Raw genomic sequence first — 72,089 nt, forward strand, 5'->3', positions numbered from 1 at the left:
GATACTCCTGCAACTATAAAAGGAAAAGGTATTGCTCCTTTAAAAGAAAAGGTCAAGGCTGGAAATGTTTTGTATGTTGATGGATTGAAGCATAATCTACTAAGTGTCAGCCAGATGTGTGATCAAAGAACCGAGGTTATTTTCAGATCGAATGGATGTCTTGTTCGTGATCTTGATACAGGTAAAACAGTTCTCAAAGGCAAAAGAACTCCAAATAATCTGTACATATTTGAAGAAGGACAACAACAATGCTATCTAAGCAAGGATGAAGAGCACTGGTTATGGCATCGAAGGTTGGGACATCTAAGCTTCTCACAAATAAGGAAAGCATGCAAATATCAGGCAGTTCGCGATCTTCCAGATATCAAAATTCCTGACAACACCATATGCAGATCATGTCAGTTTGGAAAACAAACCAGAACTAACTTTCCAGAGAAAGAAGGATCAGCTAGCATGCCTCTTGAGCTAGTACATACAAATACATGTGGTCCATTCAGGAAAAGAACACCCAGAGGAGAGGAATACTTGATATTATTTATTGACGATTTCTCCAGGTTTGTCTGGTTAGGACTTATGAAGCACAAAGATGAAGCATTCGAAAAATTCAAATCCTTCAAAGCCTTGGTTGAAAATGAATCAGGTCACAAAATTAAGTGCCTCAGATCCGACAGAGGTGGGGAATTTACTTCAAATGAATTTTTCGATTTCTGTGATGAACATGGGATAAGGAGAGAATTCTCTACAGCTAGAACTCCTCAGCAAAATGGAGTTGTTGAAAGAATGAACAGAACAATCCAACAAATGGCTCGTGCTATGCTTGATGAATCAGGAACTCCCGCAACTTTCTGGGGTGAAGCTGCACATGCTGCGGTTATTATTCTCAACAAGACAAATGTCCGGGTGAACAACACTCAAACTCCTCATGAGCTCTGGAGTGGTAAAACTCCTTCGGTAAAGCACTTCAAAATCTTTGGAAGCAAATGCTATATCAAGAATACTGATGAGCAGCTTGGCAAACTTGAACCTAGAGCAGATGAAGGCATTCTTCTTGGCTATTCTCCACATAGCAAAGCATACAAATGCTACAATAAAAGACTTGGTAGAATTGTTGACAGCATTGATGTAGTGGTTGATGAGAAGGGATATATTCCTAGGCAAGTACATCATGAAGATATAGAAGAAGATGAAGGCTACCCTCAAAGACAGAATAATGAAGAAGAAGAACCCCAAGGAGAACTTCAAGAAGAACCAGAGGAGCAGACAAGAATAGAAGAGAAAACTCCATCCAGATATGTTCAGAAGAATCATCCAGAATCTCAGATTGTGGGGCAGAAAGAAGCAGGTGTACAAACAAGAAGAACAGTTGCAGAAGCCTCAAGCTATTTGGCATTACTCTCCTCTACTGAACCACAAAATGTGAAAGAAGCATGCAAAGATGAATGTTGGGTGAAAGCAATGGATGAAGAACTTGAGCAAATCGAAAAGAACAACACTTGGGAGCTGGTTCCTAGACCAAAGGATAAGAATGTTATCGGAACAAAATGGGTCTTCAAAAATAAATTGAATGAAAATGGAGAAGTAATTAGAAACAAAGCCAGACTTGTTTGTAAAGGGTATGCGCAGCAAGAAGGAATAGACTTTGAAGAAACTTTTGCTCCTGTTGCAAGACTTGAGGCCATCCGAATGTTCCTTGCTCTCTCAAGTTTTCAAAACTTCAAAGTATTTCAAATGGATGTGAAATCAGCCTTTCTGAATGGAGACTTGGAAGAAGAAGTGTACATTGAATAGCCAGATGGGTTCATTCTTGGAAATAATCCAAATCTTGTATGCCGATTGAAAAAGGCTCTCTATGGTCTCAAACAAGCTCCAAGGGCTTGGTACTACCGGTTGGACAAATATCTCCATCAACAAGGTTTCTCAAAAGGTTCAGCAGATAGCAATCTGTATATAAAAGTTGAAAATGACAAATTGCTAATACTTGTTGTGTATGTAGATGACATTATTTTTGGCAGCAATGAAGAAGCTATGAGTCAAAGCTTTGCCTCGGTCATGCAGAAAGAATTTGAAATGTCCTTGCTAGGAGAACTGACATATTTCCTTGGTTTGCAAATCCAACAAAAGGAAGGAGGAATCTTTTTATCTCAAACCAAGTATCTCAAGCAGATTTTGAAGAAATATGGCATGGAAGACGCAAAACCAGTATGTACACCCATGGTCACAGGATGCAGTCTCAGTACAAATGACGAATCTGCAGCAGTACATCAACCAACCTACAGATCTATGATTGGAAGTTTACTATATTTGACAGGTACCCGACCGGACATCATGCATGCAGTTGGAATAGTTGGAAGATTTCAGGCAAATCCGAAGGAGACTCATCTTCAGGCAGTAAAAAGAATTTTCAAATATCTTCAAGGGACTCAAAATTATGGCTTATGGTATCCTAGAGATACAGATCTTACTCTTCATGCTTATACAGATGCAGATTGGGCCGGAAGCGTGGATGACAGGAAAAGCACAAGTGGTGGTGCATTCTTTATGGGTTCCAGACTGGTATCTTGGTTCAGCAAGAAACAGAGTTCGATTGCCTTGTCTACAGCCGAAGCGGAATATGTTGCTGCTGCATCTTGTTGCACTCAACTCCTTTGGATGATGTAGACTTTGCAGGATTTTCAAATCACTTGTACACCACCTATCCCCATCTTATGTGATAACACAAGTGCAATCGGCATCTCAAAGAATCCGGTTATGCATTCAAAAACCAAGCACATACCTATCAAGTACCATTTTCTCTGGGAACAAGTGCTTGAACAGAAAGTCAAGTTGGAGTATGTTCCTTCCAAGGAACAAGTTGCTGATATTCTCACCAAACCATTGCCCAGGGACACATTTGAATACCTCAAGCAAAAGCTGGGGGTTGTTGATGCATCATCTTATTGTTGAACATCTTCTTATTGGCGGTACAAGGCTCAGGGGGAGCACATAATGCATTGTTGGCATTATGGAGAAGGAGATCTTGGAAATAGCTGCAATATGTCTCTATCTCTTTCATGGTGGTGTGTTGCTGCAGATCTGGTTCATATTCAGGAGGAGCATGAGCTTAGGGGGAGCATACCCTTTGCCCTTGATGTCAAAGGGGGAGAATGAAGCTGAAGTTTGTGAGGTTGCCATCAAGTCCAAAGGGGGAGATTGTTGGCATTATGTTTTCTGGTATGACTGTATGTTACAGATGTTGTACTTGATGGCAACTCTAGTGGTAAGGCTCTCAGTTTGTTGAAAATTAAGAAGGACGCAGGCAATCGGTTCAGAAAGTGCGTCCCCGCAGGTATACCATGCAGAACCCGCGTCCAGGGACACCGGCCAGCCATTCAGGGGGTGCGTCTACCCAGTGCACACATTTCAAGGCAGAGAAAAGCACGTGGGGGTTTCTTGTGTGGTATCTAGCCGACGGTTTTGTGTTCCTATGGTGTCGGCTCGTGGTATTGTTCCATGTTTTGGGGAGGAGCTTGCCTATATAAAGCAAAGGAGTTCATTTGGATTGAGCAATTGTCTTGGGTTGAATATCTTATTTGGTGAGATCTAGTCCAGATCTAAGAGGGCGAATCTTCTAATGGACTGTGATCTCTGTGGCGCATGATCAGATCTATAGATCTGACTGATTGGGTTTGTCTTGAAGCCTTCATATCATTTATATCTGAAGGGTCGTAGGTTCAGTGAAGGGAAAGTGCGCCGGGACGCAGGTACTGTAAAGGGCAAGTGCGCCGAGACACATTACAGTAGAAAGAGACCTGCGTGGGGACGCAGGGCAATCAAGGTTCAGGTGCGTCTCTGAAGCAGAAGGATGCGGTGCGATAGTGTTTTCAGGTGCGTCTCTGTAGCGAAAGACACGGCGTGATAGTATATTTGGGTGCGTCCCTGAAGCAACAGAACGCAGAGCAGTCAAAGGAACAGTGCGTGGGCACGCAGTGGAGCAGAAGGATATCTGCGTGTGGACGCAGAGTAGCAGAAGGTTAACGGCGTCTGGTCGCAGGCCATAGAAAGAAAAACTGCGTCTCTGTTTTAAGATGTTCTGTTGATTGAATTTCTCTGTTGATAAGGTGTTCTGGGTTAATTCTGTTATTGCTGATCTGATATCTGTAGTGATCTATATCTGTTATGTACTTGTTGATCATCTGATGCTTTATGAAAAGAAGTAGGGGGCTGTAGCTCCCTTCCAGGAGTAGACTGGAAAAGAGAGAGAGAGAGAGAGTTGTAGCTCTCTGCAGGTTGCAGCCTGCGTACTGGTAAAGGACTGCACCAGTACAAAATCATTGTAAAAGAAGTTTCTAAATTGAAAGAAGATAGAGACATATTGCAGCAGGTGGTTTTCACCCACATTGGGTTTCCACCTTACATCTTGTGTTCTTTGGTGTGACTATCTGTTTTTCATGCTCATTATTTTATGGTACTGACATGCTAAAATAATTCAAAGATCAAATAAGGAAGATTTATTAAATTGCTAGATAATACTGATTCACCCCCCCTCTCAGTATTATTTCCAACAGTCAGGGGATCTCCCCGGTAAGAAGTTCCAATTAGACCTCAAACCGTTTGGTGTAGTGTCCCAGCAATGGGTCGTATGGTAATGCCTTGACCACAATTTCGCATAGAGGCAAGTAAAATAACTCTGTTGGTAGTAAGGGTGTGATAGCTAAAGCAAGCCATGGAAGGTGCATGAGAGATTCTAACACACAGGGGGTTGAGATGAGTGCGGCCCTTGGAAACCTGTGATAGCACGCAGTTAAGAAGGGAACACACGAGCAAAGATACATCACAACATGGAAGGAAAGTTAGCAAGCAATCCAAAGTGATGGTTAAACCAACAAAACATTTATGAAAGATTCATACATATATATACATATAACTATACATGCATGAGTAAGGAAACCAATACATATATCATTTGGAGTAAACGAGATAGCATAGAATACAATACAACATATGCACGAAACATGATGGCTCTTGTTATATTAAGAAGTGTAAGTTCCAGTCATACAATACATCCATGGCCAACCACTAGTTCTGATAACAGAACGTTACACCCACAACTGCCTGCTCCTCCAAAGAGATGTACTACCTATGCGCAATGGAGAAGCCAAGGCTCGTCAAAATACTATCCAAGCTCTCTCCAAGATAGTCTTATCGGAAGCTTGGCTGACCAAAAGCCTCTAAAATGAGTTATGAGGGACTATTTATAGCAAAGGGTGGGCTGGCCCTTGAAATTCCCCTTTGTGACAGTTCAACTACCCTCATGACTCTTCATCTACTCCATCTCTGTTACATCCAACTATCACAACTTGACTTACACTTGACATGACGTTACATTACAATGCACATGTACCCATGTGAGAAAAGTGGCTTGAGAAAGCCATGCTAGACATCACTATGACTAAGACAACCATGGAAGTCCAACTCATCAACATCCTCGTAATGATCAATAGTAACATACTGATGCTAAGATCGGTAGTCCTTGATGGTGTCCGTGTGCTCCAAGGTGACATCTTTATGGAACCTGACTCTTGCCTCCATAGCATCCGGGTACACTGCTCGGGCTCCTCTATCCATCTCATCTATAAGAATGCACATCATTGTCTTCAATGCAGCTGGACGAACAACATACTTGTGCATGATGTCTGCACTAATGGGCAAGTCTAGGGTGGTAGCAATGCACATCAACTCGTCGAAGTATGAGTCAAGCTCTAGTCAAACCTATGCCTTTGTCTTCACCTGGGTGAGAGTCCCAATAGATGGGATCACATGTGCGCGCACCACAACATCCATACTCTTGAACACACGTGCATGGGAAGCCTGTATACTAGTGATGAGCTGTGGGAACTCTTCATAGTTCTAGATCTGACTCCGGATATGTGCCTTCAGCTCAACCGCACTGGCCTTCATCATCTTATGCAAGTGAAGAAGGGATCCCTTGTATCTCATCATCCACACTTTCATGTAATAAAAAACAACATGCAATTTCATCAAGATACGTGCTCTTTTAGCACATCGATGCTGCCATCTGTTGAGATGGATGACTACCTTATGCATGGTGCCAAACTTGGAGTACAAAACTCACATAACTGTGTCAAGGGACAATACTTCATCTAGTATTGCCTTCTTCAGTTTAGCTCGGGCGGACGCTATCACCAACTCTCCTCTTTGCTTGGCCGTCTGTAGTTCCTTAGCCATTCAATCATTCTTAGCTATCGGAGCTAGTGGCTTCGGTATACACTCTAGTTGCATCAACCAAGGATTTTGGATGTTTGCGCATGTCTGACACGATCACTCATTCCTCAACTTGCGCAAGAGATGTATGATCATTCAGAGTTGACACTCTACGAGACTACACAACTCTCTGTTGAGACTCGTCGAATGAGATGTTGTGTATATCTCCTTCCAACTGATCTTCGAGGATCTCAGTGCCTCCTCGGTCTCTTGAGACTTGCTCATCATTTGGATGCGGTGAAGCAGGTAAGTTGACCTCTTGGTGATGAGGCATAATGTCGATGTCCTGTTCTGATTCCCGTTGCTCCATATCTGTATCCAACTATTGAAGTGCTTTCTCTATCTCACGAGCAAAGTCCTGCTACTATGATGGTTCACCCTGTCTTCTTGATGCTAGCTGTTCTAATGAATCTAGTACCTGTACGACGCTGTTTCATCTATTTGCACATGTTATGCCCCATTCTATACCTATTGTTGCTACGCTTCCCTCTCCTATTTCTACAACTCTTGTTCCTTTCGTAGTTGCTCCTTTAGCTCGTGAAACTCCTTCTCTGCTTCCTTCATTCTTCTCTTATTCCTTTGCCTTCGAGTGATTCCCTTGTCGTGCTATTTCCTCTTCACCTTTATAGCCATAACTGCTTTCTCCATAAGTGGATCTGCTCAAAACTTGGAGATTTTATCTTCCTCCATGCAATCGACAATCTTCCTCTTTCCCTTGTCGCGCACTGGTATGCTTGCCTCTACTGCTACTACTACTGATGCTGGTGCTCTCTGGGATGCTACTTCACATTGCTTCGCTAACTGCTCCACAACGAAGCCGACCTGTTCATTAGGTTTAGAGGAATTGTAGCAATATCTCCATTGGTCCTCCTAGGCCCAATGAAATGCTTCATGTATCTAGTTGAATTGTACTCTTGTGAAATGATCCTTCACAATACAATGTGGGTCATACGGATTGTAACTTCGGAGGTCGAATGGATACTTCTTCATCAGTTCTGCTTCGAAATTTGCTTGCTTGATACTTTGGATCTCATATAACCCAATCCACAATGGAAGAGTGGGCCAAGCTGCCTTCTTCTTCTGGTGCAGTCTAGCTGTCAATCCTGCCGAGATGTGATATGCTACTTCCTGCATGATGAGTATGTCTAGGGAAAACTTTGATAAGACATGCAAAGGTTTCTCCGCGCTGAACATTCGTATGAAGGTTCTAGACGGCGAGGCATACCAATCAACAATGTCTATTAGTGCCTCCATTTCCTCCTTCGACATGTAGGGTGTATCCTGTTCGAATATCATCTTGTAGACTGGGCTGACAAAATGATCAGACAACCGTGTGATTACTCCTCTGAAGTTGCATTCAGACAACAACTTACAATATGTGTTCACAACAGTCTCCGTCGGTGACCATGCCCACTCCAAGCCCAAGAACTCTTGTAGGGCACAAATTGAATCTAAGATGTAGGCCGACATGTAGATCTCTGCTTGCATACCTCCGAGTGTCTGTCAAGCCTTCGTTACCTATTCCTTTAGCTGATAAGCCAACATGCCAGAACAGTTACATGGTTTACCCTCTCTAGCCAGTTGGTCTAGCATGATCACCCAACTCTGTGGGAAGTTTTCCATGCTTTCTTGGCCACATAGTTTACATGAAAATATGACCAAGTATTGATATACCTCTTGCAGTATCTTCGTCTTGTAGATTTGGTTGGGTGTCATCCTGAATCTAGCCGGCTCCTTTACCCAGTTCTTCAGAATGTGTTTGGAGTTGGCACTGCTGTTGGGTAAGATGAAAGGTGTTTCCATGATAGCCATAGGCTTTGAAATCTAATACATCTCATCATAATCCTGTTCCCAAAAGGTGGCAAGCTTCATCACACTGACACTGCTCAGAGTCATCGTCTCGGGATCAATGTGCGAGACGATCCAGTGTATCATGTCCGCGCATGGGAACGCAGGGTATCTGCATGCAATCCGGTACAAGACGAACTTGTGAATGTTCACAAACACCTGACGGTCTTTGAGGTCTTCTGCAAAAGTGCCTGCAAATGATTCATTGACCTCTTTCCATTTCAGCTTGATGTCCTTGTCTAGAAATAACTTGGTATCTTCATAGATTGGTAGACATGCAGACACCTGCTCAACTACTGCTCCAGTTGCACTTTTGTCAGTGTCCTTTGATCCTACTCTCTTGGAGGCCATTGATCATGTACTGCTAAGAGACAGATGAACACATGAAAGATCTGGAGACAAAGCAACATGCATGGAAAGGAATTTGTTAGCGAAAACCAAAGAAAATTCGGGGAATGACATAACAAATACCTGGGGAATGATAGGCAAAGATTGTGCAATTTCTTCTGGGAGTCTAGGTGATTGGCTGCCAGAACTATGCAAAAGGAAGTCTGTGCTATTTGGGAGGCAAGACTGGTTACTTGATTTGTGCAATGCATGATCCAGGCTGATTGCTGACTGTTGGGATTGCACAATGCGCAATACCAGCAGGCAATTACTGCATGATCATGGACTGCATTGCACAATTTTTTGGGTCAACACTCACTGTCCCTCAGAAATGTGAAAAACAGTCCTAGAGGAAAGTTTCTGGGAAGAAATGCACATTTCTGGAGAGGAAGATAGAGCCTTCCTTCTCGAGATTGCTTGATGTTGTCTGGGTGAGGCAGAGTCTGGGCCAAGGCTGCCCAGACCCACCGACGGGAAACTGAAAGAAAATATGAAAGTGAATGCATGGCGAGACTAAGTGAAAGTAGAAGTGATTGATTATGCATGCAAACATCAAATGAAATATTCAGTGAACAAATCAACATGCATGTGGGTGAAGCGAGTTGTCGAATCGGTGACCGTTCATGCAAAACAGTTTCATGCATGCGACATCAGTGAGATAGAAATGAAAAATGAAACGGTGCTAGTGCAAGATAGTATGAATGTAAATGACACAAAGTGTTCAAAGAAATCAATAAAACAACACTCACACAAGTGAAAACACAAAAAACGACAAAAATGCTTAAAAAGACAAGTTGATACCACTTATTGTTGAATAACTGAGCCGGATGTGTCGAAGAGTCCTGGATGTGATGTGGGATGTCAGAGATCCAAGATTGATGTGAAAGAATGAGCTCTACTTCGTTGAATAAATAAGTTTGCGGTCATGAAGCGCATGCCACAAATCAAGGAAAAAGCGACACTTGGAGGAAAGTTTCTAAAAATAACTTTGCATGTAACCTCCAATTGTTAAAAATGGCTCCCTGAATCGTGGGATTCTTTTTGCATGTTGCCTTTTGCGATTCTGGGAAAAATCAAGCCATGCATGCAAGTAAAGTCTCCTTGGTCCTGGGTGGAACTGGTCAACCAAACTGCTCATGCATGAGGCTGCTCAACTGCTGGGAGGAAATGCGCATTTCTGGATGGGAGTTGGGCTAGTTGCCCAGGAGATTTGTGCAATTTCTGGGTAAAGCAGCTAACTGCTGTCCATAATTGCGCAATTCTTGGGCTGAGCAGGCCTTCTGGGAAGGATTGCGTAGTTTTCTGGGTGAAACTTGACTGACAGGATTGCGAAATTGTGGAGCCCAGTAGGCTGCTAGAAAGAATTATGCAATTTCTAGAGGGAAGGCTGGTTGCCCTCTAGAATTGCATAATTTCTTGGGGGAGTTGCTCAACTTGCAACTGGACTAAGTTTAGGTGATCAACCTGTGAGCGGAATGCATCAAGATTTATCGACAGGCTGAATTTGTGCAATAAAAATAGTGAAGCTTTCTTATTTGACGAAGCAAGACAAGGTGCCATGAAAGGTTGGTAGGGAGGCTCCGAAATGAAGCTAAGGAAAAATATTGGAGGGTGGTTGTAGCCGCTACAACACTTAGTTAATTCAAGTTTAGGGCCTAACTTGAGTTGTGTACAATGATTCCTAAATTTTAGGAGTCTAGCTTGAGTTAATTTCAGTTGTAAAAATTTAATTGAGATAAATTGAGTTAAGGTCAGTTAAACTAGTTTTAACTCTTGGAGGAACTAGTAGGAGGTCTAGTAGTGGGGTGTGGCTTCAGTTTTCAGCTAGTTAAATCATTAATCAACCTTAATTAACTCATGCATGCTGAGAATTCAAGTTACCTGGTTGAGATTAGTGTTCAAGGGAAGTGTACTATTAGTTGTAGACAATTCCAAATTGTACATGTGGTGCATGCAGTCAGAGAAGGGGCCTATAGGGATTGCACAATTCTAATTGGGAATTTTCCTAATTAATAGGGGGATAATTCCTTGTAGAACAATGCAAGGAAATACATACTTGGGAAGGCTTGGATTTGGTTAAGTATTGACCAAAGCTTGTCTAGGAAGTAGTGAGATAGATTATACTAGTGTAGAGGTTGCTCGGGCTTGAGCAAGCATTATATTTCTTCTCTATTTTTTTAATAATGCAATACATATAGGAAGGGAGTTTTAGTAGTTTCTTTCTCCGTAGATAAATCTATGAGCATATGTGATTGAATCTTGTCTCATGTTTATGTTGTGATTTCTCGATCATTTAATTGTTTCCGATAATGAATAAAATAGACTCAAGTCTTTTGTTTTAGAAAATTACATAAGCAGTTTGAATCTACAAGGAATTTCTACACATGATGCCCACACTCCAGTGGGTGAACATATGTTTTGAGAAGTGTAGCAAGAAAGGCGCAATTTGATTTTTCCTTGGTCAAATTGAGAAAATTTGAAATTTCCACATCGGAAGACAACATGGAGGTAGTTAATTGAGGTGACATGGATTTTGTCACTTAGTTAGCTTAGTAAATTCAAGTTAATGGGCTTGGAGTTCGGTTTGCATGTGTTGATTGCTAATTTATAACAATCTAGTTCAATTATTTCTAGTGGTACTGAGTTAAACTAGTTCTAAGAGTTAATTGAACTAGTTGGAGGTCAGTTGTGCAGTGGGACAACAGTCTAACTCAGAGATCATCCAATTATCTAATCAATCAACCAAAAATAGCTAACGCATGAAAGGAATTCAAATTTGTAAGTTGTGGTGGAGATTCCAAGGTAGTGTAACATCAATTTTAGACTAGTTTTGAGTGTACAAGTGTTGGATGCACTCAGTGATCAATCCTTGGGAATTATGCAATCATTTTGGAGGAAATTCCTAAAGAATAGGGGTCAATTTCCTCAATATTTGTGTAAGGAAATAGGAGAACAGGCGGGGGAAGAAATTAACTAAGTCCGGGTTAGAGATTCTCATTGAGAAGAGAGAATAGTTATTCTTTTGCAGGTTGAGGCCAGACCTGGATCTAGTAATTATAATAGATTATATATTCATCTAATTAATGCGAGCATGCTTAATTGGTTTTTACCAGTTGGTTTCCTCTAGATACATTTGTGTGCTTTTCTATGTGATTGATGGATGTTTGCAAGTGTTGTTCTAAATTTTGAATTAATTTCTATAAAGTAGTAGAGTAGAATTTTGTCTCTTGATTTAGATTAAATTTCTTGAGAAGTTGCAATTCTATCACCATATTTATACATGGTATTAGATCAAGGTTCACATTAGGACAAGAATTTTGAATTTGTTCCTTAGGTGGTTTGAATTTGCAGCTTTAGTATTGCAGGATTTCCTTAGAGTTGGGAGAATGGCCTTCAATGGACTGAGTTGGGAGAATGGCCTTAAATGGACTGAGTTTGGAGTATGCCTAGGAGGGAAACTCAAATTTCATTGCCTAAAATCATCGCATGGAGGTAGTGCTTGATGACAATGGATTGTTAGACTATGTCAAGATATACATTCAAAAACTAGGATTAGTTGATGCCCAGAACCTAGCCCAATGGAATAAGTATGCAGCAAAGGCAAGGAGAATAATCCTAAAGGGAGTGTGAGACCACATTGTCTCAAACCCCCATGGGAAAGAAACTCCTTTCGCAATGTGGAAGGCAAAAACCGAGCTATTCATGAATAAAAGTGACCATAGAAAATTGTCCCTCAAAGACAAACTTCAAAACATTAAGATGCAGAAGAATGATACAATTCTGCAGTATCTCACCATAATTACACAAGTTTGTGATGAGCTTGGCAGGGTTGGTATGAATGTTGCAGAATAGGACCTAGTAAGATTAGCTCTTTTAGGCCTTCCAAAATCCTCGCATATCTACCAGGACTCAGTGAATGGGAGGGATAAATTACTTAATTGAGAACACTTATAGTTTGATTTAGTACAAAAAGAAAGCAGGCGAAATACTAGAGATGGAAGTTGATCCAAGGGAGAGGATGAAGAAAATTTGCAATGGTTGGAAAGGGAAAGAAGAGAAAAGGGAAGAAATCTCACACCAAACCAGATTCCAGCCAAGGGGATAGGAAGAAATACTTGTCCAAAATAAAATGCTTCAATATTCATGAATTTAGGCACTATGCTACCAAGTGTCCACACAAAAATTCTAGCAAGAAGAACTCAAGAGGAGCAACAGGTGAAGCATTAGCTTCACAGTTCAATTTAGACCTCACCCTGATTGTATGCATGAAAAACACTATGATATGGAGTGTGTGGTACTTGGACTCAAGTGCCTCATTCCACATGACATGGTGTAGAGAGTTTTTTAGTGATATGGAGGAGAAAGAACTCCATATGCATATTGAGCTTGGGGATAATGTAATGTACATAGCTACTGGGGTTGGTAGAATAACCTTTAAGAGGGAGTTAGAATCCCCTCTTTTCCTCAAAGATGTTATGTTTTTAGGAGGCTTGATGAATAACCTCATCTTTGTAGAAGTTTTGGAATACCGTGGTTATGATGTGATCTTTAGTAAAGGGAAAGCCTTTCAGAGACACATAACTACTAGGTAGGTGAAGCAATCGAGGTTCATGTGAAGAACCTATATAAAATTGATGTGGAAGATTACGTTGCATTAAGAAGTAAGGCAGAGAAAGTGCAGATTTGAGATGTTAGTGAACTATAACATAGAAAACTTGGTCATTTACACCACGATGCCCTTAAATTATGTAGAAAATAACCATTGGCCTCCCTAAAGGATCACTTGAGCAGTAGGATGTCTGCAAGGGTTGTACCTTGGGGAAGTATGTAAAATCCAAATTCCATGATAGAGACAACAAGTCAAACGTAGTCTTGGAGAGAGTCCACTTTGATATTTGTGTACCCTCCTAGGGAACCTCCAATTCTAGACATGAATACTATGTTATTTTTATTGATGATTTCTCGTGAAAGTTTTGGATCTTCTTCACGTGGAAGAAGGATGAGACATTCTCAAAATTTGTAAAATTCAAGGAACTAGTTGAGAAAGAAACTGGCAAGAAGGTGAAGGCTCTTAGGAGCGACATTGGAGGTGAGTGTGTTTCAAATGACTTCAAGTACTTTTGTGCCAAAGAAGGAAATCAAAGAGAATCCACAGCTAAATGGGGTCGCTGAGAGAAAGAACTAGAGAATTATGGGAGTTATGAGAGCTATGCTACATGACCAAGGCCTCCCACTACAGTTGTGGGTAGAGTTATGTAACACAATAATTTACTTGCAAAACTGGAGCCCTCATCGGATTCTTGGTATGATTACACCGTAGGAGGCTTTCTCAGGGAGAAAGTCAAATGTGTCTTATTTTAGAATTTTTGGAGCCTTTGTTTACTACCATGTCTCCAAATATTCGAGAAATAAAATTGAGCCAACAAAAGAGTTGGTGTTGGAGGGTGTTTTCATTGATTTCAACCCATGGAGTTGAAAGGGTTTGACTTTACCCAAAACAACTAGTCATTGATGTCAAATAGTTAATGAACGCTTCTTAGTAATTGTCAGATTACATCAAGATGGAAGTTATACTATTGGATGGTTGAAAACCCAAGTCCTAGGGTTTGGGTTCCCTAGACTAAGGATGTACCCTAAATTTGTCGAGGGTTTTGAAGGGTCAAACCATTGAGTTTATGTTTGATATCTAGGTCATTAGATTCTCCTCGAAGAGACGTTTCAATTGATATGTATTATGCCTTGTGGTTCCTCTTGGTTTATGAGAAAATTGATTTTGAAATTGAAGACACGGTTTTGTGGGCGAAAACCCCAGGCGGTAGAGACATGACACCTCCTCCTACGGTTTTCAATATATGAAATTGTTTATCACCATAATATCACTACGTATAAGTTACATAACTTGAAGAACAAAAGATAATAAGCCAATCATTGACTTCCCAACCTTGGTATGACCAAATGCACTAAGCCAATCATTGATTTCAAGTTCTAGTGGAATTGAAAATATTTCCATGCATGATCCTTAACACAAATATTAAGTAATAATTATTGAGGGTAGTCTTATTGTTTGTATCATTCCTCACATCCTTTGGTCCTCATCATCTCATTAAAACTAAAGTAGTTATTTCCTTATGGCACAAGATTACAATTAAATTATATTTATTAAAAGAAGTTAATATTAGAACAAGATACTTATGGCCTAAGAAATAATCAAACATATACCTAGAAGAACATACATATAACCAAAAAATATAAAAGTACACCTAAAGGCTCCCTAAAATGACATCAACTCTCAAACAAATATTGCTTTGAAATTTCATGGAGAACCTTTGTGATTTTCGGCCTAGTTAATAGACTCTTGAGGAAATATTTTTTCACCTCATGAGGCATAAAATATTTGGGATTTATCTCTAAATGTTTTTTGCCTCCTAAGGTAATACTTTATTATAAAAGTTTGAGAAGTTTTTTATTTTTTATTTTTTCTGTGTTGGGTTGATTTGAGGCCTGTCCTTTTCGAATTACAAACCTCGGCCTTGAGGTCTATTAGGGCTTGGCTTGCGACTATATTTACTATGATATCTATAAAAAAATTGAGGTTTCCTTGTGGATTTATTGAGGGATAATCATAGTGCATCAATGGTTATACACCTTTTCTTCTCAATTTCATAAATTAGATCCACATTTTTGTGACATTTGGATTGGAACAATTGCGGACTATTGGTAGGTTCTAATAGAAAAACTATTTTTCAATCTTCACTAAACTATTCAAGCCCTATTGTGTGCAGACTCTTTAGGATTTTTTTTTTTAAGGAATACGTTCAAGGTCCTCTGTTGTTTGGAACTGATCTGAGCTCCTAAGGTAACCTTCTTGCGGACTATGGAAAAGCACTAATTATTTAGTGACATATTCAATATTTAAGTTGACTATGATACATTGTAAGTCCCTTGATACAAGATAGATCCAATATTTGTAGATTCTATTCACTGTGACTTGATACATTGACCTAATTGACATTAAGACTAAATAGTGACATGACACATGGAATACCATTGATTATGACCCTTATGAATTTGTATAGAGACCTTAATGAGATGCTTGTGTAAGACCTATTGTTTGAATTATGCAACACTGACATATTTTCATTCATAGTAACCTTATGATAGTAGCAGTACATGTACATTGTTTCACCTTAAGTTTGCAGCAGCTAGACAAGGACATTAACATGAAAATATCTATGTGTGACAACGTATTGACATGGTCCATTGACCTAACACATACAAGAGATAGTATGCTTGACTTGACAAGTTGTGAACAATTATTGTAATTGTCCTAATGGTGATATGACACCTGAAATATGACTTACGATATCAGTGACTTATGTATGACTTGACATTGACCTAACTACGATATACGTGACCTTTTAATGACAAGTACCTTGATTATGATGTGAAACATTGATTAACATAGTGACCATTCTATGATGAGATGCTCGACTTTGACTTTACTTCACTGTGATACTATATGACAATGACATATTACTATTGATTTGACATTGGATGACAATTTTGACATGACATTATGTTGACCATGGCTTGTAAATGTTGATAACATTAACTCTTGATTTTGACACATATGCATTGATATGACAATATTTCATTAAGATTTGAGTTTAAAACTTTTCCATTTGGCTTTGACTAGTTGACTTGAAATGTGGGACTATGACTATGTTAATTTAGGATTGATCCCGACCTAGGGTTTTGAGGTATGATATAGGGTTTCACTAGTATGACCTAGATTTTCACCTATATGACCTATGGTTTGTATGGATTACATGATTGCAATGTTGCAGGGAAGAGAGTGTTGAAGACGAGTACATTCAGTTGTGCAACACATTGAAGAAATTGGATAACAGGGCTTGATCAGTCAAATAGTGTGTTGACATATATGTTGGTAGCTCTCTGGGGAAAAAAATTGAGAAGACTGATTGTAGGGCATCAGGATGACCTAAAAAATCTTGGATTATACCATCATTTGATAGCAGTGCCAGATGGTTGTAGCATCGTGTGCAGTCTCATGATAATAGTGTTTGAGCATTGATGGCTTTTCATTAATGAGTAGTGATATTTAGTTTGTAGTGATAGTGATGTGCAGTTGTACAGTGATAGCTTGTTGTGTAGCATCATCCAGTGACCAGTTTATGGGAACAATGATCAATGGCTACCAAGATTCGATATATATTCTAAATTTTCCTTGCATCTATTCTACATTGATTTAGAGTACATGGGATCTAATCTAAAAATTGTGAAACATGATCTTCTGGCTCAACAGGGTGGCAGGCTGTTGCAAGTTAGGTGATTTGAGCCACCTTCATGTTGTGGACTAAGAACACTTAAGGGTAGCATGGTGGTTCTAGGAAAATTTGTGGCTGGCACAGGGTGTTGTGGAGTCCATTAATCGTGGTTGATAAACTAATAGGGCAGCAAAGCATCCCTTCCGATAAGAGCTGGTAAACGGAGTGTTAGGGAACTCATCAGGTTGTGGCCTTATCTAAAGCGTTAGGGAATCCTTTTGGTTACAACAAGACATTAGGGTTTAGTAGCATCCTATACGTTGTGGCTTGTGAATTAGGGGGTTGAAAAATACATCAATTGTAGTTGAAATCTTGATGCAATTAATATTTCTTTTAAAGAGAGAAGAAGACAATTACTACAGATTCGTTTGGTGGTTTTTGACTCACAGGGGGCTTTCCACATAAAAATATATGTCTCTATTGTTTTGTCTTCTTGAATTGTTGTATGGTGTTGTCTACTGCTAATTATTATTTATAATTGTTGAAAATAAACATTAATAATAATTGAAGAATAACTAATTATTTGAAAAGGATTAAAAATTTCTAATTACAAAGAAATAATGATTCACCCCCCTCTTAGTATTTCCAATAATTGGCATTAGAGCTTGGTTCCTTCAGTAATAACTTAACTGCTGGAAGGAAGATATTAGATTACAAAGATGGGAAAAGCGAAGAAGAAAGCGCAAAGCATTCAGGTCAAGATGTATATGTTGATAATCAGGAAAATCTTGATACTAAGGAATCAAACAAGGATGCTCCTGAGGAGGAAGTTGAAGAAATAAGTGAAATTGAATTTCAAAATGAAGTTGTCAGAGTTATAAAGGAACTCAAGAGTGAAAGGAAAGGGATAAATTTCTTAAAGAAGACCTTATGATAGCAAAAGGACATGCTAAAAGACTTAATAAGAAGAATGAAGAATACGAGAAAATCATTAACAGTCTTAGAGTACAGTTGGAAGAAGCCAGAAAGGTTGAAAAGTCAAAATGGAAGAATACGGAGAAAGAAAATCACACACTCAAGAAATAAATTGATAAAAGCAACAAGATATTGATCTAGCCTTTGCAGAGATTAGTAGGGTTAAGAAACAAGTGTAGGAAGCATAAATTGAAAAGAAAGGATTGGAAAGAAAATTAAGGGAATTTGATTAAAGGTGCATATACGGATTTGACCAGAAGTAAAAGGAATTAGAAATATCTTCAATAGAAATAAGCAGGCTCGAGATTGAAAATTAAAAGCATAAGGAACGGATACAGGTACTTAACAGAGAAGTGGAAATGAACACTCTTCTAAAGCTACAAGTTGAAGAAGCAAAAAGAAGAAGACAAATATTGAAAATTTGGTTTCAAGAAGACCTTGCTCAAAAGCAAGGAGAACATGATGCATATCTTAATGAGATCAACAAGCTCAAGGAATTGCAAGAAGAACAATTTCAGGACAAGATAAATAATGAAGTTGCTCAATTGAAGATGAAGGCAGGAAAAGAAGGTAATTCTCCAGTTGATGAAGGTACAAGCTCCACATATTTAAAAAGACAAATAGAGAAGAAGACTAAACCTAATAAGAACATTACAACTCGGAAGAACGATGCCAAAGACATCAAAGAAAAAGGAAAAAATACTACACTTCCTTTGAAGAAGAATGAAACATCTAGACAAGATAAATCATCCAAGTGTGTTCGTACATTCAATGGTTATTGTTTTTGATGTGTTGAGTTTGGACATATGTCTAGGGATTGTGAAGTTATTGATAGATATAATTATGAAAGACCACAACCCACGAATGAATCATCCAAGTACGCATGTTCATTTGATGGCTATTACTTTTTATGTACTGACTATGGAAATATTGCTAGGGATTGTGAATTATTTGACAGATATCTTAATTATCCACAAAATTCTAGAAGAAAGTTTGCAAGATCACAAGATAGGTTCTATGATGATTTTTTCTGCAAAGAGTACATGTCAAAGGGGTCAAACATTGAATGTTTCAAATGCCATAACTATGGCCATATTTATCATAATTGTAGATACCATATGGTATCTTCTATGGATGACATTGAATTCCTTAACTGAAATAAATTTGGACACAAAGCTCTCTATTGCAGGTACAAGATGGAATCAACCTTGAATGAAAAGCTTGACGATGAGAATAAGAAAGTTTGGAAAATAAAAAAGGTACATGATGAGCAAGAAGAGCAGGAAGGAAAGAAGGTCTTAGCAGTTATGCTTTCAGGGTTCACAAAAGGTCTTGAGGAATTAGGAGTTTCTTCATATAATGACTCAAGTCAAGATGGTTTGTTAGGTGACTCACTATTTTGAATGATCTAGCTCATCGAATCCTTCAATTTTGAAGAGGGGGAGTATTACAACACTATGTGGCACAGGTATACCATTTTCAAACAAACAACATGGATAGAATGACAACTTCAAGTTAGATATGTTAGATCTATAACAGGTTTAAAGGGAGATGAACAGTCATAGTATACATGTCCACAATGATAAACCATTAGAGTATCGACATTAATAACAGATTATCATATTCACCAAAGGAAATCTATATGATGCACAACATGTCAGGGGGAGAACATGCATGATTATAGGTCCATAGGGATTTTCATTGAAATATTGTTACAAGAAGGCTTCTTGTCAGGGGGATGTTGGCTTAGGGGGTCCTGAACCAGGTTCAGAGTTAGTTTCACCAATCAAAAAAACCCTACATTGCTAGCCCTTTTGGCAGCAATCTGCATAGCACAGGTTGCAGTCTCACCCAAAGCAATATTGGGGGATGCAAGAACTAAGTTTTTGCATCGAAGACTAACCCCAAACTGACCCAGGGGACCCCATCCCAATAGGTTCCCAACACAAAGATCATGACTTGCCCTCAAGTCACTCAACTGGTTATTCCACTTTCTGGCAGAGTTTTTTGAATGCCTTGGTTAGCACCCGAAGCTCCACGACACCATGTTCTGCTGCTTGTTGTACTTCCTGGACCAGTTTCTTTGTGGTTGGCCCCTCTACTACTAGTTGCATAGTCCTCTGCATCTGCTGCATTGCCTTCAACTTCTCATTAATGGTTTGTGAAAATTGGCAGGCTTCCTCTGTCGAAGGCTCAAGCCATGCTCTGAGCAAGGACTTCTTCTTGTGTAATTCCTGTATTTGCAACAACTTTTCTTTTCCTTCCTATAAGTGTGCAAAGCGCTAGATTGGCACCAATTTCCGTGCTGTCGTACTAATCTCATCGTATTGCTGCTGTGCTTCCCTAATTTCTTTGTTCAAGTGTTGCAACATAGGATCCTCCTGTAGTGTATCCTAAAGGCCCAGTGCCTCAGTGAAAAGCTCTTCTCAACCCTGAACTGTGAAATCTAGGTGAGCCATGGATTCTTTGATATCGCTTCTCTTTGTTCCCAAACCTTCGATAGTGTGGTCAGCTGCAACTTCAACTGCAACTCAACTATCTTCATCCAAAGATCAAAAGTCACCTTATTGACCTTTTCCTTTGACGCGCGCACTGCGGTAACCAATTTCTTCACTTTAGTTGGAGCCTCTGCATCTTCTGGTATATCTAGCTCAGGGATAGACTTGCAGTGCTGCTCAATTACTGTGACCAAATTCTTGCGTTGAGTCTGCAATTCCTCTTGTTCCTTCAGTGCCTGAGTCTTTTGTGCGAAAAGTTGCTCATTATTGACTCTAAACTCATGGGAGATAGTGATTGCGCGCTGCTCTCTGATTTTCAATTTGTCCGAGACTCCCTGATGTAACTCATGAAGGATCTGAAGTAGCAGTGCAACAAGGTTCAATGCCATGTTCTTCACTGTGTTGAGCACTCTGTGATCCTCATCTGATTCCACACGAACTAACCCTTCTGGTAAAGGAAAGACTCTGAGATCCAGAGGCTATTCAATCTCTGAGACTGCAATTCGTCCATGTGTCAGGCTCACCTACATTCCGCTCACCTTGCCGACATCCACCTGAATTCTATTCACTTGGACCTGTAGATCTTGTAGATCCTTTTAGACGCTCCCTAGCGTCTGCATGTATTGCTGCTCAAATTGTTGCAACACTTCTGTCGTTGTGTCCCAAATCTTGTTGCCGATCTCATCGAGATCGTCCTCTATCAGCACCATGGGATCAATATGCATTTGCTTTTCAGACTTGTGTTTCTCTCATTGTCCACCTTTCTGCACTTACGTGCACCTCTTCAGGATGAAAGGAGTGCTTTTCTTCTTATTGCCACCTCCTCCCTGACCTGAAAGCTCTTGCTTGTCAGTGGGGTGAGAAGAAGACTTCTCACTCTCCTCATCATCCTTTTGTTCTCCTTCTTCCTGCACTTTGGTAGCGTGCTCCTCCTCGATACAGAAATTCTCTGTAGTTGCCTTAGCAGCCTCCTTATTTTTCTCATCCAATGTGCGCACATCTTTCTAAGCAGCTTCCTTCTGCTTTTGCGTAGTAGAGATTTCTGTGCCTGTGCTTGTTCCTACAGCTAACTCCGTAGGGGTGCACCATTCCTGAGGCTAAATCCCTACAACTTCTTGGATATCTGTATCCATCACCATATAAGGCAATAAGTGCCATTTCTGCTTAGGGTCTCTGCGCGCTTTGATTGAGACCCTATGATAATCAGCTTTAAATTCTGCACAGGCTGATAACTGTTGAAATGTGGCAACAAGAATATTCCAATTTTAATTTGTCCTTGAATTAAAATTGATAATTAAAATTAGAATTTAGTTTCACCAGTTGCTTGAAAAATAATAAATTAATTCATGTTGGATTAATTAGTTGGAGAAATTCAAGTTAGAAGTCTTTGTGAAGTCATGCAATAGTTATCCCTTAAATTAAGGAGATTATCCCTTGATTAAGGAGATAAGAGTGAGTTGTATTTGAGTTGTAATTAGTTAGCTCAGTTAACTGAGTTAATTCCAGTTAAATTAGTTCCAAACAGTTTGAGGAACTAATTGTGAGTTCAGTCAGTTAATGCATGCATGCATCCAACTAGTGTACTCCAGATAATTGAGGATTCTCTCATAAATAACTCATGCATGTCTATTCGGAGAAAGACCAAGTTGAGATTAAAGACAGGGATATTGTACTATCAGTTGCATGAGTTTTCCTATAAAGGAAACTCATCCATGGAGAAGGAACAAGGTTCCTTGAGGATTGCGCAGTTTTACAGGGTGTGAGATCAGTGTGAGTGATCATTGTTACACTTGGTAACAGTAGGATCATCCAGGATAAACAACACAAGGAAATAGGAGGCTTGGAGGGTAGAGGAGAAGGTTTGTGAGAAGCCTTGTTTTCCTGTGAGCATCCAAGAGGATTGTACTGAGAGTTGGCTAGCTGTGAGAGTTAAAGCTTTGTGTAATCTTGATGTATTTCCACCTTGTGTGATAATATAGATAGCGGGGTTTTTAGCTGAGGCCTTCCATAGAGTATTATTATATGTTTCATGTGTATTGATTCTTCTTCTCTGTTATATGTGTTCCACTTGATCTTGCTCAAATCTATTAAGCTTCCGCAAGTTTGATTGTAGAAGTAGATTAAGTATTTTGCTTTAGTTATATTGCATAATCAGGTTAATCTACAGTTAGAATTTCTAAAATAACTGCGTGAACAAGGTGGGAGACAACCTTGGTTGCTGTTTAAACTCCATGTTCATGTCCATATCCATAAAAACCCAAAATATATTTGTCTTCTTAATACACTCTAGATATTTTGTGGCCCACAATGAGGCAAACCGCACTGTCTCAGGCAATTCTTCATTGTGTGGAGAAACTGGCTATCCTCTGGTAACCTCCAAGCAATCAGGATAATCGAAAAAAACAACCAGGCATAATGAAATGGCCTGCTCTCCTCCTAGGCCTCTCTATAGTTCACAAGGAACTCCTGACAGAGATGCTTAACCCAGTTGTATTGTACCCCCTTTGCACATTGAGATGCGAGCAATATGATCGGTGCCAAAACTTCATCCGTGTGACATTTTCTCATTAACTTCCCAGATAGAATGTGAGAAGCCAACTGTACTGTTAGGTCTGAGATGGACGTGATAGAGTATCGTTGCGACTTTTTGATCACACCAAATTCTTAATTTATCTTATCTGCCAACTCTTTTTCGCTAGTTTTTCCTCCAAACTCTTTGGTAGGGTTCACCCCTCTATAAGGTAACTTTGTGATCCTATGGATCAACATGTATGTGATGGGGATAGGCTCACCTAGCCATAGGAAACCATCATGCATCAATGTGGGGAGATGGCACGCAAAGATTGTGTCAATGGGGGAGTGGTGATAACACGACACTAAGAGGAGATTGAGCAACCCTGGTTGCTCAACATCACAAACCCACTTCATGGGATCCAACATTGAAACCCCTGTGTCAGCATAGTAAATTTTTTGCATATACTTGTTAGTCACCAAGTGTAGAAACCTTGCATGGTCTGCGAGTTCCCAATCCTCCATCTTAAGCAATGGAATGCACGCTATCTGAGGACCTTCGAATGTGACCTGCTCAGGCAGTAAAGGAGTCAAAATTACAAATTGCTCTGAATCAGGGTCCTTCGTTACTTTAGTTTTTCCCTTCCACGAAGGGATATACTCAGGTAATCTTGTCATAGGCTCTACCCCCTCAGTGTTGACATCCTCGATACCCTGGAGTTCTTCCTCTTCAAGGTCCACTACTGGCTCTAGCTGTTTACCCTTTTGCTCCTTATGCTGCACCTCTAGATTATTTCTTGGCGACATTCACACCGACACTGGCTTCTTCTGTTTGTCCTTTGTGGATTGGTTGTCCTTTACAGTGGGTTGTTTTTCTTTTGCAGTGGTGGGCTTCGACCGAGGTGATCTTAGTGCCGTAGGAATAGAGGCTCGAGCTTCCATACTTGTAACTTATAGTCTTGGCGCGTCAGAAACAACAACGCCTGAACTCAGGGCTTCGGCGGGGTTAGTGGCAGTCATTATTTCCATAAATAACTCTTGGGCTACTGTAGAACAGTTCATGAGAGACAAAAATTCTTCCCAAAATGCTCGACTCATATGCGTCAGACAAAAAAAGGCTCCAGCAATTCTTAGAATGCAAAGTGTTCTCTGCTAGACCAGCATGCTCAATTTATAGGGGGATTTGAATTCAAATCCAACCATTCCCCCCAAATTCTGATAATAAATGTTGCTTTGGTGGCAGATCTTCAAAGAATTTTGCCTTAATTTCTGCCTCCCTGCTCCTCTTAACCGCTTTTTGTCTGTCCCATCATGAATAGTTACTCCAACTATCATTTTCTAGTTGGGTTGGGCGGTACCTTTCCCTCTCGCGCAACGACCTGAGTGCAACTTCATTAGGTGCATCCTCGTCAATCTTTGCATAGCTTGCTCACTACCTGGTCCTCCAAATCAGGAAGTGTAGTTTATAGTCCCACGCTCCCTTACAACTACCTGGAGCACTAAGACTGTCCTACTACCATATAGTCATTACGCAGGATCCCCCATATATAGCTTCAACCTACTTCCATTCACTTTTCCCGGGAAGGGCTCTCCATTAATCTTCATGAGCTAAACTATGCCACCATCTGTAATTTTCTTGACAATATATGGTCCTAACCAATGCATGTAAACTTTACCCACAAATTTAGTGAACTTACTATCATACAACAACACAAGATCATTTACCTTAAAGGTGCGAAACATAATATGGTGATCATGCCATGCTTTTTCTTGTTATTTCTGTACTTGTTGGTGGAATCTTCCCAAAAATCGATCCTTCTCTAGCTCCATGAGCTGTGCGAGCTGTTCTTTGAAGGCCTCGTAATCCGCCATATCCATCAAGGCTGCTATGCGAAGGCTCGGCATAATGTATTCCATAGGCATTACTACTTCGACCCCATAGAATAATCAAAGTGGCGTTTGTCCTATCAGCTTCTTACAGGTTGTCCTATAGGCCCATAGCACCCTAGGTATGTGCAAATCCTAATCATTCCGTTGCACATTATAGATCTTTGTCAATGTGTTCTCCATTTTTTTTAAAAATCTTCAACTATCCCATTTTCCTGTGGGTGATACAGTGTACTATTCTGATGGTAGACCTGGAATTCCTCTGTCAATGCGCTAATTTTTTCATTCAGAAAGTGCATAACCTTGTCACTCATCAAGACCTTTGGTCATCCAAACCTTGCTAAGACATGTTCAAACAATTTTGTTTCCATAGCCCCTGTACAATCCTTGATTGGCTGTGCTTCTGCCCATCTGCTTAAATATTCTATTACAGTGATAATGTAGCATGCGCCCTTTTTATTCCCAGGGGGATGAATTGGTCTGATAAAATCATTTTCCCACTTCTCAAATGCCTGTAAAGGTACTTGAGGATGTAGCAGTAGCTCATCGCTTCACAATGGTTTTCCAATCCTTTGACATGCATCGAATGCCTTATAGTATGAATTGGAATCCTTGTGCAAAGTTGGCCACCATAACCCTACGCGCAAAATCTTCTATGCGGTTTCTTTACCTACATAATGGCCTCCCGTAGCTCCTCCATGAGCCTCAGTGACGATACTATCACGCTCAACGTCTAGCACATATCTCCACAATATCTCATCTACACCCATCCTGTACAAATGTCCCGCAATGACCAAAAAATAGGCTGTGTGCACTACTAATTCTTTCTAATGCTGACTGGTATATCCTTCAGGTGCCATCCTTGTAGTTAAGAAGTGAATAATATATGAAAAATGGGTATTAGCGACATGTACCGCAAAGAGCTGCGCATTGGGCAACCCTTCCTCCAAATTGCTGGGTTCTTCGCGTGTTTCAATTCGCGACAGATGGTCAGGTCCAACATTCAACCTCCCTGGCTTGACAATGACTTCAAAGTCATAATCCTGGAATACTAACAACCATATGCAAATATTCCCCCCCAACACAGGCTTGTTGACTAGGTATTTTAAGGCAAAATGATCTGTATACATCTTGAAATGTCCTCCCAACAAATAATACCTCAACTTTTGCAGCGCATAGACCATGACCAACCCCTCATGCTCAGTTGTTGAATAACTTTATACTTGTAAAGGCTATAGGATGTTCCATTTCTCCTTCACCTGCATGTGTGACCACTGCACCCAGTGCAATGCAAGAAGCATCCACATGTACATGAAATTCCTTTTTCCAATAAGGAAATACCAAGATTGGTGTGGTTACCATATTTTATTTCAACACATCCAAGCTGCGCTGACATTCTTTGTCCCAACAGAATGTCGCATCCTTATTTAGTAGTTTTTCCATGGGCGCGGTAATTTGTGCATAAGATTTGATGATTTTTCTAGAGTATCCCGTGTTTCCTAACGTCGCGCGCACCTGCTTGACTTTCCTAGGGGCCTCCAAGTTCACAATCATTGCAATATTTGTAGAGTCAACCATCAATCCTTGTTTGCACACAACATGACCCAACAAGGTCCCAAAGGTTACAAAGAATATACATTTTTTCAAATTGAGTGCTATCTGATACCTTCAACATGTATCCAGCATAAGGCGCAGACTTGCTACATGGCGCTTCATCAAGCCAAACACCATCCAATCATCAAAGTACACTACCAGGAACTTATGAATGAATTCTTTGAACGCCGCTATGATTACATGTGAAAATATTACAAGTGTGTTCTTCAATCCAAACAACATAACAATGTACTAAAAGCAACCCCATTATGTTGCAAAGGTGGTTTTTCTTCTATCCTTTGGGGAAATCTTAATTTGATGATACCCAGAGAATCCGTTAGTGAAGGAATATGCTGCCTGCCCTCTGATGTTGTCTGACACCTAATTTGTAAATGGCGTCGGAAAGGGATCGTGAACACAGGCATCATTAAGCTTCTGCAGATCTACACAAATCCTTATTTCGCCATTTTGTTTCTTCTCTTGGACCACCATCGGGCTCACCCAATCAGACTCATCAACATGTTATATAATGCCTTGCATCCAGCATTTTATCCATCTCTTGGAAAACCTTCTCCTTATACTTAGGATTAAGGTGATAAGGCCTCTGTTTAATAGTATTTGTGTCTGGCATCAATGTGATCTTCATAATGCCCAAATCACCAAGTATGCCCTTTAAATTTGAAAATTTAGTGGGAGAAAGGTCTTGGTATTCGTGAAGTAACTCAACAACTTTATCTATTGTAGCATCATCCCAATAATCTCCAATCTTCATGAACTTCAGTTCAACATCAACACTAATGTTTACCTGTCTTGTTTTCAAAGGTGCGGAGATGTATGTGTTCTCTACTTGCGGTCCTTTTACTACACGCTGTCCTTTTGTCTTCCGACTATTGATATTCCTTGGGTCTTCTTCCTCCTCTTTAATGGTCACATTATAGCATTCCAATGCATGGCGTAGCTGGGTGCTCCAATCTGGTTGGGTCCATTCCATAGGCTCCTTTGGTATTATGAAGATAACCGCTTCAATTTCTTGAAGCGTTTCATCGATGCTTGGAAATCTGTCCATGAAGCTGAGATTCAATAAGAATCCCTCCTTCAATACATCCCATTCTGCAGTGTCGTGGCGGAGCTCTGTTTTTAGGTACCAGTTCATGGGGATCGTATCCAAGGTATGAAAAAATATATGTACCTACTTTGGCTGTGGTTTTGTTCCCCACGCCTTAGTCCATTTTTCTAGGTGATCATGCTGATCATCCCTTCCATTGTACTTCTCCATCATTCTCGTATTAGCATGCCTAAATCAGAGCTTCATCATTCTTCTGTAACCTCGCCATCTAGTAAAACTATCCTTATCTGTACCCCTGTTGGGTTGTGTTATATTCTTTCCACGACTAGCCCACGTAGTTAACTGGGGGTTAGATGGGGGGCGGAGCCCCCCCTTCATTGCGCCGATTGCGCAACGGGGGGGTCATAGGGGGTTTGAGGGGGCAGATAGCCCTCCTCTACGGGGTCTGGGGCAGTGCCCTGGGGAATTTTTCTTTTGGACCCTATATTAGGTTGGGCAAACCAACCTGTGGTTTTGTGCATGGTTTTCGCACATGGTTTTGGATGCGATGGTTTTCGGTCCATGGTTTTGGATGTGATGGTTTTCGGTCCATGGTATTGGATGCTTCGACATGTATAAATATGTATTATAACATTGAAATGAAAATAACGAAAAATCAAGCTGGTAGTCTCGGTTTTGGAATCTAGGGGAAAATCTATGTGTATATGTGTTTTATGTGTTATGCTCCTACATTGTTTATTTTCTGTGTTTTATAATTTGTATGCAGGTAATTTCTGTACAGGGTTAAAACCTACATTTGGAATTAGAGCTGTTTTGGCTTCAAGGGGACACCTTGTTGTTGAGGGGTTTTGCTTTGGCCTGTGGTAGACCTTGTTCACTGGGAGATCTGCGAGATTGATTCTAGTGGTGAAAGAAGATGGCGAGCAGTGGAAAGATAGAGATCAAGAAATTTAATGGTTAGTGTTTTGAGTTGTGGAAACTCAAGATGGAGGATATGTTGGTGGATAAAGATCATTGGATCGCAGTAGATCCAGGTACTGAACCAATGGGAGTGTCCGATGAAGAATGGAAGAAGTTGGATCAGAAGGCAAAGAACACAATATGATTGTGTGTCCCAGATCAGTATTGCTGAATGTATCAGGGGAAGCTACGAAGAAGGATTTGTGGGACAAGTTAGGGACTTTCTACCAATCTAAGTCTCTGGTGAATAATCTGTTCTTGCAGAAAAAGCTGTATAACCTGAGGATGAAAGATGGAGACTCAGTGAGACTCGGTGACAGAGCATCTAAAGGCATTTAATACTGTGGTAAGTAGTTATTGTCTGTTGATATTATAACTTTAGATGAAGATAAGTGCATCAATTTGTTGTGTTCTCTACCAGATTCATGGGATAGTCTGGTTATTGCAATAGGTAGCAATGCCATTGCCTTGCAGTTTGATGAAATAGTTTCATCCTTGCTAACGGAGGAAATGAGACGGAAAAATATGGAGAGCCAGAATGGTGATGCCTTGTCTGTATGAGAACGGTCCTAGAATAGAAAAAAAAAAAGTCATCGAGTGGGAGATCTAAATCTATAGGGAGATCTAAAACTCCAGGAAAAACTGTAAAGGAGGTTTGCTGGAAATGCGGAAAGGAAGGGCACTACAAAAGAGACTGTAAATCTAAAGCTCCTGACAAAGGAAAAGGAACTGATGATGCTCCTTCTGTAGAGGTGAAAACCACCTTATATGAAGGTGGGGATGTGTACTTGGATTCTTCAAGTACACATGTAGATCATGAGGCATGGTTGATTGACTCAGGTGCATCCTTTCACTTCACTCCCCATAGAGAGTGGTTCTGCGAGTATGAGAAATACGATGATGGTGATGTCTTCTTAGGGGATGATAGGAAGGATAGAATTATTGGTTGTAGAAAAGTAAAGTTGAAGTTGGAAGCTGGAAGGGTTAGAACACTTCCGGGTGTTCTGCATATTCCTGCATTGGCCAGAAATCTGATTTTTGTAAGCAAGATGGATGATGTAGGTGTAAAAACAGTGTTCGAGAAAGATACCTACAAGATGGTTTGGGGAGCACTAGTATTGATGTGGGGAGTTCAGATTGGAACTCTGTACAAGCTACAAGGTAGCACTGTTATTGATGGGTGCAACAGTTCTTTGGTTCCTGAAAGTGGAGCAGAAAATCTAGTGGTCTTTGGAGAAAAGAACATGCTATGGCATCAAAGGCTTGGACATATTCGAGAGAAGGGCCTTAGAATAATTCATGGTAAAAGTATGGTATAAGGTATGACTAATAGCTCTCTGGATTTTGATTTCTGCGAAAATTATGTATATGGGAAGCAGAATCGCGTGAGTTTCCTCTCTGGTGGTAAGAGGGCGAAACAAATATTAGAGCTTGTGCAAAGTGATGTGTTTGGACCTCTGAAGGTTCCATCACTGGGTAAGTCTGTGTATTATGTATCATTTATAGATGACTTCTCAAGAAATACATGGATATATTTCCTTAAGAAGAATTTTAAGTCTTTGACAGGTTTAAAGAATATAAGGCTCTGGTGGAAAACCAGATAGAGAAGAAGATAAAGGTGTTGAGGTTAGATAATGGTGGAGAGTTTTGCAGCAAGGAATTTGAATAATTATGTAAGAAGTGTGGTATAGCACGGCAGAAGACTACTCCATACACACCTGACCAAAATGGAGTTGCAGAAAGAATGAACAAGACATTGATGGAAAGGGCAAGAAGCATGCTCAGTGGTGCCGGGTTAGGACAAGAATTATGGACAGAGGCGGTGGAGACGGTGTGTTACCTAGTCAATAGGTCACCTTCATCATCGTTGGAAGATAAGACTCCACAAGAGGTATGGACTGGTAAGAAACCCTCTCTTTCACATTTTAGGGTATTTGGATGTGATGCATATGTACATTTACCAAAGGAGAAAAGAACAAAATTGGATAGTAAATTTGAAAAGTGCATTTTTATTGGGTATAAGGATGGTTTAAAGGGTTATAAGCTTTGGAACCTAGTAACAAGGAAGGTTGTGTACAACCGAGATGTGGTGTTCAGAGAGGTTAATTAAACATGAAGTCCAAACAAAGGAACCTGAGAAGATAGAGTTTGAGCTAAAGGAGGAAGAATCAGACTCTACAACAGAAGAGGAATTAGAATATGAAGAACCACAAACTCTAGGTGTGAGAAGATCAGTTTGAGAAAGAAGGCAGCGAGAAAGGTATACTCCATATGCTTTCTGTTCAATTTTTTCTTTATCTATTACTGATGATGATCCCAGAACTGTGATGGAAGTAGTAGATACAGAGGATGGAAAACTTTGGAAAGAGGCCATGGTTGATGAAATGGCATCTTTGCACAAAAATGAGGCATGGGATCTAGTGGAGTTGCCGGCTAGAAGGAAACCCATTGGCAACAAATAGGTGTTCAAGAAGAAGACAAATGCAGAAGGAAAGGTGGAGAAATACAAAGCTTGGTTGGTAGCAAAAGGTTATTCCCAGGTGCTGGGAATTGATTTTGGTGATATTTTTTCTCTTGTTGCCAGGGTAGCTTCTATTAGATTACTTTTATCTGTTGCTGCTGCTTTTGATTTTGAGGTAGAACAGATAGATGTGAAGAAAACATTTCTTCATGGGGATCTGGGAGGTCTACATGAAGCAACCTGAAGGCTTTGCAGTGAAGGGTAAGAAATAATTGGTATGCAAGTTAAAGAAGTCTCTGTATGGGTTAAAATAGTCACCAAGGATGTGGTATCAGAAATTTGATACATTTATACGGGGACTTGGCTTCACTAGAAGAAAAGCAGATCATTGTGTGTATTTTAAATTAATTGGTGACCGTTTTATTTATCTGGTCTTGTATGTGGATGACATGTTGCTGGTTGGAAATGACAAAGAAATTATCCAGGATTTGAAGACCCAATTGTCTTCCAAATTTGACATGAAAGATCTTGGTGCTGCAAACTATATTTTGGGCATGGAAATTAAAAGAGATTAGGAAAAGAGGAAGCTCTGGTTAAACCAGAGGAAGTATGTTGAGACAATACTATAGAGGTTTAATATGCAGGATAGTAAATCGGTGAAGGTTCCTGTCTTGTAGGTGTAAAGTTATCTGCCGAATAGTGTCCCAAGACAGAAGAAGAGGAAGAGGACATGCCTCGTGTTCCATATGCAAGTGCAATCGGTAGTCTGATGTATGCAATGGTTTGTACTAGACCAGACATTGCACATGCAATATGAGTATTGAGCAAGTTTATGTCAAAACCAATGAAGGAGCACTAGAAAGCAATGAAGCAAGTTTTCAGGTATTTGCGTGGCACTAGTGATTATGGTTTGTGCTACCAAGGAAGACTAGGATTGGATAGAGTGTTGGATATTTGTGGCTTTTTTAATGTAGACTGGGCCGAAGATTTGGATCAGAGAATATCTACAAGTGGGTATGTGTTTAACCTATTTGGAGGTGCAGTCAGTTGGATGAGTAAGAAACAATCTGTAGTGGCACTATCAACTATAGAGGCAAAATACATGGTAGCCACTCATGCAAGTAAGGAAGCAGTTTCGTTGTAGAGATTATGTTCAAGTATGGGGTTAGTATAAGGAGCTATAAGGATAGACTGTGACAACCAAAGTGCAATTTTCTTGGCAAAGAACCCTGCTTATCATTCAAAGACAAAGCACATTGATGTTCAATATCACTTTGTGAGGGATATGATAGAAGAAAAAAAGGTGTTGCTGGTAAAGGTGGACACTTTGAAGAATAATGCAGATGCATTGACAAAATTTGTGAGCTCTGAGAAGTTATCTTGGTGTAGAGAAACAATGGGTGTTATGGATAAATGACCAATCTCTCTTGTGTCTCCTTGTGGAAATAAAGCAAGAAGTGGGAGAATGTTGGGTTGTGTTATATTTTTTCCATGACTAGCCCACGTAGTTAACCATGGGGTTAGAGGCCTTCATTGCATCGATTGCACAGTGGGGGGGTCGCATGGGGTTTGAGGGGGGCGGGTAGCCCCCCTCTATGGGGTCTGGGACAATGCCCTAGGGAATTTTTTTTGGGACCCTATATTAGGTTGGGAGGACCTACCTATGGTTTTGTGCATGGTTTTCGCACATGGTTTTGGACACAATGGTTTTTGGTCCATGGTTTTGGACGCGATGGTTTCAGTCCATTGTATTAGATGCTTCGACATGTATAAATATGTATTGTAACATTGAAATGAAAATAATGAAAAATCAAGCTGGTAGTCCCGGTTTTGGGGTCTAGGGGAAAATCTCTGTGTTTATGTGTTTTATGTGTTATGCTCTCACATTGTTTATTTTCTATGCTTTAGAATTCGTATGCAGGTAATTTATGTACGGGGTTAAAACCTACAACCCCAACATCGTGTGGGCGTAGCACGCAATGCCAACTCCAAGGCTCGAAAGTGGTGGTCCTCAGGGACTTCACGCTCAAATTCATCTAAAAACATATATACATCAGTCAAACCATCATAATAAGGTGACTTTGTTACCTCTAATGAAACACAGTACAACGGCTTCGTCATCATATTGCAACGTAATGTAGAAACTTCATGTAGGCGATTCTGCCAATATTCTAATTCCTCGTTTGAATCAGAAGTGCATGAGCTCTCCTGACCCCATGAAATCCATCAATCTATTGTTGGATTGATCCAATCCTGATCTCGCACTGTTATCTTGTAGATTTGATCCAGCTCATCATCAATTTCCATGTAATCATGGACTAGTTCAGTATAGCGCTTCCCCTTTTTAGGATCTAGTGGCATTATAACCCTAAGCGACTTTCTTTCAAATGAAATTATCCTCTTCTTCAGATTAATGACACCGTTCATGTCAATAGCCCAATCGATTCCCAGGAGCATAAGGTAGGGATTGCTGTCATTGACAATTTCTATAAATTCAAAGTCTGTTACCACACTCGCACCTTCAATATCAATCGTTATTCCATATCAGTGTCCCATGGGGATGATTTTTTGTAGATTCGCCATCCTCAGCTGAATCGGAGACCACAGAAGCACATGTCTCCCCATCCTTTCCCATGTCTGTTTTGGTAGAACATTCGCATCAGACCCAAGATCTAAGATGACCCAGTCCATTTCATAATCACCTATCTGCACTGTTAGACGCATCTCTCGACCCATTCGTGCCTTATTCTTACCGATTTTTCTAACTGCGCACTGCTCTAAAGGAGTCTTTTCCTTATTAGCGCACTTGTCTATTAGGTCCTACAATCCTTGCACAACCTTCTTGTCACATAGTAAATTTATGCAGGTCTCCATAAAGGTAGTGGGTATGGAAGGATCAACCTTTGATGGTGCACTAGTTTCTTGCATATTGTCTTGGATTCCTGAGGTGGAGGCCTCAATGAAGATCTTCTTGGCTTCCATGAATGTTCCTTAGCGTGATTAAGATCAAATCCAGCTTCCTTCTCCAAAGATTTGCAGACCCATTCATTTTCTTCAGGGCTCTTACCCTTATCGGTGCTAGTCATCATACCCATCCTGAGCACAATATTAATGCTCTGATCCTCCTCGTGGGGCTCAAACCTCAACATCTGTAAATTTTGCGTAGGTTGTGGTTTCTTCTCTTGCATCTTAGCTATTAACACTAGACATTATTCTATGGCATGGTTGAACTTTCTACAATATTGACATGAAGGGTGTGTAGGATTCGGGTAATCTCATGCAAAGTGCCCTAACTATCCACAGTTCTAGTAGATAATCTCACTGTGACCTCTACTAGGTCCTCCTCCTTGGCCTCATCCTCGACCCTGAAAACCTCTGTGTGCTTCTCCTGTGCCTTGATCTGGAGGTCTGGCTTTTGCTTGCATACAGTAAGTAGGGGTCCTTTCCATCATCAGCTCATAGCTTCAATAGTGGCACTCATCGTGGCACACAAACTTGCAGAAATTACAGAACAACTACTTGGTTGTTTGAAAACAGTTCTGAAGCAAGTGGCAGTTAACCGTTGCATGTTTCCCAATGAATTGACAAATGGCACACCATAGTGCAACCCACATGCTTGGCCCTGTTGGGGCTTTTGGCTTTAGGGGAATTGGCCCCCCTCATATAATATGATTTCCATAAACGGGGCAATGATCTTTATTGTGTCTATGGCCCTTACACTTCAGACGCCAAACTTCTTCGTACACATCTGGCTTAGTCTCCTTGTCTTTCTTCAAACTCTGTAATTCTAGGTGTAGGCTTGCTAACGGCGAGTGGATCTGCTATACCCCTAAGTTTTTATCCTGAATAGGTGAAGCGTGTAGCCTCATCATGATCTCCAAGGCTTCTACCTGTGTTGCTATCTTCTACTGTGACAGAGCAATTCTCAAATGGGGCAAAAGCGATGTGATAAACCTGTCGTGATGTTGGCTATCTGAGATCTGCTTGTTAGCCTATCTAATCTGGCACTTCAACCTCTGATAAAAGTCCTAAGGCATCTCCTCAACCTTCATCACAATCTCTTTAAATTTAATCATCGATTGTGAGTGAGTTTCTGCTAGCGAGGCATGAGGATTGTTAGCACAATACTTAATGTACCAATTTAGCATGCGATCCTGTAAGGCAGTAACCAACAGCACCTTCTTTATATTATCATTGATGATTTGCTTCATTGTTCTCACAAAATTCGTAACAAACTAGAACTTCTCTGGGTCTTCACTTCCTAAGCCCTTGAAAATCGACATCTTCATTGTGTTTTCCATGTTGAATGGAGGTGGTGGAGGTGTAGGTGAAGGAGTATGTGGTGGTGGTGGGGGTGGAGGTGTAGTGGATGGATGATGTGTTCTAGGAATACCTTGAGATATTAGCTGAACAACACTTCACGGCGTAGTCTGCACTGCCCCTTCGTCATCACTTGAAAGAGGTTAAATCAATGAGATATACTCTGGTCCCAAGCTTTCACGATTTCTAAAGAATCTTCCACTTCCCGTAGATACGAATATCAAGGTAATGGCATTACCCACTTTTCACATAATAACATTTTAATCCAAGTATTCAATGGTGTTAAATACTTACCTCGTGGTCCTTGAATAATCTTCACTCTACTTCTCTATAGCTGATTGAGGTATCAACTGCAAATTCCGTAACAAATCCTCCCAGAATTTGATCCATCCAATGATTGACAACTTGCGTGATCTTGTCTTCAGAGGCTTCTAGTCGTCACACCAATTTTGGAGTCCACATTATAGGACTATCGACCTTCCACCTTCCATGAATTTTTGTCAGTTTAGCTAACCACTCATATAGTTCAATTGGGAAAGTGCAGAAGAAGATTTCGTGTACCTATGTATATAGATATATATTCAACCAATCCTCCTTCGACAGGCACAGACTCCTATTTTCTTGAGCCACAAACTTGTGAATATTTCGATCTAACCACTTTTCAATCTCTTTCTTAGTCGGATTCCAATGATGTGACATCACACATCTCTTTAAATAGATCCCGGTCCCGCCAACAGAACCATTTGTTGGCTTAGGGGGTCTTGACCCAAGTTCAGAGTTAGTTGCACCAACCAACAAAATGCTACACTGTTGGCCCTTTTGGCAACAACCTACGTAGCATAGGCTGTAGTCTCACCCGAAGCAGTATTAGGTGATGCAAGAACCAAGTTTCTGCATCCGGAGACTAGTGTGATGTCTTCCAGCACCTTGGATCTACCTTTGTGTAGATTGATAGAATTCTGGGTCATGTTACTATTACTAGGCTAAATCGGCCTTCAGACCTTCGTGTAGGTCCATGATCAGTCCTTGCGGACCTTAAACAATTGATTTACCTACTTTCGTGCATCAAAGAGTAACCCTATATTAGAGTGCACGTAGATCTACGTCATTCGTTAGAAAACGTAAGAGAAATAGTCTGAAACTTTGCAGAAGTGGCTAGGAATTCATTTCATACATTATTAAGATAGATTCAGTAAACTTGTGTAGCATTCAATCATTATTTCATAAAACATGTCATTCATCAACATCATATAACATAAATAGATACAAACATAAATACTCAGTAATTCTTTAGAAAATTGTCTTTATTGATCTTCAATTCACTGATTACAGACTCTTCTTACCTTGCGACACAGCTGCAGGGGTTTGCGCACTCAGTTGGGGACTCTACCTAGGCCTCCTACGCACTCAGCTGCAAGAGCCTTCCGTTCTCTATCTGAGCATAGGAAGAAGAGCCTTCTTGCCTTAGCTCTTGCCTAGGACAACAAAACTCTTCAATGTACCCAATTCTCTATCAAGACTTGTATCTTAACTTACTTCTAAGATTCGCCAAGACTCAACTATTTATAGACTTTTCAATACAATGTCATGGTTTGCGAACCATGGGTGAATCTCAAAACCGACTCAAGACTTTACCCAAAACAGGGGGCTAATCCCCTTTGACTCTTATTCATCTATGCACTCCGCTTCCACATATCACAAAAACTTTACATATTTTACAAAACTGTATACAAAATTTGGGTTAACTAACCCCAAACTAGCCCAGGGGACCCCATCCCAACAGGGGAGCACAGACAGATTATAGTTCCACAAGAAGCTGGTAGGTTGTCAGGCAGAGTCACCCTTTGCCATTGGTGTTAAAGGGGGAGAGAAAAACCTGAGAAAGAGAGGAAGCATGAAGTTAGGAGATGTTATACTCGCAGAAGGAGTGCATGTGTTGCCATCAATGACAAGGGGCAATATTGTTGGATGGTGTTGTCAATGATGTCAAGCCATGGAGTTACAGAGTTTGAATTTGACCAAAAACACTAGTCATTAATGTCAAATGGTTAATGAAATCTTCTTACTAATTGTTGGATTACATTAAAATGGCAGCTATACTATTGGATGGTTAAAAAACTAATTCCTAGGGTTTTGGTTCCCTGGACTAAGGATGTACCCTGACTTTGTTGAGGGTTTTTGAAGGGTAAAATAGTTGAGTTTGTGTTGTAGATATATCTCATTAGATTCTCCTCCAAGAGATGTTTCTGTTGATATATGGTATGCCCCATGGATCCTCCTAGTTTATGAGAAAATTGAGTTTGAAATTGAAGATCTGGTTTTGTGGGCTAAAACCCCCGGGGGTAGTGACATGAAACCTCCTCCTACGTTTATCAATATATGAAATTTTTTATCACTGTAACCTCACCACATATAAGTTACATAACTATAAGAACCAAAGACAATAAACCAATCATTGACTTCACAGCCCTGGTAGGACCAAATGCTCTAAGCCACTCATTGATTTCAAGTTCTAATGGAATTGAAAATATTTCCAGGCATGTTGCTTAACAAAAATATTAAATGATAATTATTAATGATAATATTAATGTTTGTATCATTCTTCACACCCTTAGGCCCTCATCATATCATTAAAACTAAAGTAGTTATTTCCTTAGGGCACAAGATCACAATTAAATGATATTTATTAAAATAAGTTAATACTATTAACAAGATACTTAGGGCCTCAGAAATACCACAACGTCTAACTAGAATCCGTACATATGTATAACCAAAAACTAGAAAAAGACACCTATAGACTCCCTCAAATGACATCAACTCTCAAACAAATATTGCTCTGAAATTTCTGTGGAGAGCCTTTGTGATTTTCGGCCTAGTTAGTAAACTCTTGAGGAAAGATTTTCGCATCTCTTGAAGCATATAATTTTTGGGACTTATCTCTAAAATTTTACAGCCTCCTTAGGTAAGAATTTATTATCAAACTTTGAGAAGTTTTTTATTTTTATGATGGGTTTATTTGACGCCTATCCTTTTTGCATTACAACCCTCAGCCCTGAGGTTTGTTAGGGTTTGGCTTGTGGTTATATTTACTATGATATTTGTAACAAACTTGAGGTTTTCTTGTGGCTTGATTGAGGGCTAATCATAGTGTGTCAATTTTTATACACCATTTCTTCTTTCTTGCATAAATTAGATCCATATTCCTACGACATTCAGACTAGAACAACTGCGTATTATTGGTAGGTTCTGATTTTTTTGTTTGTTTGTTGCAAACTTCACTAAAACATTCAAGCCCTCTTGTGAACAGACTCTTTATGTACTATTTTTTAAGGCATTCATTCAAGGTCCTCTATGGTTTGGAACTGATCTTAGCTCCTAAGGTAACCTTCTTGTGGACTATGGAAAATTCACTCATTATTTAGTGACATAATTCAATATTTAAGTTGACTATGATACATTGTAAGTCCTTTGATACAAGATAGATCTAATATTTGTAGATTCTATTCATTGTGACTTGATACATTAACCTAATTGACATTAAGACTCAGTAGTCACATGACACATGGCATACCATTGATTATGAACCTTATGACATTGTATAGAAAACTTAATGAGATGCTTTTGTAAGACCTATTGTTTGAATTATGCAGCACTGACATATTTTCATTGATAGTAACCTTATGATAGTAGCAGTACATGTACATTATTTCACCTTCAGTTTGCAATTGCTAGGCAAGGACATTAAAATGAAAATATATATGTGTGATAGAGTATTGACATGATCCATTGACCTAACACATACAAGAGATAGTATGATTCACTTGACAAGTTGTGAATAGTTATTGTAATTGTCATAATAGTCATATAACACCTGAAATATGACATAAGATATCAATGACTTATGTATGACTTGACATTGACCTAATTATGAGAATAGTGACCCTTTAATGACAATTACCTTGATTATGATGTGAAACATTGAGTGACATAGTGACATTCTATGATGAGATGCTTGACTTTGACTTCACTTCACTATGCCACTATATGATAGTGACATATTGCTATTGATTTGACATTGGATGACAATTTTGACATGACATTAATTTGACCATGGATTGACAATTTTGATAACATTAACTCTTCATTTTGACACTTATGCATTGGTATGATAATCTTGCATTAAGATTTGAGTTGACAACTTTACCATTTTTCTTTGATCAATTGACTTGAAATGTGGGACTATGACTATGTTAATCTAGGATTGCTCCTAACCTAGGGTTTTGAAGTATGAGCTAGGGTTTTCAAGTATGACGTAGGGTTTCGCTAATATGAATTAGGGTTTCACCTATATGACCTAGGTTTTGTATAGATGACATGATTTCAATCTTACAGGGAAGAAAGTGTTGAAGATGAATACATTCAATTGTATAGCACATTGAAGAAAATGGATAACAGGGGTTGACTAGTCAAATAGTGTGTTGACATATATGTTGGTAGCTCTTTGGCGATAGAACTTGAGAACATTGATTATAGGGAATCAGGATGACCTGAGACACCTTGGGCTGTGCCATCATTTGATAGAAGTAACAGATGCTTGCAGCACCATGTTCAACCTGATGATAACAGTGTTTGAGCATTGATGACTATTCATTCGTGAAGTGACATTCGCTGGTAGCCAAAAGTTATGAAATGATTTACAGTGATAGTGATTTGCAGTAACAATAATGACAGTTTTGTAGTGACAGTGATATGAAATATGTAGTACAGTGATGTGAAGTTCTACAGTGATAGCTTGATGTGTAGCATCGTGCGGCGACCAATTTGTGGGAACACTGATCCTTGACTACTAGGATTCAATATTAATTCTACATATTTCTTACAGCTATTCTACATTGATTTAGAGTATAGGGGATCCAATGTCAAAAATATGAAACATGACCTACTAACTCTTCTAGGTGATTGAGTCACCTTCAAGTTTTGGCCTGAGAACACATCAGGGCGGTAGTGTGGTGTTAGGGAAAGTTATGGCTTGCACAGGGAATTATGGAATCCATTCAGTTGTGTTTGATAAAATAATAGGGGAGTGAAGCATCATTTTCGATAGTAGCTCGTAAATAAAGTGTTCAAACACTCATCAAGTTGTGGCCCGATCCACAGGGAATTGGGGCATACTTCTGGTTGCAACAGGATATTAGGGTTTAATAGAATCCTATAGGTTGTGGCCTATGAACTAGGGGGTTGATACATCCCTCAGTTGTACTTGAAATATTGATGTAATTAATATCTCTTTTAAAGAGAGAAGAAGACAATTACTAAATAAGTATTCAGTGGTTTTTCACCCGAACGGGGTTTTCCACCTAAAAATATTTGTGTCTATTGTTTTATCTTCCTACATTGTTGTATGGTGTTGTCTACTATTGATTATTATTTATAATTGTTGAAGAAGAACATTAATAATAACTAAAGAATAACTAATTCTATGAAAAGCATTAAAATTTTTTAATCACAAGAAATATTGATTCACTGCCTTCTTAGTATTTCCAACAGTTGGGAGTTTTTATGGGTTACACAGAAACTCCACACAATTACTAGGTGTACTAACATTCCCTCATAATGGAAGTTGTGAGAAGGGATGTAAAGTTGATGAGGAGAAAGAAACGGGATTCTATCTTGAGAGGGACATTAAAATCCAACTAAAAGAGGAGCTATTAGCTCCAAAGGAGGAGCCTCAAGAAGTTGCGGAGAAGCCATAAGTGGATGAACAAAGAGGAGGAAAAGTGGAGACATCCACTCAAGAAAAACCATCTAGAGAAGGTAGAAAGAGAACCATGGAAGGTTATATATAGTTTCAGGATATGAGGGAGAATGTGGGAGCTCCTTCAATTTTTTGCAGGAAAAGGAGGTCGCCTGAGAGGTTTACTAGTACATAGATATAATGACTGAGCTTGTAGAGACTGAGCCATCCTCTTTTGAGGAATCAGTTGAGAGCCCAGTTTGGGTTGATGCAATGGTGGAAGAATATGAATCCATCATGAAGAAAAATGTTTGGGAAGTGGTCCCAAGACCTAAAGTTCAATCAGTTTTGGGTTCGAGATGGATCTTCAGGGTTAAGCATGCAGCAGATGGAAGCATAGAGAAGTATAAGGCCAAATTTTTTATGCAACCAGCTCAAAAATAAAAGAAAATATAGATCAACGACTTAAAAATTAGCCTCTTCAAGGGGGAAATCTCCTTTACATTACATATATGAACAATTCTTCGACGATACAAATGATAAGATCTCCTTGGTATATATAGGAGTCTTAGTGGTCACAATATAATCAGATCCTACATAATAATAATGTAACGACACAACAATAACAATAGTGGGCTTCTATGGGGCACAATAATAACAATATGGGAAATACATGGGCACAACAATAACAATACGGGGCTACAATAACAATAACTATAAGGGGGATGCATTAGTATTATAAGGACCTAACACGCCCCTCTCCTTCAAAAAAGTGTTTTCCTCAACGCTCGAATAGTTATGGATGATTTTATATAAAATTCTCATCCTCCCATGTGGAATATTCAGTGGGTAAGTTCTTCCACTTAATGAGATACTCTAAATTAATCAATTTTGTAGCTATCAGGTTCTTTTTTTGTGACAACTTTTGTGTTATGAAACCAGCTCACAAAAAGATAGAAAAGAGAGATCCACGCCTTAGAATTCAGCCTCTTCGAGGGGGCAACCTCCTTTACATTACATAAATGAACAATTCTTGGATCATACAAATGACAAAACCTCCTTTCTATATATAGGAGTCTAAGGAGTCACAATATAATCCAGCCGACCTAACAATAATAATAATAAGCCACAAAAATAACAATAGAGGGATTCTATGGGGCACAGAAATAACAATATGGGGGTAATAGGGGCACAACAATATAAATAGGGGGTATAACTACAATAGTAATGGGGTAATCACTAGTATTATAGGGACCCAACATGCCCCTCTCCTTCAAAAAAGTGTTGTCCTCAACGCTTGAGCAGTTATGGATACTTCTGCATAAAATTCTCATCCTCCCATGTGGAATCTTCAGCGGATAAGTTCTTCCACTTGATAAGATACTCTGAAATTGATCGATTTCGTAGCTGTCGAGTTCTTGTTTCTGTGATTGCTTCCGGTTCCAATATAATTTTTCCTTCCTCGTCAAGTTCTGGCAATATTGTTTGAATTGGGAGCTTGTCACCTATAACCTTCTTTAAACATGAAACATGGAAAACTGGGTGCAATCGAGAAGCTGCAGGAAGCTCCAATTTGTATGCCATAGTACCAATCTTTTCCAACACCTTGTACAGACCATAATACTTTGGTGATAATTTATTATCCTTCTTAGCTTGCTTTAGGGACATTTGCTTATATGGTTGTAGCCGTAGGAATACCCAATCACTTACATCAAAACTTCTTTCACTGCGATGTTGATCTGCCTGTTGTTTCATTCTATTTTGTGCCAACACGAGGTTATCCTTTAAGAGTTGGAGGACTTGTTGTTGATGTTCGATGTGATGTTCCACTGCCTGAACCTTAGAATTTTCTCTTAAATATGATGTGATGGATGGTGGTTGATACCCATAAAGTGCCATAAATGGGGTCATTTTTGTTGCTGTATGGAAGGAAGTGTTATACCACCATTCAGCTAGAGGCAACCATTTGACCCATTGTGTCTGTTTATCAGATACAAAGCAACGAAGATATCCTTCCAAACATTTGTTTACTATCTCAGTTTGCCCATCAGATTGAGGATGATAAGATGAGCTATGAGCTAACTGAGTACCAAGACAAGAAAATAATTCTGTCCAAAAATTTCCAGTGAAAATGGGATCTCTGTCACTTACAATAATCTTTGGGTTTCCATGTAGCTTTTGAACTGTTTCCATAAATGCAGTAGAAACTGTACTGGCTTTAAATGGATGTGATAATGCACAAAAGTGTGCATACTTGGTAAGTCTGTCAACTACCACCATGATGACACTCTTTCCCTCAGACTTGGGTAAACCTGTGATAAAATCCATTGAAACCTCCTCCCAACGTTGGCTTGGAATGGATAAAGGTTGTAATAGACCTGGTGTCTTAATTGTTTCAACTTTATTTTGCTGGCAAACCAAACATTCCGCCACAAACTTTTGAATATCTGATTTAAGGCCATCCCAAAAAAATTCCTTCTTAACCCTGTGGTAAGTTTTTAAAAATCCTGAGTGCCCTCCTAAGGGAGAAGTGTGCAATTCCATAAGAATCTTTTGTTTTAGCTGGGAATTCTTACAGAGGTATAAGCGATCTTTGTACCATAACAAATCATTTTGCCAGCTAAATGTATCAGAAGTACTGGAATCTTGTTGTAGCTTTTGAATAAGTGCCCACACTTCTTCGTCGTTCTTCCATTCCTCCCTTGCTTCGTTTATCCAATCTGGTTGGATAATAGAAATGGCACACAACAATGCTTCCACATCCTCATCCTTTCTTGAGAGTGCATCTGCCACCACATTTTGCTTCCCTTTTTTGTAGATGATTTCAAAGTCATAACCCAACATCTTTGTGACCCACTTTTGTTGCTCTTCAGAGGATAATCTTTGTTCTAAAAAGTATTTAAGGCTATCATGATCCGTTTTTACCTTGAAGTGTCTTCCCATTAGGTAGGGTCGCCATTTCTTAAGTGCATGGAGTATTGCCAACATTTCCTTCTCATAAATAGCTTTGTTTAAAAACTTTCCCTTGATTGGACGACTTTCAAAAGCAATGGGTCTTTCATCTTGCATTAGAACAACACCAATTCCATTTCCTGAAGCATCACATTCCACAATAAAGGTTTTTGTGAAGTCCGGCGTAGCTAAGACCGGTGCTTGGCACATTGCCTCTTTAAGATGTTCAAAGGCCTTTGTTGCTTCTGAAGTCCATGAAAATGAATCTTTCTTCAATAATGTTGTTAGAGGTGCTGCTATTCTCCCATAATTCTTAACAAACTTGCGATAATACCCTGTCAACCCAAGAAATCCTCGCAGATGCTTTATGGATGTGGGGATTTTCCATTCCTTAATGGCTTTAATTTTGCTAGGGTCTACCTTAACTCCTTCATGAGATACAATATGACCCAAATATTCCACCTCCTGGACTCCAAAGAAACATTTGGATCTTTTTGCATATAATTGTTTCTCCTCCAATAGTTGTAACACCCTGTCAACATGTTCAACATGATCCTTCCAAGACTTGCTGTAGATTAGTATATCATCAAAAAATACTAACACAAATTTTCTAAGGAATGGTTTGAAAATTGAATTCATCAAACCTTGAAATGTTGAAGGTGCATTGGTAAGGCCAAAAGGCATGACCAAAAATTCATAATGACCCTCATGAGTTCTAAATGCTGTTTTCGGAATGTCTTCAATCTTCATTCTAATTTGATGATATCCCGAACGAAGATCCAACTTGGTGAAGTAAATTGATCCATGCAATTCATCCAGTAATTCATCAATAACAGGAATGGGGAACTTATCTTTAATAGTGAGCTTGTTGAGCTCCCTATAATCTGGACACATGCGCCATGATCCATCCTTCTTGTGCACCAATACTACTGGAGCTGAGAAAGAACTTTGACTCGGTTGAATTATACCAGCCTCTAGCATTTCTGCAACCATACGTTCAATTTCACTTTTTTGGACATATGGATATCTGTACGGCCTGATGTTTGGAGGAACACTTTCTGGAATCAGATGAATAGCATGATCATGATCACGCATAGGTGGGAGACCTTTGGGAGTCTCAAATACCTTGGAATGATTGTCCAGGACTTTTTGGAGATCTGGAGAAATAGATGATTCCAATGTGGAAACATCTAGCGAACATAATTGTGCAATTACACCTCTTTGCTCCTTTTTTAGAAGCTTTGTCATGCCATTAGAGCTGATTATCTTTCCTGGTTTCCCTGCAATACCCCTTAATTCAACTTCCTTTCCTTCCACAGAAAATTTCATGAAAAGTTCTTGAAAATTAAAAGCTATTGTACCCAAGGATTGTAGCCATTGGACTCCTAGTACAACATCAGCACCTCCCATTGGAATGGAAAGCATTGGGCTAGTCAATACATATTCTCCCATGGATAGCTTGATATTATGGCACTTTCCAGAACAATTTATTGTTCCTCCATTTGCAATCATCACTTGACACTCTGGTGCTGGATATAGGAAGCAATTCAATTCTTTTGCTACCCTACAATGAATAAAATTGTGGGTGCTTCCTGAATCAATCAACACTATTACCTTTTTCTTCTTGATTTGTCCTACTATCTTGATGGTTTGAGGAGTGGTAATTCCTGCCAATGCATTACAAGATATGGTCGGATTTATTTGTTCTTCATCTAGGCTTTGTTCCTGGAATATATCCTCTTCTTTTGACCTTTCTTGCTCCTTTTCTTCTTCGTCTTCACAATCTATGTAGAATAATTTCTTCTCAGCACACTTATGACCTTTTGTGTATTTGCTATCACAATTGTAACAAAGCCCTTTTGCTCTTTTTTCTTCCAATTGTTGTGGTGTCAACCTTGTAGGTTGTGGAAGACTATGGGCAACAAAACTTCCGTCTTTATAGTTGTGAACGGTATGCTTCCTAGTTGCCATAATTTTGCTTTCCATTTTTCTTGCTAACCTGAATGCCTTCTCTAATGAATCAGGTTCCCAAAGGCGCACATCATGTTGGATATTATCCTTTAAAGACCCTATGAACAAATCAATCCTATGCTCCTCTGGAATATCTTTTACCCTTATGTTCAACTTTTGGAACTCATCAATGTGCTCCATTATTGAACCCTTTTGTTTGAGACTTACCAATTGGCTAAAAAAAGTGTTGCTTTTTGTATCCTCATAATGTGCTACCAATTCTTCCGTAAAAATTGCCCAAGTGATAAATTGTTTACGAGAACAAAGCCATTGATACCATACAAACTGATTTGGTTCCAAATATAAAGTTGCCATACGTACCTTTTGTGTGTTTTGCACATTATTGAGATCGAAGAATTGCTCCATCTGTAATATCCATGTGGCGGGATCCTTGCCATCAAACTTCCTCACATCGATTTTTGGAACATGGTGAGTCTTCGATCCAACATTAGAGTCTATGGAATCATGATTAACATTTCTTTTATTCTCATCATGAGTTTCATTTAGTACCCTTTCACCCTTAGGGACGATTTCTTGTAGCAACTTATTCATATTTATCTTCAATTCGTCCATGTCTGTCTTCAAATCTATCTTCAAGTCATCCATCTTAGCTTCCACACCTTTCTTTAAACCATCCATCTTAGCTTCTACATCTTTCTTTAGACCATCCATCTTAGATTCTGTTCCCTTTTGTGCAAGGGACAGTTGTTTCACTTGGTCTTGTAATTTTGATATATCATGTTGCATTTCTTCCTCTTCTTCATGAGTCATGCTAGAGCTTTCTTCATGAGATCACATTGCTAGAGCTTTCAGGTCCCTACTAGGTGTTTGCATTTTCTTTCCTCGGGGCATCAGTTACCAATAATAATGCTTTACTATGCCCTTTGAATTCCTTCAAACCAAGCTTATGCAAAAATAAAAAATAAAAACTACACACCTTTTTTTTACTTTGTAGAAGCCTGATATTGAATCTGATGTATCTCTGTAATTTCGGATCATCCAATTTTGAAATTGCTACCTGTAGTAGCCTTCTGCGTCCTCTTTCCAATGCCACAAGTCTGAGCCAAATTGGATTCTCCAAGGAAGAGTTATGTGAAATCTCCCACAGTGACTTGCTTTTAGACTGGTTCAGTAGAGCGAATTTGTACGACGTGCCACGAGTCACTGTTTCAACTTTTGAATCTGAAACACATATACAAGAAACTACAGTTCGTCCTCTTTCTGTACCTTTTTACGAAATTTCAATCCGATCTTCAGAGAGAGAGTTATGACGATTTTCCCCAGGTCACCTGTTTTGAATGTAATTCAGGAGTCTGCAAAAAGGCCAACTTACTCAGATCATATCTCCGAAAATATTGCGCGAAAAGCTCTGAAATTTGGACCCAAGGTTCAACGCCAATTCTTCTCAAATGGGTTTTTTTTGCGACTTCTGAAATGTCACAGAAAAAAAGTTATAGCGAAAATTCCACGATGACCTGTTTGGAGCAGCGAAACCCTAGAATCCAAAGCTCCGATACCAAATGTTATGAAACCAGCTCACAAAAAGATAGAAAAGAGAGATCCACGCCTTAGAATTCAGCCTCTTCGAGGGGGAAACCTCCTTTACATTACATAAATGAACAATTCTTGGATCATACAAATGACAAAACCTCCTTTCTATATATAGGAGTCTAAGGAGTCACAATATAATCCAGCCGACCTAACAATAATAATAATAAGCCACAAAAATAACAATAGAGGGATTCTATGGGGCACAGAAATAACAATATGGGGGTAATAGGGGCACAACAATATAAATAGGGGGTATAACTACAATAGTAATGGGGTAATCACTAGTATTATAGGGACCCAACATTTTGGCTCAAAATGATTTTTCCTTCTTCGTCAAGTTCTATCAACACTATTTGAACTAGGAGCTTGTCATTGGTAATCTTCTTTAAGAACGAAACAAGGAAAACTAGGTGCACTTGGGAAGATGCAGGCAACTCTTATTTGTATTCCATAGTATCAATATTTTGCAACACTTCGTAAGGACCATAGTACTTGGGTGATAATTTATTATACTTCTTAGCTTGCTTGAGGGACATTTTTTTTTATGGCTATAGTCGTATAAAAACCTAGTCTCCTACATCAAAACTTCCTTCACTGTGATGCTGATAGCCTTTTTTTTCATCTGATTCTGCGCCATCGTGATATTATCCTTTAAGAGTTGGTGAACTTGTTCTTGATGCTCGATGTGATATTCCACCGCTTAAACCTTAGAATTTTCTCTTAAAGATGATGTGATGGATGGTGGATGATATCCATAAAGTGCCATAAATGGGGTCAGTTTTGCTACAGTATGGAGTCCAAGAAAATGCATCTTTATTTAGTAATGTTTTTATAGGTGATTCTATTCTCCCATAATTCTTAACAAGCTTGTGATAATACCCTATCAACCCAAGAAATCCTCGAAGATGCTTTATGGTTGTGGGAAATTTCCCTTCCTTAATGGATTTTTTTTAGGGTCTACCTTAACACCTTCATGAGATACAATATGACCCAAATATTCCACCTCCTATACTCCAAAGAAACGTCTGGATGTTTTTGCACATAATTGTTTCTCCTCCAATAGTTTGAGCACCATGTCAAACCTTGAAATGTGGAAGGTGCATTAGTAATTCTTTTTACCACTCAAACAAGTAGGGGACCTAAAATGGGTTCATACGAGGGAAACTGCTAGGTTAAGGGAAATGATGGAGGCTTAGCCCATTGTCACCACAGCTAAGTCTACTTGTCCTTTACAGACTTTCACTGATGGGAGGAGTCCTGGCAGTGTAGGGATCACTTGTAAAGTATATGTCAATGGATAGGATGAAAGTCAAGTGATGATATAAATGAATGTATCTAACATCAATATATAGCCTCCTAAGGAGTTCAAATTATCCTATGGGCCTACATTAGACCCTAATGATAAAATAATGTGCAAATAAAACCCCTATTGGTGACAAGCCAACCAAACAAGCTCACAAGTGTAAAAATAAGCCTCACTAGGGGCCAAATAATACTATGTAAATGTCTTGGGACCTCCAAAGGCCTAATAATGTCATGAAGTTCCATATTAAGGAATAAATTACTTAGAGTATGATGGAAAAGGGGGTGGCCCCTTATTCTCTAAGTAGTAGACCTGTGGTGCTCCTTGTGGTTCTGAGGGCACATAAATGACCCCATGGTTCTCCATATGAATCAAAGATGCATGTAGATCCTCTACAAGGGTCCAAGTGGTGGAATGAATGTTTCCATGACATCGTACAAGTCCTAGGACACCTACCAAGAGTGTGTGGATCCTATGGGGGCCTGTTGTGCATAATGTACCCAACATAGCACCATCAGCCCAAAGGTGTATCACAATAGTCTCTGAGCATCGATGAAGATCTGTGGAGTGTTGTCACTGTTGTGGAGGCGAATGGCTCTTGATGCACATCCTCTATTCACCAATGTAGACCTCTGGGGGTTAGGATCTCGTATAGGGAACCAAACCCAAATGGAAACCACCTGTAATCCTGCATAAGATCTAATGCATCCCCTAGGCTTCTAGTACAAACAATCATTAAAATAATCGGGTAAAAGATTTTACAAATCATGGATAACAATGTGGGCACTTCATAATGGAATGCCCTTACATAGTGGGCTTTGGCATGTGCTAGTGTCTCCAAGATCCAAAGGGGCTTAACCAAGTACCTTATTAGGTGGTTTCAACCCTTAAAGGGGATATTATGTCCAAGGTACATCCCTTTAATGGGGGTAGAAAGTGATAAATAAGTGGAATGGAGTAGGGAATGAGAGGGGCATTCTTGGGCCACATATTGGGGCATAGGGTAGCAAGATAAGGGGAATACCACACCTAGGTATGTAATGTGTAGGAGGAAACAATTGTGGTACATGAGGTGCCTCAGCCTTCATTTTTACGCCCTTCTTTATATGCCTTTTTCCTTTTATGAATTTTCTTTGATAAATTTCTCTGGGCTTAAGGGACAAGAGCGTGATGTGTAAGACATAGGAGTGCTTACCCCCTTCTAGGCAGGGTTTTTCATTTCCCTCCAGGGGTTGGGACAATCATGGGCTTTTGAATGATAAAGGAGGCTCATCTAGGGCCTATGGAACTAGGGTGATGACCATGTATTGCGGTAGAGCTCATGTATTGTCTTTTTCCCACGTGCTAATTATTTTGTCCCAGCTATCTTTTGCATTTTGTGTTACAATTTCGTGTTAAATGTGGCCAATTATTCTTTTTTCTTTTTCTTTTAACTACTTCAACCTCTAGGGCATCATTACAGACCTAACCCAACGTGGGGGCAAGGGGATAGGGAGGCTGGCCCTTTGTGGACCTAGAATGGCAATGCGGACCTGGGTGGGAGAAATGATGAATGGGGTATAGTGATTGCAAGGGAGTAATATATGTGGATATAGGAGAGGGACCAGTCACCCAAAGTCGAAGTTTCCCAAGTAGTACCACCCTAGAACCAAATGGTCAATAAAGGAGATCCCATTGGAATAAGATGTAAGGGTAACATCCAAAAGAGATCAACGGGACAAGAGCACAAACTAAGTCCACCCTTTCTACCAAATCCTCCCATTAATCCATACCTAGAAGTATGCATGATAAGTAAACCCAATACTCAATTACAAAATGAAAAGACATACCTTTAGATTCAAGAGGCCCACCTTCAAACATACGACCAATACAGGTGGGTGAGGGAACACATGACTAGCTCAAGTGGTAGAGAAATGGCACAATGAGATAGTAGGAGACTGCAAGAGGCTACTGTATGTCAGATGAGGTTCATCATGGAGAAAAAATTCTCCCGAGGATATCACCGACGAAGTGGTGGGTAACATCTGTCTCCAACTAGGACGTGATCTTTGAAGGAAGTGGACAAGGCTGCTCGAAGGGGAGGTCACAAGAACTCCAACAATCTATTGGTCACTGTAGACCTTTTATCTGCACATGTCAAAGATCAAAGCCATGGGGCATCATGTTTTTCACGGTGTCTTATGATCACCCATGCTTAGTTTCAGCCCATAAATCAACAAGAAATAAAATACACATTTTTTTATAACCTAAATGCAATCTAATCTATCATGAGAAGCATAATATGTGATTGGTTCTAATGCAAAAATAATCCTGCAATGAACCCTACACTAACATGCATGCGATAATGCTAATTATAAGTGTAACCATAAAGCTAGTGCAACCAACACATCATCATATCAATATACATATGCCTGCCAGTATGAGTACTCATGTAGCAAATCCCAAAGCGAATGGAAACCCAAACACATGGAGGATGATGTGGGAGGGGGCTTGTTAGGCTCCTATACTACTAGTGTAACCCCTTATTGTTATTAGTATAACCCACTTATTATATTGATGTACCCATGTAGTGCCCATATTGTTATTATTGTGCCCCATAGAAGCCCAATATTGTTATTATTGTGGCCTTACATTATTATTGTTATGCTGGCTCTGATTATGTTATGACCCCTTAGACTCCTATATATAGAAAGGAGGTCTTTTCATTTGTATCATCCAAGAATTTTTCATTTATGTAATGTAAAGGAGGTTGCCCCCTCGAATAGGCTGAATTCTAAGGTGTTGATCTATCTTTTCTATCTTTTCTTGAGCTGGTTTCATAACATTTGGTATTAGAGCTTTGGATTCTAGAGTTTCGCTGCTCCAAACAGGTCATCGTGGCATTTTCACTATAACTTTTTTTCTGCGAAGTTTCAGAAGTTGCAAAAAAAACTCATTTTAGAAGAAATCACGCTGAACCTCGGATCCGAATTTCAGAGCTTTTCGCGCTATATTTGTGGAGATATGATCTTAGGAAGTTGGTATTTTTGCAGACTCCTAAATTACATTCCAAATAGGTGACTTGGGGAAAATCGTCATAACTTTCTCTCTGGGGATCGAATTGAAATTTTGTAAGAAAGTACAGAAAGAGGACAGAATGTAGTTTCTTGTATGCATTTTTCAAATCCAAAGGTCGAAACAGTGACACGTGGCACTTCATACAATTTCGCTCTTCTGGAAAGGTCTATAATCAGGTCATCTTGGGAGATTGTGCATAACTCTTTCTTAGAGAATCCAATTTGGATCAGACTAGTGGCATTGGAAAGAGGACACAGAGGTCTACTATAGATCACAATTTTAGAACTTAAAGATTCAAAAGTACAGAGTTACAGTCGTTTCAAGGTCGAGCTCCTAAAATCAAGAAAAAGAAAGATGAGGAAGTTTGATGGCAAGGATCCGGTAAATTGGATACTTCAGATGGAGCAATATTTTGATATACATGGTGTACAACTATTACAAAAGGTATGTATTACATATTCATATTTAGAACCAGATCAATTTTTATGGTACGAAGGGCTTTGTTCTCATAAACAACTTGTTACGTGGTCAATTTTCACGGAGGAAATGATAGCACATTATGAGGATACAAAGAGCAACACCTTCTTTAGAGCAACACCACAACAATTGGAAAGAGTAAAAGGGCTTTGTGACATAGTGGAAAGAAAAATTATGGAAACCAGGAAGCGTACCCCTCACAACTATAAAGATGGAAGTGTTGTTTCTCCTAACCTTCCACAACCTACAAGGGTTACACCACAACAATTGGAAGAAAAAAGAGAAAAAGGGCTTTGTTACAATTGTGATAGAAAATGCACTAAAGGTCATAAGTGTGCCGAGAAGAAATTATTTTACATAGAATATGAAGAGGAGGAAGAAAAAGATCAAGAAACATCAAAAGAAGAAGATATACACCAGGACCCCACTCCAGAGAAAGAAGAAATGAATCAGACCATATCTTGTAAAGCATTGGCAAGAATTACCACTCCTCAAACTCTAGAGATAGAAGGACATATCAAGAAGAAAAAGGTTCAAGCAGTGAAATATCACATTGAGAAAGAAGAAATGAATCCAACCATATCTTGTAATTCATTGTTCGAAATTACCACTCCTCAAACTATCAAGATAGAAGGACATATAAAGAAGAAAAATGTTTAAGAAGTGAAAGATCACATCGAGCATCAAGAAATGAATCCGACCATATCTTGTAAAGGATTGGAAGAAATTACCACTCCTCAAACTCTAGAGATAGAAGGACATATCAAGAAGAAAAAGGTTCAAGCAGTGAAATATCACATCGAGAAAGAAGAAATGAATCCAATCATATCTTGTAATTCATTGTTTGAAATTACCACTCCTCAAACTATCAAGATAGAAGGACATATAAAGAAGAAAAATGTTCAAGAAGTGAAAGATCACATCGAGCATCAAGAAATGAATCCGACCATATCTTGTAAAGGATTGGAAGAAATTACCACTCCTCAAACTCTAGAGATAGAAGGACATATCAAGAAGAAAAAGGTTCAAGTAGTGAAAGATCACATCGAGCATCAACAACAAGTTCTCCAACTTTTAAAGGATAACGCCACCTCGGTGCAAAATAAAACGAAACAATAGGTAGATCAACATTGTAGTGAAAAATGTTTTGATGTAGGTGATTGGGTAATTTTACTGCTACATCTCAAGCAAGCTATTTATGAGAAGGAAATGTTGGCAATACTACATGCACTTAAAAAATGCGACCTTACCGAATGGGAAGACTCTTCAAGGATGAGGATGTGGAAGCATTGTTTTGTGCTATTTATATTATCCAACTAGATTGGATAAACGAAGCAAGGGATGAATGGGAGAAGGACGAAGAAGTATGGCCACTTATTCAAAAGTTGCAAAAGATCCCAATTCAAACAATATTGCTAGAAATTGAAGAGGAAGGAAAAATCATATTGGAACCTGGAGCAGTCATAGAAACAAGAACCCGACAGCTACGAAATCTATCAATTTCAGAGTATCTCATCAAGTGGAAGAACTTACCTGCTGAATATTCCACATGGGAGGACAAGAATTTTATACAGAAGCATCAAAAACTACTCAAGCGTTGAGGACAACGCTTTTTGAAGGAGAGGGGCATGTTAGGCCCCTATACTACTAGTGTAACCCCTTATTGTTATTAGTATAACCCACTTATTATATTGATGTACCCATGTAGTGCCCATATTGTTACTATTGTGCCCCATAGAAGCCCACTATTATTATTATTGTGCCCTTACATTATTATTGTTATGTCGGCTCTGATTATGTTATGACCCCTTAGACTCCTATATATAGAAAGGAGGTCTTTTCATTTGTATCATCCAAGAATTTTTCATTTATGTAATGTAAAGGAGGTTGCCCCATCGAAGAGGCTGAATTCTAAGGTGTTGATCTATCTTTTCTATCTTTTCTTGAGCTGGTTTCATAACAGGGCTGGGAAAATATGATACCCACACATGGATAATTATGTGAGAAGAGGTGAGAAAAGGATGTGATATAATCTGTGCGATATTCTCTTGCAACCAAAATATAGAGATGTCAACAACCAAGATCATAAACTTTTGATGGATGGAAACCTCTGGCATATCACTTCCACCATCGTCCTTATTATTTATGACATGGCTTATGGCATTTATTGGGTTATGATTAGTGGAAAAGGGAGGCCAACAATATGGAGGAACACAAGTAGGTTACACATGATGATTACACTGGAGAGGGAAGACTATGGAATGATCAAAACCATGAGGGTGTGTCCAAGAATGAAAAGTATAATTGACAAAGGGCTTTTCCTTGACACTATACTCAGGCGGGGGAGAAGGGATCACAGTTAATTCACATCATATGACCAAGGGTGATGAAATCAGTTGATGAAGACTTAATATGATGACCAATAGGAAAAGGGAGAAAGAAATATTGGATTCAATGGGTTGTGATTTCCCAAAATCATAATCTAAAGTCTCAAGTGATTTGAACATAAAATCATACTCAGGAGAAGTGGGAGCCTTATCAATTTCCTTAGTATCAAATATTAGGCCTCTCCTAAAATGAAAATTGATCACTTCCAACTTCCCCTCTTTATGCAAAGGAAAATGAAGATTCTCCTTCCCAAGGGCATCAATGGGTCTGTCATCATGAATAATGCTTGAGAGGAAGGGAAGAATAATGTCATCCTCATCCTCCTTGTTAGTGTCGTAAATGGGAGCACAATCAAATAGAGGACCAAAAATTTCTCATTTATCTTTTTCAATGTGGAAATAATCTTCAATGTCATCTTTAAAGGGGCTAATGGGATAATCTCCCTCAAAGTTTTCAAAAGAGGATTCATCGGGAGTAATATCCTTGAGAAAGGTACGACTAATCTCAATTTCACTTTCCATAAATTCATCCTTCCCAACATGTGTCCTCAAAATCATCATTTTCATCATGTGGACCTAAGGAGGACTCGTCTTCTTGCTCATGACCTAAATTCTTAATATCTTGATGATGCTCGATGAAGGCTTCCTCTTGGATCCTTAATGGAGGGAGTACTTGAAAATGTCTAAGAAATCCTTCAACTAACTCTTCAATAGATGAAATGATCATAGGTTCATGATCATGCAGCCATGAGTTATGACCACTGAGTGACCCCATGAATAAAAACATAAGGACATCTTGATGGAAAAACTTCTCTCTTGAAGCATGTGCATTAAATATTTCTACATGGTCAATTGTGGAGAGTGGATCATCATCAAACATAAGCACCCCTTGTACCATCCTTCCCGCGACATGATTAGGATGTCTAGGGATTCTATTAATGTCCAAAACAAGAAATTTATGAAAGAATGACAACCTATTTGAGCTATACATGAAAAATATGTAGGATTCGCCAGGTTGAAATTAAATATGCCTCGAAAAATGCTTGCTTCACCCTACAAGCATCGACTTTAAAGTTCAATGAAGAACTAGGGCTTCGTTCTTCCAATAGAGTTTTCAAGAATGATATGTCAATATATTGTATAGGGAACAAAACACACATTTCATGTCCCCAACAATGGTGCCAAAAATGTTAGCACTCAAACCAGAAGGGGACCTAAAATGGGTTCCTAAGAGGGTAACTGCTAGGTTAAGGGAAATGGTGGAGGCTTAGCCCACTGTCAGAATAGCTAAGTCTCCCTGGTCTTTACAAAATTTCACCGAGGGGAGGAGTCCCAGTAGTGTAGGGATCACCTTTAATGTATATGTCAATGGATAGGTGGAAAGTGACCTTGGAAACCCTTTCCCAAGGATGGAGTGAAGAATGGAACTTGATTGCTCTTTAAGCAAGGGACTTGGTCCTCCAGGGGTAAAGAGTGAGTATTGGAGGGTTGAGGGAGAAGAAATAGGCTTATAGACGTGGTTCTCAATCCCTATAATCCTTGGGAAACTTGGATTCCAAAATGGTCCTTGAAAAATAATCTTCATTAAGAAGTGGGACCACACGGGGCCAAGTGGACCCAGTGCAAGTTCAGGGATGGAGTGTAGCAACCAATGATGTTCCTATCCTGGACAAGGTGAAAGGAAAGGACCAAACAATAATATTTACTTCAAAAGGTTGAATTGATCTTGTTGAGGTCTAGCCTTGCAGATGCCTAGGAAAAATTCGATCCTAGAGCTAGGGATTGGGATTCCTGTAGATTACACCATTAGAATTGCCTCAAATTTGGAGGAGAGAGAGGGGACCCACTAGTGTAGTAGCCTACAAGAGATTGAAAATTTTCCTATGGTCAATTCCCAGAAAATTGATGCCCTAGGTGACCCAGTGGGGCTAGACCTAGGGAAGAAGGGGAAAAGGGTAAAAAGAGGGTTAAAATGATCACCCATTTTGAGGGATCAATGCCTAATTCACTTGGGGATATGGAGTCAAGGATGATGATAAGTAAGAACTTGGTTTCTTAATCAAGGAGGAAAATTCAGCTTCATCCAATGTTGAGAGAAAGAAAAGGAAAGTGACCTTCAAGCATTTATACTTCAAAGAAAATGATGCAAGATTATCGAGACAAATAATCTCTAGGACATTTCATTAATATAACATTGGCCCATACATTAAATTAGCTAAAACATGTTTAATTCCACATTGAAATTATGCAACAACCAGCCCTAAATTTAGCAGTATGCATCAACAAGAATAACAACATAAAAATTTACTTACAACTTTATAGATATATCCAACCAGAATTTCGTTTGAAAGACAAATATCCAAGACAAGAAAAATAGCCCAAATCCAAACTCAAAATTCATCCATCTCCAAAAAATATTCTCCAAGGAAAACGTGTGAAGTTATCTATGATTAGAGAGGTCCCAAGTCAAGTGATGATCCAAATGAATGTATCTAAGATCAATATATAGCCTCCTAAGGAGTTAGAATTAGCCTATGGGCCTACATTAGCCCCTAATGATAAAATAATGTGAAAATAAATCCCTTATTGGTGACAAACCTACCAAACTAGCTCAAAAGTGTAAAAAATAGGCCCCACAAGGGGCCAAATAATAATATGTACATGTTGTGGGGCCCTCCAAAGGCCTAATAATGTTATGAAGTGATATACTGAGGAACAAATTCCTCAGAATATGATGGACAAGGGCGTGGCCCCTTGTTCTCTAATAAGTAGAATTGTGGTGCTCCCGGTGGGTCTGAGGGAACATAAATGACCCCATGGTTCTCCATATGAATCATAGATGCTTGTAGATCCCTTGAAAGTGTCCAATTGGTGGAATGAATGGTTCCATGACATCATACAAGTCCTGGGACACCTACCAAGAGTGTTGGGCTCTTGTGGGGGTCTGCTGGGCATAATGTACCAAGCATATCACCATCATCCCAAAAGTGGATCACAAGTAGTCCCTGAGCATCGATGAAGATCCGTTGAGTGTTTTCCACTACTATGGAGGCCAATGGCTCTTGATGCACACCCTGTATGTGCCAATGTAGACCTTGTAGGGTTAGGATCTTGTATAGGGAGACCAAACCCAAATGGAAACCACCTGTATTCTTGCATAAGATCCAATGCGCCCCCTAGGATTCCAATACAACCAGTCATTAAAATAATTGGCTAAAAGAGTTTACAAATCATGGATAATAAAGTGGGCACTTCATAATGGAATTCCCTTTCGTAGTGGGCTTGCTGCTTTGGTATGTGTTAGTGTCTCCAAGCTCCAAAGGTGGTTAACCAAGTACCTTATTAGGTGGTTTCAACCCTTAAAGGGGATAATATGTCCAAGGTACATATCTCTAATGGGGGTAGAAAGTGATAAATAAGTGGAATGGAGTAGGGAATGAGAGGGGAAATCCTGGGCCACATATTGGGGAATACGGGTAACTAGATAAGGGGAAGCCCACACCTAGGTATGTAATGTGTAGGAGGGAGAAATCATGGTACATGAGGTGCCCCGACCTTGATTTCTTCACCATTCTTTATATGCCTTTTTCCTTTATGAGTTTTCTAATTAACTGCTCAAGGCCTAAAGGACAAGATCATGATGTGTAAGATATAACAATCATTACCCCCTTTTAGGTAGGGTTGTTCCTTTCCCTCCATGGGTTGGGACAATCATGGGTTCTTGAATGATAAAGGAGGCTCATCTAGGGCCTATGGAACCAGGGTGACGACCATGGATTGGGGTAGACCTCTTGTATTAGCTTTCACCCACATGCTAATTATTTTGTCCCGACTATATTTTGCATTTTGTGGTACATTTCCTGTTAAATGTGGCCAATTATGATTTTTTATTTTTATTTTAACTTCTTCAACCTCAGGGGCCTCATTCTAGGCCTGACCTAAGGTGGGGGAAAGGGGATAGAGAGGTCGGCCCTATGTGGACCCATAATCGCAATGTGGACCTAGGTAGGAGAAATGATGAGTGGGGTATGGTGAGTGGAAAGGGAGTAATATATTTGCATAAAGGAGCGGGACCACACACCCAAAGTCGGGTTTTCCCAATTAGTACCACGCTAGAACCAAATGGTCAATAAACGAGATCCCACAGGACTAAGATCCAAGGGTAACATCCAAAAGAAATCAAGGGGACAAGGAGGATGATGTGGGCAGGGTGTGGGAAAATATCATGCCCACACATGGATAATTATGTGAGAAGAGGTGAGAAAAGGATGTGATCTAGTTCGTGAGATCTTCTCTTACAACGAAAATATAGATATGTCAACAACCATGCTCATAAAATTTTGTTGGATGGAAACCTTTGGCATATCTCTTCCAACAGTGTCCTTATCATTTACATCATGGATTATGGCCTTTATTGGGTTATGATTAGTGGGAAAGGGAGGCCAGGAAGATGGAGGAACACAAGTAGGTTTCAGATGGAGAGGGGAGACTATGGAATGATAAAAACCCTGAGGGTGCATCCAAGGATTAAAAGTATAATCGACGAAGGGATTTCCTTGACACTATACTCAGGCAAGAGGGAAGGGCTCATAGTTACTTGACCTCATATGACCAGGGGTGAGGAAATCACTTGACAAAGACTCAAGATGATGACCAATAGGAAAAAGGGAGAAATAAATATTTCATTCAATAGGTAGTGCTTTCCCAAAATCATAATCTAAAGGCTCAAGTGATTTGAACATAGAATCATACTCAATAGAAGTGGAAGCCTTATCAATTTCCTTAGTATCAAATATTGGGTCTCTCCTAAAGGGAAAACCGATCACTTCCAACTTCCCCTCTCTATGCAAAGGAAAATGAAGATTCTCCTTTCCAAGGGAATCAATGGGTATGTCATCATAAATAATGCTCGAGGGAAAGGGAATACCAATCTCATCCTCATCCTCCTTGTCAGTGTTGTAAATGGGAGAACAATCAAATTGCAGACCAAAAATTTCCCATTTCTCCTTTTCAATCTAGAAATAATCTTCAATGTCATGTTTAAAGGGGCTAATGGGATAACCCCTCTCAAGGTTTTCAAAAGAGGATTCATCAAGAGTAATATCCTTGAGAAAGGTGAGGTCAATCTCAATTTCATTCTCCATAAATTCACCCTTGCCAACATGTGTGCTCAAAATCATCATTTTCATCATGTGGACCCAAACAGGACTCATCTTCTTGCTCATTACCTAGATTCTTAATGTCTTGATGATGCTCGATGACGACTTCCTCTTGGATCATTAATGGAGGGAGTACTTGAAAATGTCCAAGAAAGCCTTCAAAGAACTCTTCAATAGATGAATTTGTCCTAGGTTCATGACCATGCAACCATGAGTTATGACCACCGAGTGACCCCATGAATAACAACATAAGGACATCTTGGTGGACAACCTTCTCTCTTGAATCATGTGCATTAAATATTTCTATGTGGTTAATTGTAGAGAGTGGATCACCATCATACACGGGCATCCCACGTACCATTCTTCCAACAACATGATAGGATGTCCAGGGATGCTAGCAATGTCCAAAAGCAGGAAATTTATGAAATAATGACAACCTATTTGAGGTATACTTGAAACATATGTAGGAGTCGCCAGGGTGAAATTAAATATCTCTAGAATGTTGGGTTGTGTTATATTCTTTCCACGACTAGCCCACATAGTTAATTGGGGGATTAGAGGAGGGGGGGGGAGCCCCTCTTTGTTGCGCCGATTTTGTAGCAGGGGGGTGCTACAGGGGGTTTGAGGCATACCATAGCACCACTTTATGGGGTCCGGTGCAGCATCTCGGAAAATATTGGTTTTGGACCCTATGTTAGGATGGGTGGACCCACCTATGGTTTTGTGCATGATTTTCGCACATGTTTTCGAACGTGATGGTTTTCGGTCCATGGTATTGGACGCGATGGTTTTCGGTCCATGGTATAAGATGCTTCAGAATGTATAAATATGTATAATAACATTGAAAGAAATATAATGAAAAATCAGGCTGGTAGTCCCGGTTTTGGGATCCAAGGGAAAATATTTGTGTATATGTGTTTTATGTGTTATGCTCTCGCATTGCTTATTTTCTATGTTTTAGAATTCGTATGAAGGTAATTTCTGTGCGGGGTTAAAACCTACATTTGGTATCAGAGCTGTTTTTTGGCTTCAAGGGGATGCATTTGTTGTTGAGGGGTTTTGCTTGGGCCTGTGGTAGACCCTATTCAGTGGGAGATCTACGAGATCGATTCTGGTGGTGAAAGAAGATGGAGAGTAGTGGAAAGATAGAGATCAATAAATTTAATGGTCAGAGTTTTGAGTTGTGGAAACTCAAGATGGAGGATCTATTGGTGGATAAAGATCAGTGGATCGTGGTAGATCCAGGTACTAAACCAACGGGAGTGTCTGATGAATAATGGAAAAAGTTAGATCGAAAGGCAAAGAGCACAATACGATTGTGTGTCTAAGATTTAGCATTGTTGAATGTATCAGGGGAAGCTACAGTGAAGGCTTTGTGGGACAAGTTAGGGACTTTGTACCAATCTAAGTCTCTGGTGAATAAATTGTTCCTGCGGAAAAAGTTGTATAACCTGAGGATGAAAGATGGAGACTCAGTGGCAGAGCATTTGAATGCATTTAATACTGTGGTAAGTCAGTTAGCATCTGTTGATATTAAAATTTCAGATGAATATAAGTGCATCAGTTTGTTGTGTTCTCTACCAAATTCGTGGGATAGTCTAGTTATTGCAATAGGTAGCAATGCAACTGCCTTGTAGTTTGATGAAATAGTCTCAGCCTTGCTGACGGAGGAGATGAGACAGAAAAATATGGAGAGCTAGAATGGTGATGTCTTGTCTATACGAGGATGGTCCCAGAACAGAAATAAAAATAAGTCATCGAGTGGGAGATCTAAATCTAAAGGGAGATCTAAATCTCTAGGAAAACATGTAAAGGTGGTGTGCTGGAAATGTGGAAAGGAAGGGCACTTCAAAAGGGACTGTAAATTTAAAGCTCCTGATAAAGGAAAGGGATCTGATGATGCTCCTTCTGTAGAGGCAAAAACCACCTCAGATGAAGGTGGGGATATGTACTTGGCTTCTTCAAGCACACATTTAGATCATGAGGCATGGTTGATTGACTCAGGTGCATCCTTTCACTTCACTCCCCATAGATAGTGGTTCTGCGAGTATGAGAAATACAATGGTGGTGAAGTCTTCTTGGGGGATGATAGGAAGGCTAGAATTGTTGGTCGTGGAAAAGTAAAGTTGAAGTTGCAAGGTGCAAGGGTTAGAACACTTCCGGGTGTTCTACATATTCCTGCATTGGCTAGAAATCTGATTTCTGTAAGCGAGCTGGATGATGTAGGTGTAAAGACAGTGTTCGAGAAAGATACCTGCAAGATGGTTCGGGGAGCACTGGTATTGATGTAGGGAGTTCGGATTGGAACTTTGTACAAGCTGCTAGGTAGCACTGTTTTTGATGGGTGCAACAGTTCTGTGGTTCCTGAAAGTGGAGCTGAAAATCTAGTGGTCTCTGGAGAGAAGACCATGTTGTGGCATCAAAGGCTTGGACATATTGGAGAGAAGGGCTTTCGAATACTTCATGGTAAAGGTATGGTAGAAGGTATGAGTAATATCTCTCTGGATTTTGATTTCTGTGAAAATTGTGTATATGGGAAGTAGAATCGAGTGAGTTTCCCCTCTGGTGCTAAGAGGGCGAAATAGATATTAGAACTTGTGCACAGTGATGTGTTTGGACCTGTGAAGGTTCCATCACTGGGTAAGTCTGTGTACTATGTATCATTTATAGATGGCTTCTCAAGGAATACATGGATATATTTCCTTAAGAAGAAATTTGAAGCCTTTGACAGGTTTAAAGAATTTAAGGCTCTTGTGGAAATCAGACAGAGAAGGAGATAAAGCTGTTGAGGACAGATAATGGTGGAGAGTTTTGCAGTAAGGAATTTGAAGAATTTTGTAAGAAGTGTGGTATATCACGACAGAAGACTACTCCATATACAACTCAGCAAAATGGAGTTGCAGAAAGAATGAATAATACGTTGATGGAAAGGGCAAGAAGCATGCTCAGTGGTGCTAGGTTAGGATAGGAGTTCTGGGCAGAGGCGGTGGATACTGCATGTTACCTGGTCAACAGGTCACCTTCATCAACATTGGAGGATAAGACTCCACAAGAGGTATGGACTGGTAAGAAACCCTCTCTTTCACATCTAAGGGTATTTGGATGTGATGCATATGTACATGTTTTAAAGGAGAAACGAACCAAGTTGGATAGTAAATTTTAAAAGTGCATCTTTATTGGGTATAAGGATGGTTTAAAGGGCTATAAGCTTTGGAACCCAGTCACACGGAAGGTTGTGTACAGCCGAGATGTGGTGTTTAGAGAGGTAAAATATGTTATTAAACATGAAGTCCAACCAAAGGAACCTGAGAAGATAGAGTTTGAGCTAAAGGAGGAAGAATCAGACTCTACAATAGAGGAGGAATCAGAAGATGAAGAGCCACAAACTTCGGGTGTGAGAAGATCAGTTTGAGAAAGAAGGAAGCCAGAAAGGTATAGTCCATCTGCTTTCTGTTCAAATTTTTCTTTATCTATTACTGACGATGATCCAAAAATTGTGAAGGAAGCAGTAGATTCAGAGGATGGAAAACTCTGGAAAGAGGCCATGGTTGATGAAATGGCAGCTTTGCACAAAAATGAGGCTTGGGATCTGGTGGAGTTGCCGACTGGAAGGAAACCCATTAGCAGCAAATGGGTGTTCAAGAAGAAGACAAATGCAAAAGGAAAAGTGGAGAAATAAAAAGCTCGGTTGGTAGCAAAAGGTTATTCCCAGGTGTCGGGAATTGATTTTGGTGATATTTTTTCTCCTGTTGCCAAGGTAACTTCTATTAGGTTACTTTTATCTATTGTTGCTGCTTTTGATTTTGAGGTAGAACAAATGCATGTGAAGACAAAATTTCTTCACGGGGATCTGGAAGAGGATATCTACATGAAGCAACCTGAAGGCTTTGCGATGAAGGGTAAGAAAGAACTGGTATGCAAGTTAAAGAAGTCTTTGTATGGGTTAAAACATTCACCAAGGATGTGGTATCAGAAATTTGATACATTTATACGGGGACTTGGCTTCACCAGAAGCAAAGCAGATCACTATGTGTATTTTAAATTAATTGGTGACCATGTTATTTATCTGGTCTTGTATGTGGATGATATGTTGCTGGTTGGGAATGACAAAGAAATTATCCAGGATTAGAAGACCCAATTGTCCTCCAAATTCGACATGAAAGATCTTGGTGATGCAAACTATATTTTGGGCATGGAAATTAAAAGAGATCGGGCAAAGAGGAAGCTCTGGTTAAACCAGAGGAAGTATGTTGAGACAATATTGCAAAGGTTTAATATGCAAGATAGTAAACTGGTGAAGGTTCCTATTCCTATAGGTGTAAAGTTATCTGCTGAACAGTGTCCCAAGACACAAGAAGAGGAAGAGGACATGTCCCATGTTCCATATGCAAGTGCAGTCGGTAGCCTGATGTATCCAATGGTCTGTACTAGACCAGACATTGCACATGTAGTGGGAGTATTGAGCAGGTTTATCAAAACCAGGGAAGGAGCACTGGACAACAGTGAAGCGGGTTTTCAGGTATTTGCGTGGCAATAGTGATTATGGTTTGTGCTACCAAGGAAGATCAAGATTGGACAGAATTTTGGATATTCATGGATTTTTTGATGCAGACTTGGCTGGAGATCTGGATCAGAAAAGATCTACAAGTGGGTATGTGTTTAACCTATTTGGAGGTGCAGTCAGTTGGATGAGTAAGAAACAATCTGTAGTGGCACTATCACCTACAGAGGCAGAATACATGACAACCACTCATACAAGCGAGGAAGCAATTTTGTTGCAGAGATTGTGTTCAAGTATGGGGTTAGTACAGGGAGCTATAAGGATAGACTGTGATAGCCAAAGTGAAATTTTCTTGGCAAAGAACCCCGCATATCATTCAAAGACAAAGCACATTGATGTTCAGTATCACTTTATGAGGGATATGATAGAAGACAAAAAAGGTGTTTCTGGTAAAGGTGGAAAATTTGAATAATATTGCAGATGCATTAACAAAATATGTGATCTCTGAGAAGTTCTCTTGGTGTAGAGAGACAATGGGCGTTTCAGGGCTGGAAAAATGACTAAGCTCTCTTGTGGCCCCTTGTGGAAAGAAAACAACAGGTGGGAGAATGTTGGGTTGTGTTATATTCTTTCCATGACTAGCCCACGTAGTTAACCGGGGGTTAGAGGTGGGGGGGGGGTGGGGGGTTGGGGCGGAGCCTACCTTTGTTGCACCGATTGTGTAGCGGGAGTGGGGCGGAGCCCACCTTCGTTGCGCCGATTGTGTAGCGGGGGGAGGGGGGTCACTGGGGGTTTGAGCTGTACCCGTAACACCACTTTATGGGGTCCAGGGTAGCGCCCTAGAAAATTTTGGTTTTGGACCCTATGTTAGGATGGGCGGACCCACCTATGGTTTTGTGCATGATTTTCGCACATGTTTTTGGACACGATGGTTTTCGGTCCATGGTATTGGATGCTTCAGCATGCATAAATATTTATTATAACATTGAAAGGAATATAATGAAAAATCAAGCTGGTAGTCCCAGTTTTGGGATCCAAGGGAAAATATCTATGTATATGTGTTATGCTCTCACATTGTTTATTTTCTATGTCTTAGAATTCGTATGCAAGTAATTTCTGTACGGGGTTAAAACCTAGATAGAAAAATGCGTGCTTCATCCTACAAGCATAAACTTTAAAGTTCAATTAAGAACTAGGGATTCTTTCTTCCAATGGAGTCACCAAGAATGCTATGGCATTATGTCGTATACAGAACAAAACACATGTTTCATGTCCTCGACAATGATGCTAGAAATGTTACCACTCAAACCAATAGGGGACCTAAAAGGGGTTCCTAGGAGGGCAATTGCTAGGTTAAGGGCAACAGTGGAGTCTTAGCCCATTATTACCAGAGCTAAGTCTCCCTTCTCTTTATAGAATTTTACTGATGGGAGTAGTCTCGGTAGTTTAAGGATCACTTGTAAAGTATATTTCAATGGATAGGTGGAAAGTGACCCTGGAAACCCTTACCAAGGATGGAGTGAAGAATGAAACTTACTTGGTATTTAAGCAAGGGACGTGGTCCTCCAGGGGTGAGGATTAGAGGGTTGAGGGTGAATGAATAGGCTTATAGACAAGGTTATCAATCCTTATAATCTTTGGGAAACTTGGATTACCAAATGGTCCTTGACAAATAATCTTTATTGAGAAGTGGGACAACACGAGGCCAAGTGGACCCAGTCTAGGTTCGGGGATGGAATGTAGCAACCAATGATGTTCCTATCCTGGACAAGGCTAAAGGAAAGGACCAAACAGGAAAATTTACTCTAAAAGGTTGAATTGATACTATTGAGGTCTATTCTTGGGGATCACTAGCTAAAATTTGATCCTATAGAAAGGGCTTGGGATTCCTAGAGATTGCACCATTAGAATTGCCTCAAATTTGGAGGAAAGGGAGGGGACCCACCAATGCAGTAGCCTGTAGGAGATCGGAATTTTTCCTTGTGTGAATTCCAGGGAAATTGATGCCCTAGGTGACCTAATGGGGCTAGAACTAGGGAAAAAGGGTAAAAAGAGGGTTAAAATGATCACCATTTTTAAGGATTAGTGCCTAATTCACTTGGGGATATGGATTCAAGGATGATGATGACTAATAACTTGGTTTCTTGATCAAGGAGGCCCGAAAAGTCAACTTCATCAAATTGTTGAAAATAGTAACAAGAAATGTTAAAAATAACATCTAAAAATTTCAATTTAATTTGTCCTTGAATTAAATTGTAATTCTTTTCTCATAGCAATTTGTAATAGTTAACTAAGTTAAGTTGACTTAGTTAACTTACGAATTTCGAGTTGGAAGTCTACCTAGAGTCATGTAAGTGTGATCCCTAAGTTTTAGGGGTCCAAATTGAGTTTATTGGAGTTGTAATTAGATAACTCAATTTGACTGAATTATATTAAGTTAAATTAGTTCTCACTATTGGTGAAACTAGTAGAGGTCTAGTAGTGAGTTGGTGCATTGTTGCATCCTTAGTGCTACTCTAGCTAATTGGAGATTCACTTAAGAGAAACTCATGCATGTCAATTCAGAGGAAGACCTAGTTGAGACTAGAGTGTAGGGAGAGTGTACTATCAGTTGTATTATTTTCTGAGTTTTACAGATCATGCATGCAATCAATTATGGAGCTAAGTTTAGATTGCATAGTTTTGGAAGCATGATTTCCCAATTAAATATGGGTTTATCCTCTTAGGAATTGCGTAAGAAAATAGGGGCTTGAAGAGCAGTAGAATAAGATAATTTTTTCCTTGAGATAGCTTGTGAGCAAAGAGTTGATTATACTTGTGCAAGGATTGTTCTAGTGAGAACAAGCTTTGTATTTTCACTCAGATTTCCGATTAATGCAATATAGATAGTAGGGGTTTTGAGCAATGGCTTTCCCTGGATAAATATTGTGTTATGTGCCATTGATGTTCTTCCTCTTGTTGATTATTTTTTTTAGCGATCATTGGTTTTTTTTGTTTGAGAGTAGAGTAGATTCTTGTCTTGTGTTTTAGAAAATTACATGAGCTACTGAATCTAAAGGAAAATCTACATGGTATCAGAAATAGATATGTAGAATTTTCTACATGGTAGTAGAGTTGAAGACAATATACAAGAGAAGAATTCGAAATTTTCATTGCACACTGATGGAGCTCTAGTTCAGGGCATATTCAAAAGACCCTATGTGCAGACTTCTTAAAGGAGCCAGAATGTTGCTAGTGGGCAGATTGAGGAGCATGATTTTTTTTGGGAGACGAATTTGTAGAGCAGATTTGAAAATTTTGGTTACAAATTTTTGAAAAAAAATAGAATCTGGATTCCTTTAGAAAAAATATCCAAATTCAAAAAAAAAATCATTCAAATCAGAGTTTCGAATGAGGGAGTTATCGCTGACCTAAAATCATCTCTTTTATTTCAGAACATTTCGTTACAACAGGATAGATGAAACAGATTGGTGTGCGAACCAAGAAATTGTATGCACTTGAGGTACAAGATGCATTCAAATCTTTAAGGAGCAAGGAAGATGTTATATACTTGGTGGTTGAAAGGGAGAGTGAATTACTTGTCAACATGTAGCCCTAGAAGAAGCCTTAGAAGCAATCTCAGATAATTGTGAAGCAGCCACAATTGGAGAAGCAGAGAGGAGACCGAGTGGAGGCATCCACTCATGTAGAGACCTCCAGTAGGGGGGAATTTCAAGCCAAGTGGGCAGAGGGAGCACATGCATCCATACATCTAGGTGTGAGGTGGGGAAATGTGAAGTGATAGTCCCAAGAGGGCCAAAATTGGGTAGGGTCCATTGAGAGGTTTTATCTCATGGATCATACCTTGTTACAGGATCCCAAAGTGCATAGTAGTAGGAGGAATCAGTAGCAGTTGATGCAATCAGAGATCAGAGTGACAGAGGCTAGAGCGGTCAGATAGAGCATGGAGAAGAGTTGAAAATAATGCACAGAGGTAGAGTTAGTAGAAGCACACAATTTTTAGTCGACAGAGGTAGAGCTAGTAGCACTTAGATACTTTGCTGAAAAATGCATCCTATTGATTCAAGTTGGATGTTTTTTTGGATTCACGAGTTGCTGTGGAAAAAATACTAGAGAGAAGTGTTGCATTCAGAACATTCCAAAGGTTCATGATAGAGATAGAGGTGAATTCCTTTCTTGTTGAGAGGGAGTGTTGAAAATAGCAACAAGAAATGTTAAAAATAACATCTAGAAATTACAATTTAATTTGTCCTTGAATTAAATTGTATTTTTTTTCTCATAGCAACTTGTAATAGTTAACTAAGTTAAGTTGACTTAGTTAACTTAGGAATTTTGAGTTGGAATTCTATATGGAGTCATGTAAGTGTGATACCTAAGTTTTAGGGGTCTAGATTGGGTTTATTGGAGTTGTAATTAGATAACTCAATTTGATTGAGTTATATTCAGTTAAATTAGTTCTAACTGTTGGTGGAACTAGTAGAGGTCTAGTAGTGAGTTGGTGCACTGGTGCATGCTCAGTGCTACTCCAGCTAACTGGAGATTCACTCAAGAGAAACTCATGCATTTCACTTCATAGGAAGACCCAGTTGAGACTAGAGTGCAGGGGCAATATACTATCAGTTGTATGATTTTCCGAGATACAGATCATGCATGCAATGAGTTATGGACCTAAGTTTGGATTGCATAGTTTTGGAAGCATGATTTCCAAATTAAATATGGGTTGATTCTCTTAGGAATTTCACAATGAAATAGGGGCTTGGAGAGCAATAGAATAAGCTAAGTTTTGGCTTGAGCTAGCTTGTGAGCAGAGAGCTAATTATACTTCTTCAGGAATCGTTCTAATGAGAACAAGCTTTGTATTTTCACTTAGATTTCTAATTAATGCAATATAGATAGTAGGGGTTTTGTGCAGTGGATTTCCCCAAATAAATAATGTGTTATGTGCCATTGATGGTCTTCCTCTTGTTGATTATTATTTTCATTGAACACTGGTTTCTGCTGTTTGAGAGTAGAGTAAATTCTTGTCTTTTGTTTTAGGAAATTACACGAGTTGTTGAATCTATAGGAAAATCTACACATTGAGAGAAAGAAAATAAAAGTGACCTTCAAGAATTTATACTTCAAATCAAATTATGCAAGCTTATCGAGACAAATAATCTCTAGGACATTTCATTCATATAATCTTGGACCATACATTAAATTAGCTAAAACATGCAAAATTCCACATTTAAATTATGTAGCAACTAGCCCTAATTTTAGCAGTATACAGTAACAAGAATAACAACGTCAAAATTTAATTAAAATGTTATAGAATATATCCAGGCAACATTTATTTTGAAATACAAATCTCCAAGACAAGAAAAACAACCCAAATCCATATGTTGAAATTCATCCATCTCCAAAAAATATCCTCCAAGGAAAATATGCGAATTTCTCTATGATTAGAGAGATCCCAAGTCAAGTGATGATCCAAATTAATGTATCTAACATCAATATATAGCCTTCTAAGGAGTTCAAATTAACCTATGGGCCTACATTAGCCCTTGATGATAAAATAATGTGCAAATAAAACCCCTATTGGTGACAAGCCCACTAAACTAGCTCACAAGTGTAAAAGTAAGCCTCACAAGGGGCCACATAATAATATGTACATGTCGTGGGGCCCTCCAAAGGCATAATGATGTCTTGAAGTGCCATACTAAGGAATAAATTCCTCAGAATATGATGGACAAGGGGATGGCCCCTCGTTCTCCAAGTAGTGGACCTGTGGTGCTCCTAGTGGGTCTAAGGGCACATAAATGACCCCATGGTTCTCCATATGAATCAGAGATGCCTGTAGATCCTCCGAAAGGGTCCAAGTGGTGGAATGAATGTTTCCATGACATCATACAAGTCCTAGGACACTTGCCAAGAGTGTGGAGCTCCTGTGGGGCATGTTGGGCATAATGTACCAAGCATATCACCATCATCCCAAAATATGATCGCAAGTAGTCTCTGACCATCAATGAAGATCCATGGAGTGTTGTCCACTGTTGTGGAGGCCAATGACTCTCAATGCACACCCTATATGTGCCAATGTAGAATTCTGGGGGTTAGGATCACGTATAGGGAGACCAAACCCAAATGGAAACCATTTTTAATCCTACATAAGATTGAAATGTCTCCGCTAGGATTCCAGTACAACTAGTCAATAAAATAATTGGTCAAAATAGCTTACAAATCATGGATAACAAGGTGGTCACTTCATAATGGCATGCCTTCCGTAGTGGGCTTTGGCATGTGCTAGTGTCTCCAAGCTCCAAAGGGGTTAACCAAATACCTTATTAAGTGGTTTCAGCCCTTAAAAGGGATATTATGTCCAAATTACATCCCTATAATGGGGGTAGCAAGTGATCAATAAGTGGAATGGAGTAAGGAATGAGATGGGTAATCCTGGGCCGAATATTGGGGTATAGGGGTAGCTAGATAAGGGAAGCCCACACCTGGGTATGTAATGTGTAGGAGGGAACAATTCTGGTACATGAGGTTCCCCAACCTTGATTTCTTCACCCTTCTTTATATGCCTTTTTCCTTTTATGAGTTTTCTTTAATTTATTGCTTAGGGCTCAAAGGATAAGGTCATGATGTGTAAGACATAACAATGATTGCCCCCTTTTAGGTAGGCTAGTTCATGTACCTCTAGGGGTTGGGACAATCATGGGTTCTTGAATAATAAAGGAGGCTCATCTAGGGCTTATGGAACTAGGGTGATGACCATGGATTGGGGTAGAGCTCATGTATTGGCTTTTGGCCACGTGCTAATTATTTTGTCTCGACCATCTTTGGCATTTTTTGTTAAAATTTCCTGTTAAATGTGACCAATTTTTTTTTTTTTCTTTTTCTTTTAACTGCTTCAACCTCTGGGGCATCATTCCAGGCCTAACCCAAGGTGGGATCTAGGGGATAGGGAGGCTGGCTCTATGTGGACCTAGAATAGCAATGTGGACCTAGTTGGGAGAAATGATGAATGGGGTATAGTGGGTGAAAAGGGAGTAATATATGTGGATAAAAGAGTGAGACCAAGCACCCAAAGTTGGGGTTTCCCAAGTAGTACCACCCTAGAACCAAATGGTCAATAAAGGAGATCCAAGGGTAGCATCCAAATGAGATCAAGCGGAAAAGAGCACAAACTAAGCCCACCCTTTCCACCAAATCCCCTCATCAATCCATACCTGGAAGTATGCATGATAAGTAAACCCAATTCTCAATTACCAAATGACAAGACATACCTTTATATTCTAGAGGCCCACATTCAAACATAAGATCAATACATGTGGGTGAGGGACCACATGGATGGCTTAGGTGGCAGAGAAATGGCACAATGAGCTAATAAGAGGCTATAAGGGGTTGTTGGTTGAGAATGAGGTTCATCATGGAGAAAAATTTAGCCTGGAGATATCGCCCATGAAGTGGTGGGTAACAAGGTCAAAAGGCATAACCAAAAAATCATGATGACCCTCATGAGTTCAGAATGTTTTTTTAGGAATGTCCTAAGTCTTCATTCTAATTTGATGATATCCTGAACAAAGATCCAACTTGGTGAAGTAAATTTTTCCATGTAATTCATGCAACAATCCATCAATGACAAGAATGGGAAATTTATCTTTAACAATGATCTTATTGAGATCACTATAATTTGGACACACGTGCCATGATCCATCATTCTTGTGCATCAATACTATTGGACAAGAGAAGAACTTTGACTAGGTTAAATTATATCAGCCTCTAGCATTTCTGCAACCATGCATTCAGTTTCACTCTTTTGGAAATAAGGATATCTGTAATGCCTGATGTTTGGAGGAACACTTGATATAATCAAATGAATAACATGATCATGATCATGAATAGGTGGGAGGCCTTTGCA

Source organism: Pinus tabuliformis, chromosome 6 (genome assembly GCF_031772625.1).
Source record: "Pinus tabuliformis cultivar Carrire ecotype Pingquan chromosome 6, CPIR1, whole genome shotgun sequence".
In the NCBI taxonomy this organism is placed as follows: domain Eukaryota; kingdom Viridiplantae; phylum Streptophyta; class Pinopsida; order Pinales; family Pinaceae; genus Pinus; species Pinus tabuliformis.